Raw genomic sequence first — 72,089 nt, 5'->3', positions numbered from 1 at the left:
ACGGGGTTTACCACTGGACTCAGCCTGTCCGGAGCATGGATCCCAATGGGTGCTGTAGGAACAGCAGGAAGAGAAGGAGCTCCCTCCACAGAGGTGGCCTTCTTGCTCTTCCTTCGTCGTGCCTTAGGCCACCCCTTTGGCTTGGGTACCTGACTCACAGCCAGACCCGGTGTCACCTGTGACCTAGTGACCCCAGCAGCAGTCATGGGAAGACCATCCGCGATCAATCCCAACTCGACTAGATCGTTACCTAACAGAATGTTAGCAGGAACGTTGTCCTGAACCAGGACAGGAAGCTTTGCTGTCTTGTCTCCAATAACGAGTGTGACTCGGGCTAGAGGGGATAATTTGGGAGGCCCACCAGCTAACCTGGTGGTTCTCAGAGGAGCATCTACATAGTCTCTGGCTTGAGCAGGGTCCTGTCCACCACTATCATGCTTGCCCCAGTGTCTCCCAAACCAGTAGAAGGCTGGCCATTCAGGAGGACACTTCTCAAAAATCTACGGGTGCTCTGTGGGATAGTTGCCAGTACTTCTGCATACTGGTCCCAGGCCCCAAGGGACACTAAGGAAATCTCTACGGGAGCACCAAAAGTGATCCCGGTAGAGGAGGGGAGGACAGTGGCCTCCACCTCAGACATGGGGTAAGGGGAGGTCAGGCTGACAGCCTGTACTCCGAGTGCCTTACCTTTACACTTGGAGTCACCCCTTTTGTGATCCAGAGCCCCACAGTCCCAACAAGTGCCGGGAGTGCGGGGTACGGTACTGGAACCACCGGGAGCCTGCTTTGCAGCAGGTGGAACGATACTCTTATTCCCACCCATAGATGACTTATCCCCACTAGATTTTTGGGTCTTAGGTGAGGAGGGTTTAGGTTTATTCGACTGTGACTGCTTTTGGGACTCCTCAGCTTTCTGAGAGGCCCCATTTTCTTTGTCCTTGTCCTTCCCACTGGAGTCCTTAGGGGACACCCACTGGGAGACCCATTTGTCAGCCAACCTAGCCTGCTTAAAGGGATCAAAACTGTTCTGTTCAGCAACATACTGACGCAGCTCCGGTGAACAGGCTTCAGAAAAATGCTCAAAAAACAACAGGTGGGACAATTCAACAAAAGTTTTCACCTTGTAACCGTCAATCCACCCCATCATATTCATGTGCGCAGCACTCACCCAGTTGACCCAAGACACATTCTCTCTTTTCTTAAAATCCCTGAACCTTTTAAGGTATTGGGTAGGTGTCTTGCCAAAGTTGGCAATCAAAGCAGATTTCAGACACTCATACTGACCCCGTTCTTCAACACTCAGCTTCAGAATACAGTCATATCCAGTTTGAGGCACTCTGCTTAGCAAACACTTAGCCCAATCTCTTTTGTCAATATCATGAATTGCACAAGCCATTTCAAATGCTTCAATCCATTGGAGGATATCAGAACCCTCTGAAAACACACCAACCAAATCCTTCATAAATTTAGTGGCTGGGGACCTGACACTCTCACTGGGTTTCGCTGAAGTCTCCACTCGAGATTTCTCTAGCTGGATTCTCTACATTCAGTGTCCTCGTCTTTGAGTTCAAGATGCCTATTCTTGAGTTCCACTTGTTGCGCCAGCTCCTCTTTCTTAAGCTCAGCATCTATTTCCAACTTGCGATATTCAAATGCCAATTTCATCCTTACTAACTCAAGTTCCAAGGTATTTCTGGGGTTCGGAACAGAGGCAGCAGGAATGGCGGCATTCCCAGAAACAGATTCAGTAGAAGCCCGATGGGCAGAGTCCTCATTGGTTGCATTCCCCCCCTCATCAAGAGTTTCACCATCGGTCTGGTAGTCCACCAGGGCAGCTATCAGCTCAGCCCTAGACTTATCCACAAAGTCTAACTCCCTGGCTTCACAAGCACTCTGGAGAGCCTCTAAACGCATCCGGGTCAATTTACCATTTGCAATAGACTCCATTGCTTGTAATGCAGTTATTTTGTACACACCCAAATCTTAATCGAATAAAGTGCAGATATTTTGTAAGTGGCACGGTTATACACTGAGTCTTAAAACCATAAGCATCCCACCGCTGCCACCAGTGTAAAGACCGGTAGGGGGTGTCTGTACTTCCGCTCTCTATATGGTAGAGGAGAGGCACAGTGGACCCCAGCCAAGATTCTCTATTTGGTAGCAATGGACAAGCAATCAAGGCCTAGCTTCTCAGGAGGTTATGCGGGCTGGTTCTTAAGTACAGTGTAGTCCCCGAACCCCCACAAAGGAATGTCCACACACTGTATTACTGAAAACACAGTCTTTATATGATTAATATTCAAAGGTGTGTACACGATCACAATAACGCACTTTGTACTTGGAAGTCAATAATGATAAATATATACACATCTAGAGTGGTACCACTAATGTTATCGAGTCTCATTAAAGTGCATCAACTGTACGGTTAAAATGTCACACAGATCAACAACGAGTAAACCAGCAATAGAGATAGGCAGGAACGTGAGAGGGTTGAAACAATAGGCAGAATACTGGCTCAGTTCTGTGTGGAGATCCCCCCACCTGGGCAACCTGTAAATAAAGATATATAGCACAAGCCCAATCCAAATGTTCAATAGTCTTATTTCTTCCTGTTAAGGTTTTACCCCCCCAATGTACCTGGTGGAGTAGAGTTCTCCGACGATGCACCCACCGATCCTTCTTGACTGCCTCCCTTTCAGGCGGGAGCCACGGATCGTCGCGAGGTGTCGGGGAACTTGGTGTTCGGTGTCGGGAATCGACGGCCCTTCTTGAGTGCCCTCCCTTTAAGGCAGGAGTCACGGGTCATCGAACGTCCGACGGTGAACAGGGTGAACTATGGCAGGGAAGTGGCCGCTTCGTTCCTAGCGGTGCTCGTCGACGACAGAGCGTTGGCGTCCTGCAAGGAAGAGGCATGCGGGGCTCCTCGATGACAATAGTTCTGGACCACAAAGAGATGATGAAGAACTGTGGCCCAGCAAGGGCATCGAGTCGTCGGCGTCTCTGTGGACTGTAGGTGGCGGGAAACCCACCGGTAGATACTCCTCGGCGCGTCTACGGTCGGGCCTTCTCCAGCAGGAGACAAGCGGATGACGATGCGAGAGCGTCCGATGATCAATGGAAGTTCTTAGGAAAACGGGAGCACGGCGGCTCCGGTCGGCGATGGCGGTCGTCGACAGTGGCGGACAACAGTCCGAGTGCTTCTCCTTGGAGTTCCGCAGCAGTCCCCGTATCGGGTCGGCAGCCTGTCGTAGGTCTGTCTACCAGGGAGCGTTGGCAAAGATCGGCTGTGCACAATGGTCACTCGTAGCTCATGAAGAGGGCGCCTTACCAGCTCCTCTCTGGGTCAGTCCTTGGAGGCACAACAGCTTTCAGATTTTGAAGGAGAACAACAGCAATCCTTCTTGTCCAGCAGGGCTTCAAGGTCAAGCGTCAGTTAATCCAGTTACTCGTCGTAGTGGACTTCAGCTTCTGAACACGATTCCAGGCAGTGAGAGGTCCCCAGATATACTGTTGATCTCCCATTCATTCCGCTGGGTCACACTCAAGCATCCAATCACGACTACGGGCATTCATGCAGGCAGGCAGCCAATCAGGCATACGAGGTATTCAGGCCATTCACTTCTCTCCAGACACTCACAACAAGTTATGTGTATTGGGACAAGTACCGAGCCATTCAACACTCCAAGCTGCATTCATACCGGTTTCGGGCAGGGTTGTCTCGGTTATTGTGTCAGCCACCAGATACTAGACACCCACAACACAGAATGCATATTCGTCACACACTCTATTCACCAGGTCCCACCCACAGGAGGTACCCACAACATACATCACCGGGAAGGCTCCAGCTAGTCTGACTGGGCCTTCACAACAACACCATATATGGCACTTCCCTCCAACAGCCAGTCAGGGGGAAGGGACAGAGTCAGGGCTTCCCAGGACTTTGGGAAAACAAGGTAATGGGTAATAGAAAGCAAGAGGCCACCGGGGCCATCTTGTTTTCCATCAGGAATCAACAGATCCCAATGGCAGGGCCGGGGTATCCCAAAATGGAGGATACTCCGCGCACCTGTCAAATTCAGCATGGAGCTGCACCAACCCATACCCTGCTCTGTGGGCCACCCACAGGTGCCCAAAAACATACACTAGGGGCACAAGGTTGTACCCCACCCATGGGCGCCATAAGGGTATCCCATGGGTCCGTTCACCAAACCAAAAGAAAGAGAGCTGCACCGCCAGGAGTCCCACATGAACTCCTGCGCGGAAAACATGACAGAACACACGATAAAAAGCAGTAAAGGACAAGGATACGGAGGCCCTGTCCCTCCGATGCATTTCCAGCATCACAGGGACCTGCTAAGGGACCTCGGAATAGGGGGCAAAGGGATTACCAGCACCGTTGTCATTACCGGTGCCCGGTATCCCTTTGCACCCACCTCAGAATGAGGCCCATTGTGTCCTTATGTTCCAACCTGATCTCATCCAGGAACCCACTTATGACTTTTCTTGGGTTGAGAACGTGCTTTTTCGGTGGCAGCACTGCAATTCTGGAATTCTCTTCCTATTATTCGAGTCACTGTCTCACTAACTATTGGAGTCACTGACATGTCTTTGCTAGATCCCTGGTTTTAGCTTGTTGTCTCCAGTGCCAAGATTCCCTTGGGAAGACGATGCGCTTTATAAAATCGATTACATAACATAACCCACTAATGAAAAGTTGGCGGCTTGTCTCAGATAGGTAGACTGTACGATAGCATCTGAGATCTTGGATGGTGTGTGGTCACATTTAAATTTGTGGAACAGTTGTTGCCAAGACTGCAGCTCACGGCTGACAAGCAGTAACATGTTAGTGATAGTACAGGTACATCACTGAAGACAAAGGACAACATTGCAGCTGTGCTGCAAGCACTACTAAATAAGTAGTGCAGTCCTAATTTGGTAGGGCAAACGGCAGACATTCCCAATATGCCAACCAGACAAACAGAGCAGCCAGATCCTGACTGTATATGTTTTGGCCAGGTAAACAGGGGGATCTCGGGAGGATCCCCTCAACCCTCCTCCTCTCTATGGGATGAACAGTGGAATCAAAAAATAAGGAGAACTCTTTGATGCTGCAACTGTTTAGACTGATTTCTCTTTTGTAAAGTAGTCCAGACTAACACAGACATCATTGTACCCAGGGATTTGCATCTAGCCAGAGATAGATTGCATTCATGTTCTGGACTACAACTCCCATCATCTCTAACCAGAATGATGCACTGGTAGAGCCAGGTGAAGCAGGGTGGGTGGTTGCCCCCTCTGGCTCCAGCCTGGTGCCCGGTGTGCCCCCCTGTTTGCTCCTGCAGCGCTGGCGCAGCACCCTCCACTCAAGCACTGCGTCCGCCATTCATTTTTAAATACATGTTTTATTTATCTGGGTTCATCGTCTGACGTCTGCAGCCTGTTGTGGGTTGCCCTTGCCTGTGCTGCCTGGCTGATACCGTTCGTTTGGTGATGTTAGTAAATGTTAATTGTCCCATAAAGACATTCTCAAATATCCTCTACTAGTTGAGTGTCTTGAAAAGTGTTGCTAAAAGCATGTTTTGCATGGAGACTTGTTGACATGCTGCCCCTTCTAGCAGCGTGCTGGAGGCAGGGTATGGGCCCTGCTACTTCTTATGCATCTGTAGTACTGGCACTGCTGAGATCCCGGACCCCAGGCTGCACAATACTATGCATGCCGAAGTTACCAGGTGGGTGTTAAGGCCAGTAAAAGTCAAAGGCACTGGCTTCCTCTGTGCAGCACTGACCCTCAACTGCAGATGGGGTCATGAGGTCTAGCGAGGACTTGAGGAAAGGGAAGGTGTGCCACCAGGGAGCAGTAGCATATCTGTGGAGAGGACCCTGAATGTTGTGTGCTTCGGTAAGCGTGTGCCCCTGCATATCAGGAGACAAGATCGGTTGGTAAGGATGAGGGATGGATAGAGAGTCAGAGAGGCAGAAAGTGACACACCATCAGTCAGAACAAGAGATAGTGGGACAGAAAAAGACAGCCAGACAGAAGAAGAAAAATGAAGACAGGGTGTTAAGCTGAATTAGTGCGAGAGAAGCAAGAGCGATATAGCGGATATGTGATACAGAGACAACGCAAGCGATAGGGAGAGAGAGGGAGCCTTGGAGAAAGCCTAAGAGGGAATGAAAGAGACAGAAACAGAGGCAGACGGATTGGGTGATACCAAGAGAGAGGGCAAGAACAATAGAGCGAAATAGATAGTGAGAGAGAGGACAGGGCCTGATACCCCCAGTGACAGATTGAGAGGTGATCAGAGAGTCACTGCAAAAGAGACATCAAGAGAGACAGAGTAAGCGTGTGTGATAAGGAGAGAATGAGATTCAGGGGTAGAGCACCTTACAGAACAGGGAGAGAAATAAAGAGAGCGAGAGTGAGAGGGAATCAGAGAGGGGGAGGCGCAAAAGGAGACAGACACTCAGCACAAGAGAGAATGAGGTAGAACACATGAAACAGGAGGATAGAGCGTGAACGGGAGTCAAAGAGAGAGAGAGAGGCAGAGAGAGAGAGAGAGAGAGAGAGAGCGGGGAGGGAGGGGGCAACTCTGTGCTTGTGTACCAGACCAGTGGACATGTGGTTAAGTATTGCATCTGAGACGTGCTGCTGCTGTGTCACTAGTTTCAATTTCCCCATCCCAACCCGGGGTGCATGCAGTCCATGCACTAAATTCATTTCAGCTACAGACATAGTCATCGAGCGCTACCCACGGCCGCAGTAGCATCATCATGCAATGCCTCAGTTGCAGGCGTGCCCGACATGCCCATGCCACTGCGATGACGAGCGGGGGGGGGTGGGGGGGGTCCAGAAGTCGACGAACAGTACACTGAGCTGCGCTTGCACAACACCCAGGTAACCAGTTATTTACATAAATGTATATAAATAAATTAATAATCCGCAAGTCATATAGAAAAACAAAAGTAGGTGATGGCATGTCTAGCCAATCGCTACAGCTTAGATTTGAGCCACATTCTCCCAAGTGATCTGTGCCTAGAAGGAATCGTGTTCTCCCAAAAGACGCTACACAGCCATTCTAGATGGCTACCAGCAGAGAGTCACAAATGTATCAATAATTTGGGCCATGAAAAAATCAAATATGACTCCATTATAAGGGGGGAAAAGGGAGCAACACTTTGCCCAATGGGTGATTTGACACTCTGCACAGTAACTGGAGCGTCTATGCCTGGTACAAAATGCAAGCCCTGCCAACATCACACAGCCTAGCATCTGAGCACACTCAGGGGCCACTGATTTAAGGTCTTGTGCCAGCCCGTTGTGTTGCAGCCCCTGTACACATACGAATATAGCAGGGCAAGACAGAGTCTGCAGCCTTTGGTGCTTCCGATGTTTTGAGACTACAAATCCCATCACCCGCACCAGCCACGCCAATAGTGAGGGATCACGGGAGTTGTGGTCCAAAACATCTGGAGAGCTGTAGGTTACACACCGCTTACCCCTGTAGTAGAGCTCTGAATTACCTTGTATCCCCCAAATCCCCCCCCCAACCTATGTCTTTGCCCCTTCCTTCCTATTGGGGAGCAACTAAGCACCCTTGTACTGCTGGTGGTGCATTACATACATGCATTGGTGCATGGTGTTTTATGTATCAAGTTGTTTAAATGTTCAGCGTTTTGGAGTAAAGCGCTATATAAACAAAATAAATGCAATACAAATACAATTACAAAGCAACAATAAAACATTAATAAATATCACAGTGGGAAAACGTTAAGCTCATGTTCATCTCAGCATATGCATTAGAGGTAGATTCAGATAGTTGACACATGTATGATCCGAAGCTCACATGCATGGTCCTAAACTTGCAAAGCAGCTTACTGATTTTATACAAACCCCAAACATCTCTGTACAGCCTGTAGTATCCGATGCTGGTTTTTGAATCCCAGCTGCCGAGACGGGAAAACTGAGTGCCATTAAATGTGAATCAACTATTGCCACAGGGCTTAGAAGCCGGAGGTATCAGACATGACGAGTGCTATTACTATAGTTTGTGTTTTCTGAATGTGATCAAACTCTTGTGCAGAGCTCGGTTAACCTCCGATGTATGGGCGCCACATTTTCACCCATGCCCTCCTCCCTCTGTAGTCAAAGACCCCATGGGTTCCGCGCACTTTCCTTCCTTACATGTAAAGCCCATACATGCATGCATAACATAACATCAGCCTGACTGCATGATGGTTCTTGTGTTCATTTTAACTGCCCCTGGACTGGTTCTCTGGTGCACCAGGTTTTCTGCGTTCCCGGCGAGCAAACCAAATTTCTGGCTCTGATGTAGAAGGTCCTTCTTGGAAATTGGAATGGACTATAACTGGCCACTCCCTGCTTGGACGATGCCAGAGGAGAAGGCCTGGCCTTCGAGGGGTCTGTCGTGACCCATCTCTCTATGGAGGCAATCTATACTTACATGTATCATTATGTAAGTGTGAAAAGGCTACACGTACATTCGGCATGTGCCATTGATTAACTCCATTGCCCCGCCTTGAAATCCAATTTTTTGCCTAAAAGGTGGCCATTACCATGCACAGTTTATACCCACAAAAAAGGAAGGAAATGGTATTGGTCCGAACACTCTGTGACCCGACCAGTGCAGTGCCCCCTAAGGAGCACTTTGCCCCCCTCTTGGCATCAAAATCTGGATCCGCCACTGCTAGAATGTTCAATGGCAAGGAATAATGTTATCAAATGAGCTACAGGTTGAAGACTCCCATACAAAAGCCTCTGCTGTCTTATGATTCAAAGTCACTGTCACTCTGTTGATGGTTTTGTTTTCATGTCCTGAAGCAACTAAAATACAAAAACAACTAAAATGAGAGCATACAGATACGTGTTACTACTTACCGTTGTGATGAATCCAATGGAATAATCACTGATTGCTCAACAAAGATCTCCTCCTAAGTGGCTAGGGAGTGGCAGTCGCATCCTGAGCCCCACCCTGGGTATGGTATTTTGAGGGGGGATCACATGGGAGGAGACAGCTGCCGGGCAAATGTGGTGACCCCATCCTTCCCTTTGTAAACTCCCAAAACATCTTCTTGTAAATCACTCTAGGTAAAGCATCATTAAAACCTCGTACACTCATAACAGACATCTAGCTTCTCTTATCTCTTATGGTTTCTAAAATAAAATTCTGAACAATATCACATTGGAAATCATGGGAATGCTATGGAGTCCAATTCCAGAAAACCTTAGGTACTGCGACGAGGAAGAGGAGAACAAAGTTAATGTGGATCAGAAGAATCACATAGTCAAGCAGACTAGCTGGATTAGGGAGGCCCGAGTGAGCGGAACATTGAAAGATGGTATCCGTATTCAGATTGGTAGAACCGGAGAATAAGGAAGCTAAACCAGAGATGAGAGAAGAAGAGCCGAGGCAGACAGCAGTATGGGGAAGGACCATGCTGGGGAAAATAGGCCTGTCTAATCTGTTGCCCACAAGCAGGACATACCTGTGTTGCGCAAGGCCAGAAGGAACCCCACAGGCACTGTGAGAGAACCGCCAAGGAGCCAGCAGCAACGTCATAGCTGGCAGGAATATGGTTGTCCACAAAAGTGGTGCTAGTGCTGGAGGGCGAACGCAAAGCTGTTCGGAGAGCTGGAAAGAGGTCTGCAGTGCGAAAAGGACCATTCTGAAGCAGGAGCTTCACTACTGCAACAGCATGCCAGAGGTCGGGAACAATTGGATTCTCCAGTGAGTCTACCCAGAGCAATTGTGGACCCCGGGGCACACCGTAAGATGATAAAGATATTGGAATGCTGACCAAGTGAAATACAAAGACAGAACTTAAACAAATCTCCATACATGAGATGTCGGAATGGGGAATGTTGGAGCAAGCATTACCCTAATCAAATGAATACTAATGAGAATATACAAAGGCAAAACTTGAACAAGTCTCCCTACATGAGATGTCAGTGTTGTGAAAGTCGGAACAAGTAGTACCCCAACCTAACAACATGAAGCATGGTGTAGTAATACAACTGTGCTGAATTAAAAGACAGTGAATTTGAGAAGAAGACCTGGTGAAAGGGAACACACCAGGTAGTGAACATTGGGAGACAAGAGAACTGGCCGGAGAGTATACCATGAGATCTGTAAGACCCAGAATGGGATTCCTTGCAGGAGACTAAACCAGGAAGCCAAGTAGAGTTTTATCAGGAGTGAGGCAAAATACCTGGCAGTAGATTAAACCAGAGGATCTGTTAGACCCAGCAAGAAGATTCCTGCAAGGGGAGTATACCTGGAGGTCCAGTAAAAGTTGAATAAAGAAACATATTTATTTTTTAACGTATATGGTGAAGAAGTATAACAGAATCATTTGTGTTAACCTAAACAGATGGTATCCATATTCAGATTGGTAGAACCGAAGAAGAAGGAAGCTAAGCCAGAGATGAGAGAAAAAGAGCCGAGGCAGACAGCAGTATGGGGAAGGAACATGCTGGGGAAAACAGGCCTGTCTAATCTGTTGCCCACAAGCAGGACATACCTGTGTTGCGCAAGGCCAGAAGGAACCCCACAGGCACTGTGACAGAACCGCCAAGGAGCCAGCAGCAAGGACATAGGTGGCAGGAACACGGTTGTGCACAGAAGTGGTGCTAGTGCTGGAGGGCGAACCCAAAGCTGTTCGGAGAGCTGGAAAGAGGTCTGCAGTGTGGAAAGGACCATTCTGAAGCAGGAGCTTCACTACTGCAACAGCATGCCAGAGGTCGGGAACACTTGGATTCACCAGTGAGTCTACCCAGAGCAATTGGGGACCCCGGCATACCGTAAGATGATGAAGATATTGGAATGCTGACCAAGTGAAATACAAAGACAGAACTTAAACAAATCTCCATACATGAGATGTCGGAGTGCGGAATGTTGGAGCAAGCATTACCCTAATCAAATGAATACTAATGAGAATATACAAAGGCAAAACTTGAACAAGTCTCCATACATGAGATGTCAGTGTTGTGAAAGTCGGAACAAGTAGTACCCCAAGCTAACAACATAAAGCACGGTGTAGTAATACAATTGTGCTGAATTAAAAAACAGTGAATTTGAGAAGAAGACCTGACAAAAAGGAACACACCAGGTAGTGAACATTGGGAGACAAGAGAACTGGCCGGAGAGTATACCATGCAATCTTTAAGACGCAGAATGGGATTCCTTGCAGGAGACTAAACCAGGAAGTCCAGTAAAGTTTTATCAAGAGTGAGGCAAAATACCTGGCAGCAGATTAAACCAGAGGATCTGTTAGACCCGGCAAGAAGATTCATGCAAGGGGAGTATACCTGGAGGTCCAGTAAAAGTTGAATAAAGAAACGTATTTATTTTTCAACGTATATGGTAAAGAAGTATAACAGAATCATTTGTGTTAACCTAAACAAACTGCTATTTGTAAGAGACAATGTTGCCAACTTTGCCATCTTCAAAGAACTCTAGAGACACTGTTGCCACCCTTAATAAGCTGTTGTATGAAAGAGACATTTTTGCCCTCTTACTTGAACTATCCACAGGAAGGAAAAATCAACCTCTGGATCCAAGAAGTCCTTCTTGGAAAAGACTGTTTCTGTTAGATGTATCTATTTAATTTGTATGGGCACTTTTCTTTGACAAAATATAAGTCAGATACTTATCATTGCACCTTTAGTTTTTCGTTTCTTAGTGTGAGGGTCATAGTAATATCTTTTAGAAACAAGGTACCGTTTGACGATGAGATACAGAATGATCTTTAGTTTTAGTTTCATAGATAGGGAAACTCTAGGTTAGGGACAGAAATGCCTTTAGCCAACCGTTTCATTTTAATAAAAATGCCCTTGCCCAAGCCCCTAACAATGGGATTGGGCAAGGGCATAGTCTCCACCTTGCTCACAATTGGTTGAATATATGAAAAGTGATGTCATGTTTATGAGGTGATTTTTACTGTATCTAGAAGCTCCCACATTTACCTTTACTGAAAATCTGATTTTGCCAAAAACAGAAATTTTGCAGTTGCCACATTTTAGTAAATCAGACACACAGGTTACATATTTTATACAGCACACATTAGTTGAAACCTCCAGTTTGTGCAACCTTGTTTCGACTTTCTGACACATTTTGGTAATTTTACACATAAAAAAATTTGGCCTAAAATTCTACAATTTTATACACAAATGCAAATTGTCCCCAGGGATGTATGTACAAAATCTTATCTTTGTAATATTAATACTTTCTTGGGAATCTGTCGCATTTCGTAACTTCTGTTCCCCATGCAGCAATGAGTTCAACCAAGTTTTAAATGATGGCCCACGAAATTAGATTTGACACTACAAACTTTTAAATTCCTGCTAATTCTTGCAACAGAAATAAGAGTCTTTAACGTTTCTTTATAATATAGTCTCTGGCACCAAAAGGCAGTCCCTTTTTTTACTTGATCCTGTTTTTTCTTTCCTTCCTTCAACTGCAAGCAGCTGTCATTTCCTTCGAGGCAATGGGATTTCCAGTCTTAACTGAAGGTTTTATTGTCCTTTCACACTTGATAGGTGCGTGTCCCAGGACTGCTATTATCCCAGACAGGAGCAAAGACGAATGTCTGATGAGCATGTGAACTGTCATTGTCCTATCCCATTGAAAGTTTTTCAAGCTGGTACTTAGCACCTAAGTGTCCTGTATTTAGGGTGGATCTCCCTCCCTAGGAGGAATTTCAAAGCTGGCAACTGGAATTACAGGTTTCCGAGAGCTTGCAACTCCAGCCTATGTATTTGAAATTGTTTAATTTCTTACTTTAATTCGGTTTGCAGCTCTACAGATTGCCACTGTCTTGGCAGCTGTAGTAATTTTCCTTGCAGCAGGACTTTTATCTAAAGTATAGATACAGTTCTACTTGACCTGGCACAGAGGGTAAAAAGTCTCTTTGAACGGCTGCACCTGGATACATTTTGTCAAGCAATAAATGTATGTTTCCTGTACGAGTGAAATTAAGTTGCTTTTGATTTCTCTGAGAGTTGGTTTTAACAGGGCCTTTTTACTCACAGTGGTTTCAGAATGACAGATGAAATTGGCATCAAAGCAGCATTTTGAAAGGGTGAAAACGGTTTAATTTTGAAGGGGATTTTGGCTTTTGCAGCAATGGAAATGCAGCAATGGCAGGCTTTCCTTTTCACTTGATTCCATATATGTTTCAGAACACATTGGCCATTTTTTGCTGCCAAAAGCTGTTTTGAGGCCTTGGTGCGCACACGAGCCAGCACAGCCAGGTTACTGTTTATTGTGCACAGGCAGCTCAGTGATGTAAAGCAATGCTGTTGAGTGGGTTAATATATCCCACACCCCCCAACTTCTACTTGGCTTTCCAAGTTGACGGGGAGTCGGGCAAGTGTGATTTTTCTTTGGCTCACAGCAGGATCAGACGGGTATGAGTCCTTCTTCCATCAGAGAACGGTGCATCCAGCTCCTCTTGTTGTCTCTGTTCAGAACGTGGAACAACACCTCCTTGGTTTCCCTGGGATCTTCCTTTCATAGAGTTGAGCGACACTCTGGATTTCCTTGGGTTTCTCCTTCATGAGGAGGTCCTCCATGGTAAGGATGGTGCAACCAGTACGAATCTATAAAAGAGAACACAAACTGGTTACAACAATTTCCCACTAACTGTCCACCAATCGAGATGACAGTAGTAGGATACGCATGCATTCAGTGACAATTGAAATATTCCTATGCTTCAGATACCCCCACTGGGTTTTCTATGGACTCCTCTATCTGGTGCAAAGTGTGCCTAGGGTGGCAAATCTTTAGGTGATTGATGTGGACCCATTTCTCTTCTGTCAAGTCACCTTTGAGGATGCAGATTCTGTAGGCGAGGCCTAGGATGGTGACCTCTCCTCCATTTCTGAACTTCAATTTCCTACTGTAGCACTGGGGCTGACCGGAAAGCTTTCTTTAGGACTGCCAGAGTCATGAAAAACCAGCACTGCCCCCTCTGGGCGACTTGGTCTCTCCGGCACCGTATCACAGCAACCTACTGGACCCCCCAACATGGCGGATGCAGTGTGGGAACTGCGGTCTAGTTTCTGGGACTTTCCTTCCTTTCCTTGATAAGCGCCATGCCCCTGCACTTCAGCGCATCTCAACGCTCAGTAGTTTCCGTGTTCTGTGCATCTCGGAATCCACTAATCGTCCCTATTCCTGGACAGTCACTTCCCGGTTCCTTATCGTTGCAGTTTCCTTCCCCTGTCTTTTCTGCCCCTCCTGGAGTACTCAGCGTTGCCGTTTCCATTTCCTCTTACCGTGGTTGCCTTTGGTCCACTCCTGTTTCTTCCCCAGGCCTCCCACTTCCTTCCTGGCATCATCAGTCCTGCAGATTCCTGTGTGCTTCCAGGGACATGGAGTAATTTTCTGGATTACCGATCACACCCAGGCTGGAACCCCGACTGACTCTCAGCAGGGTGGAGTTGGGGGAATCACACCCTTACCTCCACGAGACCCGCTCTTCCAAAACAAGGGAGAACCAGGAACCATGAAAAGAAGATCACCAAAGCCTCAACAGGTGAGCCAAAGTTCTGAATATGACAGTTTGAGAAGCCCGCAACATAACCCCTTACCCAAAATGGATCCCGCTCTCCAGGATCTCTTGCGGGGAATGCAGGAGCTATCCACCGAGGTCCAGAACCTTAAGGCAGAAAATGCAGCCTTGAAGCAGCTTGTACTGTCCCGATACTCGGCCTACCAGGAAAGCGCCTCAATGTATGGCATAGTGGCCAAGTATGACGGCGCTCCAAAGACACTCCACCCTTTCTGGACTCCTACTTGGTCCACTTCAAATTTAAGCCTTAATACTTTTTCACTCCCAGGGCCAAAGTGGGTTTTGTGATATCATACCCTGGACAACTCCTTTAGTTTCTGCAGGGGACCCATTGTTAGACCACTATGATGGTTTCACGCGGCCTTCAAAGCCTTGTTCGACCATCCAGACCAGGTGTATTCCGCTCAAGAGAAGCTGCTGGAGTTCCAGCAAGGCACTCAAGATATGTTATCATACATTACCCAATTCAAGCAGCTTACCAAAGATTCTGATTGGTCTCCAGAAGCATGTTTTACCCTATTCCGTCTTGGCTTGAACGAAGAGGTCAAGGATGAACTAGAAAGGATATCCCGGCCAGGATCCTTCCAAGCCCTTTTGGATTTGTCATTACAGATTGATTTCAAAATTCCGGAAAGAAAGGAAGAAAGGAAGAAGACAAGGAGCCCCCAACAGAAATAATCACCGGTTTATCCTGTTTCCAGGGATCCACCTTCAACACCTTCCTCTGAGCCTGAACCCATGCAGCTGGGTGCCATGCAAGGACCTGTGTCCTCTCAGGAAAGGACTCACAGCGGTCTTCGACAGTGGTCTGTGCATGTATTGTGCGTCAGACAAGCACCTGGTGAGAAATTGTCCCATAGCTCCCCCTAGGCAATCAGGAAATGGCAGCTCCCGATCCTGAACGGAGCCTAGCTTCGGGAGGCAGGAACCTGCTCCGCCCCTCTGACCCTGGTCCTTTCTTCAAGATGTGCCTTGGTGGTTCTTCAAGTCACCCTATCTTCCACCAACATGGGATCCCATTCAGTCCTGGCTCTGGTGGATTGCAGAGCTATGGGTATATTCATGGATGATGAGTGGGCCCAAAGGCACAAGTTCCCAAGAGAACCCAAGGACATCATACAGGCAGTCGAAGGAATTGACATATCTCATTTATCTTCCGGACCCATTACCCAGCAAACCGTGGAAATTCTGCTCTCCATCCACAACCACCAGGAATTCTTACGATTCGATATCATGAAGGCGGCTCACTATCCAGTGGTCCTGGGCATGCCATGGTTACAAAAACATAGCCCCTACATCAATTGGGAAGCTGGATCACTGTTTTAGGACCCGAATTCTGTCTATCGCATTGTCTGCCTCAGAAAGCATGTCTCACCATACCGACGGACAGCGGAAGAACAGACCACCAACCACTTACCGTGTCCAATATCAACCAGGTACCGGAAGTTTACCATCAGTACTCAGACTTTTTTTCATCGGCCATAGTGCAATCCTTGCCGCCTCACAGACCAGAGGACTGTGCCATTGATACCTAAAAGGTTACAGTTGTTCCTTTTGGCAGAATGTTCATTCTTTCAGAAACCAAGAAAACAGCCCTACGAGAATACCTGGACACCAAACTCACTAATGGAGCCATCCGCCCTTCCAAGTCCCCAGCAGGAGCTTCCCTATTCTTTGTGCCTAAAAAGGATTCCAAAGAAATTCGACCTTGTCTGGAATACAGGGGTTTGAACCAATGCACCTGGAAAGACTGGTATCCCTTGACACTTATCTCGGATATTCTGGAAGCCCTTCGATGCACTGTGATATTCACCAAATTGGATCTTCGAGGTGCCTATTACCTGATCTGAATAAAGGAAGGTGACAAATGGAAGACTGGCTTCCAAACACCCTTTGGACATTTTGAATACCTTGTCATGCCTTTTGGTCTCGCCAATACCCCTGCCATCTTCCAGCGCTTCATGGACCGGGTTTTCTCTGACATGTTGTTTCTCTTTGTCATAGTCTATAATACTGGTATATTCCAACGATCCAGCCCAGCATCAGCAACACGTCTCTTTGGTTCTTCAATGACTACGAAAACATCATTTGCTAGCCAAAACTGAGAAGTGTATTTTCCATGTATCCACAGTACGCTACCTAGGATTCATTCTGAGCCCTCAAGGGGGGGCAATGGATCCGAACAAGGTTAAAGCCATTACTTCCTGGCCTGCCCTGTGTTCTGTCAAACAGATACAATCCTTCCTGGGCCTTGCAAACTTCTACAGAAAGTTCCTACCCACATTCTCCTCCATTGTTAAAAAAATAGTGTCTTTATTAAAGAAAGACACAGCATTTCGATGGTCATCCATGCAAGAAACCACCTTCCAACCTCTGAAAGAGAAGTTTACACAGGGACCCATCCTGGCCCAACCGGACACTTATAAGCCTTTCCTAGTGGAGACTGATGCTAGTGGAGACCTTGCCTGGACTACAGGGGTTTGAACCAATGCACCCGGATAGACCGGTATCCTTTGCCACTTATCTCAGATATTCTGGAAGCCCTTCTAGATGCTGTGACATTCACCAAATTGGATCTTTGAGGTGCCTATCACCTGATCTGAATAAAGGAAGGTGACGAATGAAAGACTGCCTTCTGAACAACCTTTGGACATTTCGAATACCTGGTCATGTCTTTTGGTCTCGCCAATGCCCACGCCATCTTCCAGCGTTTCATGGACCGGGTTTTCTCTGACATGTTGTTTCTCTTTGTCATAGTCTACTTGGATGATATACTGGTGTATTCCAATGATCCAGCCCAGCATCAGCAACGCGTCTCTTTGGTTCTTCAATGACTACGAAAGCATCATTTGCTAGCCAAACCTGAGAAGTGTATTTTCTATCTATCCACAGTACGCTACCTAGGATTCATCCTGAGCCCTCAAGGGATGGCAATGGATCCAACCAAGGTTGAAGCCATTACTTCCTGGCCTGCCCCGTGTTCTGTTAAACAGATAAAATATTTCCTGGGCCTTGCAAACCTCTATAGAAAGTTCATACCCACATTCTCCTCCATTGTTCAGCCAATAGTGTCTTTATTAAAGAAAGACACACCATTTTAGTGGTCATCCACACAGGAAACCGCCTTCCACACTCTGAAAGAGAAGTTTACACAGGGACCCATCCTTGCCCAATCGGACACGACTAAGCCTTTCCAAGTGGAGACTGATGCTTCGAAGTATGCTATAGGAGCTGTTCTAAAACAAGAAGCCGGAGATCACCAAGAACATCCCATAGCATACCTATACCGGATATTGCTGCCCAGTGAGACAAATTATTGAGTCCTGGAAAAGGAATTGTTTGCCATCCATCAAGCCTTCAAGGAATGGCACCACCTCCTTCTGGGTGCAAGACACCCAGTGCTGGTGCGAACCGACCATCGGAACCTACTAATCCTACAATCCATGGAGTGCAGAAACAGCTATCAGGCTCACTGGGACTTCTTCTTTGCTCAATACCAGTTCCGTATTCAGCATATCCCTGGAAATTCCAATGTTGTTGTGGAAGCCCTATCCAGACGACCAGATTACCCACCAGTAGGAACACATGCTCTCCCCAGGATGTTTCCTAGCACCGTATTCATAGCCCAGGCTAACACTCTTTTGGATAAAATCAAATCAGAAACCTCTACCTCTGACCTCTGGAAGGGCTACCAGGAAACCAACCCATGGACCCTACCGCCAGAGATGGGTACCTCTTCAGAGGCTTGCGGCTAGTCATTCCTACACAAACATTGAGAAACAAGTTAATACATCGGTGCCATGACACCTATCATTCCGGGCATAGCGGAATCAAGTGCACCCTTCTATCTATTCAGAGAAACTTCTGGTGGCCAAGGATGATAAGGACGTTCAGGCATACATCCAGGCCTGTGCCATCTGTAACCAGAATAAGATTGACAACTTGAAATCGGCATGTATTCTCCTACAACCAGATCTACTGTCCCGACCCTGGGAAATCATAGCCACAGACTTTATAGTGGATCTACCTCCCTCCATGGGACATACCACCATAATGGTCACCATAGACCTCTTCTCCCACACGGCCCACTTTACTCCATTGGCTAAGTTGCCTTTAGCGCCAGAGATGGATGGCATTTTTGTGACCCATATCTTCCGACTACATGGACTTCCCACCAATATGATCTCAGACCGTGGGCCTCAATATATCTCAACATTTTTGAAGCATCTGTGTAAATCATTAGTAATCCAATGAGCCTTATCCTCTGGATACCATCCCCAGACTAATGGCATTACCGAAAGGGTTAACCAGACCATCAAACAGTATTTGCTGTGTTTCACCTCCAGGGTACAAGATGATTGGTCTGTTTTGATCCCGGTAGCTGAATTTGCTTACAACAACTCTGATCATGCTGTGATAAAAACCAGCCCTTTCTTTTGCAACCAGGGTTTTCACCCATCTGTTTTTCCCACAGTCTTGCCTCCATCAAGCCCGGTTCCCTCGGTTGACTCCTGGACAGCACAGTTAGTATCAAAACATCAAGATGTCAGGAACCATCTGACCATGACCAGGAAGGATGTAAAGAAGTATGCAGACACCAAATGATGTCCTACCCACTCATATATCATAAGAGATAAGGTCTGGCTCTCCTCGCAGTATTTGCCCAGAAACTTGAGACCAAACAAACTGGTGCCCCGATATTACAGAGCCTTCACATTGTCCAGGATTATCAACCCTGTGGCCTTCCAACTCAATCTTCACCACCAGATGGAACAAGATACACCCTGACTTTCATACATCCTTATCGAAGCCTTACCATCAAGCTACTAATAGTGTTCCTCGACCTCCTCCTCCTCTTGTCAAAGGCCACATTGAATATTCGGTTTCCAGGATTTGTGATTCTAGATACAGAAGAGGACGGTTACAGTACCTGGTGGAATGGAAAGGCTATCCACCAAGTGACCGCACCTGAGAGCCAATGTCCAATATCAATTCCCCCCGGGTTATTGCAGTGGTTCCACTTGATACATCTGTGTAAACTAGGGGGATCAGGGTCTAGGAGGGGGCATACTGTCATGAAACACCGGCACTGCCCCCTGTGGGAGACTTGGTCTCTCCGGCACCGTATCACGGCAACCTTCTGGATCTGACAACATAGCGGATGAAGTGTGGGAACTGCGGTCTCGTTCCTGGGACTTTCCTTCATTTCCTTGATAAGCGCCACGTCCCCAGGCTTCAGCGCGTCTCAACGTACAGTAGTTTCCGTGTTCAGTGCATCTCGGAATCCACTAATCTTCTCTTTTACTGGACGGTCGGTTCCCGGTTTCTTATCCTTGCTGTTTCCTTCCCCTGTCTTTTCCGGCCCTCCTGGAGTACTCAGCGTTGCCTTTTCCATTTTGTCTTACCGCGGTTGCCTTCGGACCACTCATGTTTCTTCCCCAGGCCTCCCACTTAATGGCATCATCAGTCCTGTGGATTCCTGTGTCCTCCCAGGGACTTGGCGTAACTTCCTGAATTTACCGATCACACCCGGCGCTGGAGCCCCGACTGACTCACAGCAGGGTGGAGTCAGGGGAATCACGCCCTTACCTCCACGAGACCCGCTCTTGCAGAAAAAGGGAGAAACCAGAAACCACAAAACGAAGATCACCAAAGCCTCAACAGGTGAGCCAAAGTTCTGAATACGACAGTCAGGACCCTGAGAATTAATCTCCAGTTGGGACCGGGCTTGGCAATAACTGGGATCCAAATTGATCTCGAGTTGGTTGAGGATGTGTCTGCCCATATAAAAGGCTGAAGGAACACCTTGCACGACCCAACAATGGTGTTCTATTCTTTTGTCACCTCTAGACATGTTGATCATACAACTGCTAAGCAGAAGATGTTTGGAACGGGAAATTTCCAGGCCGCATACCCATTCTCTACAGCCGGTAGGGTCTGGTCTTTTGGGAATTTCTTGAATAATATTTCTCTGATGAAGCTTTCTTCCCCGTTCAAGTGAACTCGGGCGAGGACAGACTCCTTCCCGCCATTTAACTGAATCGGCAAAAAATAGTTGTTCGCCCTTCTTCTGAATGCCAGCCACACTTCGTGTTGGTTTGTTTTCAGTTTTGGCTATAGAATTGGGATCTTCAGATTGTGGATTGGTATAACATTTCAAAGTATTTCCTTCCAGTGTGGAATGCCACTTGAAACTGGAAGGAAGGTTAATTGTCAGAAATGTGAGTTCCTATCACCAGTTTGTTGTCCCACAGCAATTATTGTAACGTCAGGTATTTCATTTTTCTGAAGATGAAACTTAATTTGATCTGGTTGTTGTTCCACCATGTGGCATGTGCCATTTAAACTAACATGGTTGACACTATAGGCCTCATTCCGAGATTGGAGGTGGCCATGGTGCTATTTGCGCCATGGCTGCCTCCAATACCGGGTCCGGCACCAGTCTGGTTGAATGGGGACTTACCATGTCATTCCGACCCTGGAGGATCCGGTAAGTTCCCATTCACCGAATCATTCCCCATTCCCATTGAGCCCCCATATGGCTCAATGGGAATGGGGAAGGCGCTAATAATGGCCTCGTGAATAGCAGGCCCGTTATTAGCACCCTGGTCCCATAGCAGGACCTGTAAAGGACGTGTGATCAGACCACACATCCTTTACGGTTCCCGCTACGGGACCTCGGAATTGGGCAGTAAGGGTATTCCTTACCGCCCACCTCGTAATGAGGCTGTATGTTTTAATTTTATTGGCCTGTGAGTCTGGGTCCAGAGTACCTTATTCACACAGTCTATCAGGGGAGACAGCCTGCAGAGGATGTTATTTCCTAATAGACAGGGTGTTCATTCTGGAGCCACGACTATGACTGGGTGCTTCATCTTGTGCTGAACTATTTTAATTTTCAACTCTGCAGACCCCTCAACAGGGATTTAATTCCCGACAAAGTTCTGGAGTTGTCCAGGAAAGGGATGAGAGGGATCTGGTATCTCCCCACCTTCCTGAATTTAGCTCATCAAAGGCCCTCTTTGACAGAAGAGTTGCTTGGGATCCAGTGTCCACCAGTGCTGGAATTGCATATTGCCCCTGCACTTGGACGGAGGCGTAGGATCTACCTTCTTTCTCCTCCAAGGGGCAAAGGTAATGGGCGTTTTGGGTAAGCTGGGTGGTCAATTTGCTTATTTTTGACTCTGACACAGGTATAATTTGGGCATAATTCTGTATTGGAGTTGGGGACTCTGACAGAAAACTTTGACACACTGCAATTTGGAGCGATTCAGGCTCCCCTTTTTCTGATTCTGAGCTGCCCCCCCCCTTTTTGGAGGCAGCCAACAGAAGCAGTGGGTGAGGTTTGGGGTTCCTCTTGTGCTGGTTCTGGGCTCTCCCCCCTCTTCTAGGAGGGGGTCCACAGAATGGTTTTGGGGAGCTGGGGAATCCCCCTTTTTTTTTGGGCCACCCCCTCCTTTTTGGAGGCAGTCCCCAGACTTGGTTTGGACAGTGTGATTTCCTTGATGCTCATTCTGCGGTTCAATGATGGGCGATTCTGACTCAGTCCCCACATTCACCCAGTCTTCATTTGGATATCTTGGGACCTATTTTTCTTTGGAAGAAGTTCCACCGTCCCTGAAGGAGAATATCATTTTCCCAGAATCCTCTAAGGTTTTCTTCCCCTTCAAATTGGAGGACACTAACCTCCTCCACAAAATGGGTCTTTTTGGGTTCTTTATTTCTCCTACCCACCCTCTGTTACCTGGTTTGCAAACTTTCATGGGCAGGAGGTTTTGTTCTGGTTCCTGGGTGTTCAGGGGTCTTTCATGAATGGTAAAGGAAGCTTCCTCTAAGGCTTTACACCTCCCTTCCACTCGTGCCTCCTCCTCTGGAACCGGTGAGTTGTCGGGGTGCTCTCCCTGTCATTGTTCTGGAGAACCAGACACTTAGTTTGTGGGTTTTCGAGCCGCCATGTACATCTGAGGGTTCTGTTGAGCCCTCAACATGTGACCCAGATCCTAGGATAGGTTCTTGACTTGGCGCTGCAGTTGTGACACCCGTTCTGGCTGGTCCGGGGGTCTCTGGTGAACCCTGGTTGAGTCACGGGAATGGTAACTATCCCTTCTCCCATAGTACCCTGGGTATGGAGAATTTTGGTGACCCTTCACCATTGGCCTCCCCTCTCCTGGATTGGGCTATCTGGGCTCCTGAAAGTGGGGAAAGAAAGGAGGGTTGCCCTGCAGGTTGGGGTTTTGTGGGTACCGGAGAAAGAAACACAACCCGGCATTTGGGGGATTACTGCCCTCCTGGGGAAAGTTAGGAGGGAAGGTTCCTGTGGCGGTGCCTAACTGGTTGGATCCCCCCCTTGGGCTGGGGGAGTCAATACATACCCCAGGATGGGTCTGTTACCCTTGCATCGGGGGCTAATGTAATCAGGGGAGCTAGGGGTCCCATTTGTGGGATTACCTCCCTGGCTACCACCTGTCTGGGATTGGCCCGAGGGCCTTCTGGGTCTTTGATTGGATGGATTTGGTACAGGTATATTTTTAGAGCCCCCCATCTCCAGATCTAGAATGGGGACAACCTTTATCTCTGCCACCTTAAAAGCAGCAGGGGTGTTGGCTGGTTTGGGGTTTTTGTTTGTGTTTTTGTTATCTGCCAGTTTTTGTACCTCATAAATATGGGTAGCCTGTTCTATGACCCAGTTCAGTGATCTTTTCTCATGTAAGTCCCTCACCAGCTGGGTCATTATGTATTTTGGGAGGGCAAGAAAGAAGGTGGCGATGAATTCCCAACTATCTGTGCGCACCCTCCTGGTGGTCTGTGCAAAGGCGCGTTTGAGCTCCTGCACAAATTCATGTGTTGGCCTGATCTTCCTCGCACTGCAGATTGTAGGCCGCCTTGCAGGCCTCTTAGGGGTTTCTGTGGACAGAGAAATGTTTTAAGATGGCTGCCCTGTAGGTGGACCACCTTGAGTGGTTCTGATCCTCCAGTCCCGCAAAGAAGCTACAGTATTCAGGGGAGAATGTCCATTTCGCATACTCTATGCTATTCTGGCTGTCCTTCATATGAAAAGTATCCATCATTTTCTCATATAATTCTAGGTGTTCACAGACAGAATACTTTGCATTTTTATGATATGGAGTTATCACACTTCTAATGGCCTTGATCTGGCTAATGAGATCTTTGTTAATGGCTCTCTTAAGTTCATTTGCCTTCTTTGTTTTAGTCACCCGAGCCCACTCGTCCTCAGACTCAGAGGCACCGCTACTGGAGGTGGCTTCTTGATCCTCTAGGCACTCCCTGATTCTGCAAGTTTCAGAAGGGCTCACAGAATGTTGGGGCGTAGTTTCTCTTTTCCTGTGGTGCTCAGAAGAGTCTTCTGACGCTTCCTTGCTCCCAGGATTGGCAGAGTATCTCCGCCCACTGCCCTAACTGGGTAGAGGTCTTCAGGATACTCTTTTTGGCTTTATTTCCTTGAGTTCCCACCAAATTTCAGAAACTGGTCCCTTGGAAGTAGGTATTTTAGGGGATCTAATTCCCTGACCCTCCCCTCATAGGAGTCTTCCTTGTCAGAGATATCAGCCCTAACATTTGGGTATCTGTACACGCCCATCCATCAATTTCTGGGGGGGTGCTGATCTGTCAGTCCCATTTTACCAACCCCATTGAATTCTACGATCCCCATGGCCCCCGGTTTATATGAGCCAGTAGACATGAGCCGGCAGTGTTCATGGTATTGAAGGGGTTTGAGCCCCTGAGTATATAGGTATTTATGTTATGATCAGGGGTTGCCCTGTCCCTCTCTACCTGTTCACAGTCCCTCCAGTTAGAATTTAGTCTAGCATCCTCTTTCTCCAATCTTGCTGCCTTTTCTTTTTCAGCCTATTTCCTGGTGATAAGCACAATTCTAAGCCTTTTGTTCATCTATCAAGGCCTTACTGGTCTCAATGATTCGTTTTTGTACAGACACTTGTTGGTGGAGTCCATCAATCTTTTCACAGAGGGCCTCATTGTCCCTCTGCACTTCCTGCATTTTTTGGAGTACTGGGACATTCCTTGTTGCAAGTGATTCATCTCCCGGGTTTGTGTGTCTTTGGTTTGGGTGTTCTCTTTCAGAGCACCTTCTACCCCTATGGCAAGCTTCATTAGCTTCCCATGCTCAGTTCTTAGTTCCTTTAACTCATGGAGGGCCATCTTACTTTCCTGTAACTCGGTTTGTAACTTTCTTATTTCCTAGCCTAGGGCGTCTTTCTCTTGATTTAGGGTGCCCCTCTGCTCCAACAGGTCATCTCTTTGTTTTTTTATAGTATGGAATGTCTGGCGCGCCTGATCAAATTCCTCTTGAGCATTAATTTATTATTTTCTTCATTCAGTTCATCTATTTGGTCTTGTAGGGTAACTGTCTGCTCTGTGCAGGCCCTATGATAATGTAATTGTTGTGCCAGCTTGTGTTGACTCTCTTACAGAGAGTCAAACCTTTGCTTACATTCCTCTTTCAATGCATGTAATTGGGTGTCTTGATCTGCATTCTTGTGATGTAGGAGGGCCAAATCCTCTTTTAATTTGATGACATAATCTCTAGAGTCTGCCTCCAATTCTTTGTTCTTCTGTAGCCTTTGTTCTGCTGAGTCTAGATTAGTCTGGATTTTCTCTAATAATTCAATTTGATTCTATGCCAGAACTGTGTTTTCAGCATGCTTTTCCTGTATCACTCCTATGTGGAGGTATAGGTAGACCGCAATTCTAGCAATTTTACTTTACTCCTCTTTAACTTTTGGGGCCATGTATAATTCACTAAGAGCTTGCTGTAATAGGCCATTGTCCAGCCATGTATCCATGTTCATGGCAGTGACATGTTGTGTAATTTCCTGTAGCCAGACATGTTCATCCTGTTCTGGCCACTAACCTCTGACAAAATGCTTGTGCAGAGAGTGCTCCCTAGCCATACTGATTTCTACTGGAACAGCCATCTTGGCAATGTTCTCTCTTTATTAATTAATTTGGGGTTGATTTAAATTTTACTTTTACAGACAGGCCTGGTTTTGGAGTATTTGTTTTGGGAGGCGCTTGTACAGCATAGCACAGCATTCCAACCACACAAAGTATTACTACTCTACAGGTTAGTCTGCTGTGTTAGACTGTCACGGGCGATAACCAAACTCAATCCAGGATGAGCCCCCAAATTTGTTAAGTTTTTCAATCAGGCGATACACTCTGGTCTCAGCCTAATATGCAGCACACAACTGAAATGCTTATTTTGTTATATATAGGTTCAATATTTGAGCGATACAACACTCATATCACACCCCTTTTTCAAATACCCGGGGTCCCGATGGACCAGGAACCAGGCTGGGAGGCAAAGGTAATGTGTATTTTAAGTCAAGAAAATCATACACTTTTTAATATATGGGCAGCAATCACCAATGGGATGATAAGAACAATATGAATGTAAGCAATGCACTTAGCTTAACCTTCTATTGACACAACTACAAAACACCACGGAATAGGAGCACGTTTGATTTTTGTTAAGATAGCACTGTAGTTAGAATTTCCCCCTGCAGCGTGCCCTCAACCCACAAATAATCAATTTTAAGTGGATAAACAGAATCAGCAGGTAACCAGGAATGACAAATAAGAAACAGAACAGAAATCTGACTTTCCCTCCGCAAACAAGAGAACAAATGAATTTAAACCCTGGCATGGCTAAAATCACACTTCAAAGTGGATGGATAAACAATGAATGTGTCTAAAACTCTTGAAATAAAAACAATTCTTTACTGGAGCGACACGGAAATTGAATGGAAGATTGAAAACCGTTTATAACCAAAAGGAAACGTTGTACAATTGAACACTTTTGCAAATCCCGCCTGAATTTACCAAAACGTTTTTTAATAAAAATGGGTGAAATATGTGTTTTTTTGGTTGTGGTGTAGCTATGGATCCTAGGTACAATATGAAAGTGAAATGAGGTCTCCAGCTGTTAAATTGAGTGAGTTATGCCAGATAGAATGAGATGCATTTTTGGAAAAATAAAGGTGTGAAAAAGGAACAGAAATCAATTTTGACAAGCACCGTTTTACTTTACGTTAGGGCATTCAGGCTAGGCTACCAGCTTGAGACACAGTAAGCTCCGTGGTTGATCTTCAGAAACAACCGTAGCACCTCTGCGGATCCAGTCTGATCACCGAGGGAGGACTATGGATTTAGGATTTTACGAGACTGAATTATTAAAGAAGTTAACACTAGTGCAAGGAATCATAGGCAGGGTTTCAAGAATGATTGTGACAATATTACAGTTATCAAGCTAAGGATTGGATGACTTAGAGATTTGGATGTAACAAAGCAAGGCAAGGTTTACTATGTTTCTATGGTTCCTATTGAAACTCACAGTCCACTTTTAGTTTGGATTTTGGACAGTCAGCGCTCTGGATCACCACACGGATCTGGTCTAACACAGGGCAGCCGGACAAACTCAGCAGGGCAGAGTCAGCTGGGCAGGGACTGAATACCAAAGGATAGTTCTTCTGGACTGGTTGTTATGGTTACTGGATACTATAGGGCATCAGAATAGCAGGATGGCCGCCACAGACAGTGAGTGACAGCAAGCCAGGTAAATTCAGGATGCTTCCCCAAAACACCACAGCGCTTCCCTTGGTTATGGGGATTACTTTAGAATTGAGGCCTAGCTGAAGCAGGATCAGCAATTGCTTGGCCTTGTGGTTAGGATCTGAAGTTTAGATGGATAGATGCAAGATGAAGACAAGAACAGACAGGAACAGGACTCTGGCGTAGGAATCAGGAATCAGTGTCTGTCCTGAGTGCTTGTCAGGGGCCCTTATTTATAATGCCAAATTACTTCATAACAATATATGACAGGAGCAGGATTCACTACCCACGCCCTAACAATAGGATTGGGCAAGGGCATAGTCTCCACCTTGCTCACAATTGGTTCGATATCTGAAAAGTGATGTCATGTTTACTGTATCTAGACACTCCCAGATTTCTTTTACTGAAAAACAGATATTTATGCAGTTTCCACCTCTTAGTTAATCAGATACACAGGTTACAGATTTTGTGCAGCACAAATTAGTCCAAACCTCCAGTCTGTGCACCCTTGTTTCGTCTTTCCGACACATTTTGGTAATTTTACACATTAAAAATGTGGCCTAAAATTCTACAATTTTATACAAAAATGTGAATTGTCCCCAGGGATGTATGTACAAAATCTTATGTTTGCCACATTAATACTTAATACTTTCTTGGGAATCTATCACATTTGTAACTTCTGTTCCCCATCTGGCAATGAGTTCTACCAATCTTTAAAAGATGGTCCACAAAATAAGATTTAACACTACAAACTTTTACATTTCTGCTAATTCTTGCTACCGAAATAAGAGTCTTTAAGGTTTCTTTATAATATAGTCCCTGGCACCAAAAGGCAGTTCCTTTGTTACTTGATCCTGTTTTTTTTCCTTCCTTCAACGGCAAGCAACTGTCATTTCCTTCCAGGCAAGGGGATTTCCAGTCTTAATTGAAGGTTTTATTGCCCTTCCGTAATTGACAGGTGAGTGTCCCAGGACACTTAAACAGGGATTTGCATGCAGAATGGCGCACAAATCCCTGTTTTTCAGCGCAAATAATTCCATGAATCAGCTCCATAATGTTGAGGTTTGGGAGTATGCCAAAGCATTGTTAAGCACACCTGAACTTTGAAGATGTTCGAGCACGCTAATGCAGGTTTACGCACAACTCAGAAGAGTTTTAGGGTGCTACAGGTGTTTTAGGCACACATGCATTTTATAGCGACAGGGTACGTGAACGCAGTCTTGGGCATACAAGCATTTTTTTAGCCTTGTAAGTGAATCATGTACGTGAGTTTGTCTCTGTTTTTCTATACTGCATTGTAATGTTTCTCCTCCTTTATATTTTTTTCGTTTTGTAGGCAAATTCTCTCTGCAGTTTCTTTATGCTTCTGTTCCTGTTCTTTCTTTACATCATCTGCTTCTTAAGAATCCCACATAGAGCAGTAGGTCTTCTTCAGCTGGATATGTTTCTTGTTGTCCTTCTGCTCTAGGGATAGACACATTGGTCAATGTCTTTACTGCAGCCTTGTTCCTTCTCCTGTTTAGTTTAAATTTTGACTTTTGTAGGAGAGTTTATACATTTTATTACTGAAACTGGTTCTCATTTCTTGAAGAAACTTTGGTGCAAGCTGATTTCCATATTTTTAGGCGGCGCTTGTGGTGAATATTCTGTCCAGGTTTTTTGTTTTTTTTTATTGCGTCTCTTCTTTTATAGCTTTGGCTTTTGTAGGTGATTTTTCTATGCAGATTTGTGTGTTTTCTCTCTTGTTGTTACATTTGTATATTTTACGATGGTATGTTTTACTCAATTCTTGGAGAGAACAGGGTTCAAGGAAATGTCCACTTTAATAGGTGCCTTTTGTTTTCATGTATTCTTTGTTGCTTGTGTGTCTTTCTCTTTTTTTTCAGTTTTGATTTTTGTAGGTACATTTTCTTTTCAGCATTGGCATGTGTCTTCTGCTGTTCCTGTTTATGTTTCAAATTGTGTAGCTGGATTTCACTGCATTTGTCATGCTTTAAATCTTTTTTTAAAATAAAATGTTGACTTTTGTAGGCAAATGTCCTCTTTCACTTGTTGATTCTCATCTTGTTTGTTTTCTGTTTTGACTTGTTTAGGCAAACTGGTCAGTTTTCACTCTACCAATTTACCATCAACACACAGTTCACAGGTTTAAGTATTTTGTGTTATAGATGAAAACACAGTGACCCTTCTGAACCTCAGAAACTTTCAGTGATGCAATGATGACACTATTAGATTCATCTGGTATAGGCACTGCTATTTGTAAGACTACTGATATTATCAAGAATGAGATGACATTTTTTTATTCTTCCCTATGCTTCAAAAACAGCGATTAGTCTATCTCCAAAGATATTTGGACATGGTTGCCACTGAACACTTTTGAGCCAGAGGACCATTCACCTGAATCATGTTGGTGCCCATTTATTTGAACAAGATTCAATCAATGTATCCACATCTAGAACAGCTGATCCTCACCATCACCACTACAACCAGACTGGGTCATTGTCTCGAAAAAGGCGGTTCTCTGTTATGTCAGCTCCTTCTTGGCAGTAAAAATGTCCAGCAGCAATAACAGTGTATCCAGTTGTTTAATTATGTGCCACCTCAGAGACCTTTTGAAATTCCTTCTCTAAAATAAGTTCTCATGATTAGATGGCAGAACTGGAACGCCACTCGGATATGTAAGGTGCAGTTTGACCTTTGGTAAAACCCAAGGGAAGCTCCTTAGTACTTGAACCTGCCCATAACAGCTCAACCTTCCACTTTTATACTAAATAGAATGTTAATACACATATTCATATTCCAGTACAACACAATCCATATTATAGAAATATCATATATCAACTCGTCTTTAGAATAAAAAAAAAGAAATCACATTAAATCTAACTATTAACAAGTAGGAACCATAAACAGTTTCAATCTTAACATTGATGTTTGCCATTGGTGGATGCTGATTTGGCAGCGTACATTTTCTAAAATGAATTTGTGAGTGAGGGACAATTAACCTTTAAAATCATTTTAGCTGGAGTTTGGGGGGGAATTTCTCCTAGAGAACACTGGGTTTCAAATGTATTTAATGTTCATTTCGGGTCTCATTAAGTTGCTTTCTTATTCTTATATGCATTTCCTTATTGGAAAAATACAGATTCTATAGGTAATTATTTGTCAGGTTGGTTTATTATGGGATGTGTACTTAGGTGCCATAAAGGGCAAATATTTGAACCAGATGAGGGCTGAAAATATGGTCAAAACGCTACATTCCAGACATGCCCTTAATCCCAGCTCAACTAAAATGTTTGATCCTGGGCACTTTTCTAAACCTCTCGAGAGACACCAGGAAAAGACTTGCTGCTTAGGTCACACCTGGAAAAATAAACTACACAATATAACAAGGACAAACTGTCTTCAAGACTAAAATCTTGTTTTAATTGACAGGTAATTAATTAATAGTACCCTTATCAACACAAAGGGCCTCATTACGAGGTGGGCGGTAAGGGATTACTGGCACCGGTAAGGGCACTGGTGCTGGTAATCCATTACCACCCTACTACGAGGTCCCTTAGCGGGTCCCTTCCTTAACGCCTGGTTTTACCAGGCGTTATGGAAGGGACCCGTTAAGGGACTTCAGAGCTAATAACGGTACCGCAATTCGAAAATGGGAATGGGAATGGCTTTTTCAATGAGGACTTACCGGTCCCACAACGGTCGGAATAGACCAGTAAATTCCCATTGAACGGGACCGGACACGGTACCGGTATTGGAGGTAGTCATGGCGTTAATAGCGCCATGACTACCTCCAATCTCGTAATGAGGCCCAAAGTATCAAATTCTAAAAATGACCCACTTCAGAGAGTACAATGATTTAGGAAAAATATGTTATTAACATTCATTCATCGTAAACAAACTTATGTATAAAAATATACATTTATTAAATATGAAAAGTAATTACTCTGCAAAATGATTTGCGCTACCAATGAAAGTGATATGTGCAATGTTCTTCTACACATACAATTGACACACAAAAGTAAACAAGATAACCGTAGGTTATAGCTATCTACTACCCAAAACACAGAAATTCATTTTAGGGCACGTACTGATTATATATCGTGCCACCCTATTTGTCAGGATTAATCAGGTGAGTACAAAGGCAGCGAATATGGCAAGGGAAATGTGCACAAAATCGCACAGTGAATAACCTTGAATCAAACAACGTGCACACAAGAACCACGACTCATATATATTAAAACCCAGGAGTGCAGATAGAGTGAAAAAAAAATACCAATATATGAAAAGGGATGTGGGGTAAGCACTTAGAACCTCCTTATGACTGAAAGGAAAGTCGGCAAACTCCTTACCCACTATGCTATTACAGATACTGACAGCGCTAAGCCCACGTAGAGGGCAAGCAAGGACAGGATCTGTGTGCTGACACTCTGGATGAAACTGAATAAGGAACTTAGAAACAGTACTCACGAGAACCGGAAAGACCACTTGAATGTCAGTAAACCCACAAACCCAGTTGATCAAACAGGGACCCAGAAGGCTATAACAGCAATGGGTGGAGGATAACTAAATACCTAAGACCTAAGTCAAGGAGCAAGTAGGAATTGTGATTAAAGAAATAGTGAGGAAAACAATAGGCATTCACACAGGGACTAGTTACAACAGCACCCCACACCTAAATAATCAAATGGAAATAAATGCAGAAGTGAAATGGAAAACATGGAATGCATCCCAATAGAAAGTAAGGATCAGGACCTGGGAAAATGATATCACAAAAGGAAACCTTTCCCACCCATCCAAGGAGAAAAGGCAGGAAGCTAAATCTAAAAAAAGGAAAGACTAATGCATCATGTTTTCAGTAGCAAAAGGACAGCATCAAAGAAACAGAAAACACAGGCAAATTGGGCTGCATCAAAGGGTAAAGCACAGAGAAAGGCTGCCTGCAGACAGAGGAAGACAGAAAGGGAAATCCAGAAAGCAGAAATCAATTAAGCACATGAATCCGAAATCCAGGGCGGAGGAACAAGAAACAGGAACTAGGAACTAGGCACAAAAGCTAGGAACAAGGAACAAGGGACTAGTCACAACAGGAACACTGCAACGATGACCAGCGCTGCACTGAAGCAAACTGAGGCTTTTAAAGCTGCTTAACGAGCACACCCCTCAGGTGTGCCACCTGCTGCACCTGCAGCCACAGGTGTTGCCTATCCTCTACCCAACCTTGTCCTGCAAGGGAGGAGGTGAAGCAGTGAGCCAGGCATTCTGGGAAGCATAGTCATTTGATTAAAGTAGCATGCTGGCTGCCAAAAACCTGGAATGGATCCGGAAGGGAAGTAACTTGGAAAATAAGGTTTTAGCGCTCCCAATTCATCACAGCACTGTAGCATTAGGTTTGGAGGAAATGTCCAGTAGGGAATAAACCCCAAAACATGCCCCCAAGTGGCGGGAACGGGAGCGAAGGGAGCGAGTCGTGACAGTATACCTCCTTCCACGGCCGTCTCCAGGCGACCGTCACCCGCACAAAACATATTCCTTCTATGATAGGAGCGCTTTGTCTTTGGAGGTGGCACTGATGGAAACGGTGGCCTGTGGGCAAAAGCAGATGGACTGGAATGAATAGAATCAAGCTGCAGTCTAGAAGAGTCATAGGTAGGCTTCTGGTGAGGAAGAGACTCATGGTTCGAAGAAAGGCATGAAGGACTTGCAGGACCTGAAGCAGAGTTGGAAGGTCCAGTAAGCTCAGTCACTGGGAGTGAACACTTATAAGTCTTTGAGGAGGGAGGACGGCTGGTGCAACATGCCTTAGACAATGGTAGAAGCCTTGTTAGCCTTTCTGCTGAGAGTGGACACGCAGGAGGTGAGGAAACTGCAGGTTTCAGGAAATGTTTATGTTCAGAAAAAGAAGGTGGCGGCCGAGGTAGAGGTTCGGATCCTTTTCTGTCATCCATCTGGGAAAAGGCTTGTGGTTGAAAGTAACTAAGGTTTGATTGCATATGTTCCATGCCTTGGAGGCCTGGAAGTCCTATGGGTTGTTCGAGGCTGGCACTCCCGGTGATAGTCGTGTAGCCACCTTGTTGCACTTGGGATACAACCACAGGGACGTTTGGCATACTGATAGGAGTGATAGACATAGTACTTAGTACATCAGGCACACTCGCAGCAGGAGCAATAACAGGCACATCTTGAACTGCAGCAGTCACTCCCTTCCTTTGGCTACCAGCACCCAACTGGTGCTGCTGCTGGGGGGCCATGCCCGTCCCTTCCCTCGGGCTCATGCGTGATCCGGCAACAAAAAAGCTGTCAAGCGGCAGATCCGAACCGGACCCCAGATGCGAACCACCCAGCCCGCTTTCCTGGTCGGCTACTTGTTCGGTGACTGGGCCGTGGCGGATGGTATCCGTCTCCCTCTCGTAGTACTTGTAGTGATAAGCAGTACCCGCACCTCCCTGGGATCCAGCCCTTTGTGCAAAGTAAATCACTCCTAATTACCTTCCCACACAAATAAGGTTTAAGACGCATGATGATCTCAGTCTGGAAAAAAAGCCAATCACACAGAATATATGATGTTTGCATTTATTATCTACAGTGGCTAATGAAAACTAAGCAGCAATTTATAATAATGTGGAAATAGAAAGTGCAAGCTATATAATGCCAATTATCAATCACAGATGAATATGCAATTATTTGGTCTTACGCTCCTAATGAAATGTAGATGAAGGTACGATCTGATCACACCCAGGACCCTTGCCGCTACAGGTGCCCGGCACTCCTCAGAAGAGGAGGGGAGGACTGGCCAAGCCCCCACAGTCCTACACCAGAGCGGGGATGTGATGTTAGGAGTCTCGGCCCTGATAGTGCACAACTGGTCGTCCAGGCACTGTTCTTCTTGATACGCGCGTCTTTCCAACAGCCCAGGATGAGTCCCCCCTTCCCTGGTCCAAGTATAGTTCTCTTATTAGGAGCTGCACGTCAATCATCATGACATGTCAGCTCTTCGAGAAGCTTCTAGGCTCTCCCTTCCCGGCAGTAAACATGTTTTTTGCTTGGAAAGTTACAAGACTGGAAACAGCCAGTCTTGGCTCCCAGGCTTCGGGCACTGTGTTTTGAAAAGATCAGACATTCTTGCCTTATCAGTGCACCTGACTCGCAGAGCGAAGACGAGCAAAGCTGTGCCTGGCTCCCAAGGGCTGCATAGAGCCTCTTGCAAATGCTAGATGTTTTATGTCTTCAGAAAAGGCCTTCGCAATTAACCCCTTGCAAGCATGCAGGCTCACCCAGTTTGAGAGTCCTGGTTGATGTCAGCATTTTCCTCCACACTTCGAATAGGCTCTAATACACACAAGATAGCTCAGTGGGTTAGTGCAAATGCAGGTTACTGCAAGCGCCTAGCAGCTTATCACGACATTCCACCCCTTTCAAAGGGAGGCCTGAAAATGCTGACTCAGTTCCATGATCTGGAAGCATGCATAGTGTGCTGTAGGCCAATTAAGCGTTTCTCTAGCGCAGTCATTCTAGTATAAAGGAAAGACATTCTGCGCAAGAGCCCAATGAAGACGATAAGTATGAATATTAGGGAAATCAGCAACCACAGCAATGGGGCAGTATTATATTATGCAGCTTAGTGGAGGAGGGAGACCATCCAGTGAATATATCCCACCAGTGGTGAGTAGTAACTGATTGCAGATGGTCAGCAGTTTTGATCAATTGGTTTCTGTCTATTATTAGCTTGTACTCTGCAGAAATAACTGAGGTAGCTAGCGTCTGGAAATCTTTCCAAGCAGTTTGAGCAAACTGTCTAATAGCTTGAAGCCGGGCAGTAATCACTCCATAGGATAGACTCCAGTTAAGCAAATGCGTGAGCTCAGCATGCAGAGTAGTGTGAGACCACTGGGTTAAAGAATATAGGGTATGAGTAACAATGTCTAAGATAGTCACAACTTGATCTACGCAAAATACTTGAGGATTCCCTAATAACCTATAATTGTTAATAAGCAAGGAATGATTAGTAACTATGCAAGCTTTATGCTGATCTATCTGGAAGATGTCAGTCCCATTTATGTGGTATTGCATCCAGGTGCACTCCCCTGCTACGGGATGTATGCATGGGTCCGGAACCCTCCCAGTTAGGGGACACACCCATCCCTGATCCCAGGGCATGCAGGTGTGACTGTGGATGGTGTAGTTTTGGCTGTCTAACCATTCCCCTCGTATTTGCGGAACCCACCAGGAACCATTGATTTTCATAGGCAATACTATAAAAGGGCACCATATTTCTAGAGCATAAGCGGTCCCACTAACTTGCATTAACGCATGGCAGGTGTTATTCATGCAATCATAAGCAAGCGGCTTAATCCATATGTTTGCTGGTAACTGTAGCTCTGTGTGCCAGTGGGTTGAAGATAGTCGCCCCCATTCGGAGCGGAAAGCCAACACCTGCTGATTTAGCAAAGTTTGCCATAAAATGCATCGTGTGTCTTTAGCAGTTTTGTTGACCTGTCCTATGGCAGAGAAAATGTCTTCATAGCTGAAATTCTGCCACTTCCAATGGTTGCCAATACTTGTAGCAGTGTTGTGCAGGGTAGGACTTATCAATGGGCCCCACTGGGCCAGAAGTTTTATAGCGCCGCTGTCATCAGAACCCAAAGTGGCTAACTTGTTGCGCACAGTTTCTATGTCAAAAGCATTTAAAGCCCCCGTTCCCACTCCCGCTGCACCCGCAATCAATGAATCTAAACCCCTAGCTACGCGCAATTTGGTGATGGGCCATAGAAATCGACTCCATTTATAGCAGCTTGGTAATACTAAGGAGACATTGCCCCGTGACAGGTCTATGTCTAAGTGTACCTCTGAAATGATGGAAGCGTGCATCACATGTCTGCAATTTAAATGTTGTCTTACTACTGGAAAATCTAGCATGTTCACAGTTTCTACTTTGTGTGATTTGAAAAACACCATCCTCCAAGTGGGATGCCTACCATATACAATATTGGTTTTTGATACAAACACCATACTACCATCTGGTAGAGGCTGTTTCAACGTACAATTGTATGAAAGGCATTTGGTCAAGTTATAGTCCAGAAAATCTTGGCGAGTACACTCATTGCAGTTCTTGGGGCAAAAGAAACATGAAACATCAAACAAATTATTTGATCCATTCACTGAAACCTTTGGACCTAAGATTTCATAAGCGCCAGTCATATGAGTTAGTGATAAAAGGTGTCCGACAATGTGCCAATCTAGAACTCTTGCAGTTCCATGTGGATACTCATATGAACACTTTTCTCACAGGTTACGGTGTGGTTGTAGTTATCACGCAGGACTGGAGCATCAGGTGTAGTGCATGCGATTCTCAGAGTCCATGTAGTGTCTTGCAATAACCCACTCTTTACAGAGAAAGCGTTGGTTTGGAAGGCCAGGAGCACCCACAGCAAGGCAAGTCCCATCCCCTTCATACTGCTCTACGTTCGTGGTGTGAGCCTAGTAGCGGGAATATAAACAGGCACATCAGAATTATGCAAAAGTACAACATAAGTACTTCCAACACCTTGACTTAACACTTCCCCAGCCTCAGGCTTTTTGTTAGGATGGTGCACCCACACCTTTTTTCCCGTGCTACCAAAGCCTCCTTCCCCCCTCAATGTAGTGTCTGGGGATTGCTTGCTTTCTACTACTAGGGGGACAACTGCTCGTTCACAAATCAATTGTGCAATTCGGTCATATTTGGTTAATGGTACTGCAGATGCACCAGCATTATGTAAAAGTACCGAAGCAGTCCCTCTATAATCAGGATCAATCACACCTCCCAATATGTCAATGCCTTGTTTTGCCAGGCTGGATCGTGCAGCAATGCGTCCATAAGTGCCAGCCGGCAATTTGATGCCAATACCCAGCGAGATGGATTTGGTTTGCCCCGCCGGTATAACATCATCTTCACAGGTAGATAGATCAAGTCCAATGCTGCCTGCAGTCGCTTGCACAGGCAGCTTAGCTTCTTTGTCGGTTTTCCACACAACAAGAGTCTTTGTAGATTCCACTTTCGCACTTGTCAGTCTCACAAAGGGTGTCTGGCGATTTCCCAGTGGACAATTGTTCAGTTCAAACAGTGCTTGTGCCAGATGTTTGGACCACCCCTTGAGAGTGTGAGTCTTAGTCAGCTTCTTTATTTGTTGCTTGAGCAGCCCATTGCTACGTTCCACCAGAGCAGAGGATTCTGGGTATCGGCTGATGTGCAGTGTCCATTTTATGCCTTGCTCTAGTGCCCAGTCTTGCACATTGTGTCCAGCAAAATGGCTGCCTTGGTCTGATTGGATTTCATCCCGGATGCCATAGTGTCTATTGAGGTATCCCATGCCTTGCAAGGTAGCCCGTTGATCTGCATGGGCGACTGGATAAGCTAACAGCAGTCCAGAGTATGTGTCTACCATGGTCAACACATAATGCTGTCCATTCTCGGGCGGTAAAGGGCCAATGTAGTCAACTTGCCATACGCTAGCAGCTCTTTCACCTCTTCTCAAAGGGCCTTGAGGTTTCCTCTCCAGAGGGTAGTGCTTCACTTCACTGCACACGGAACATTGGGAGGCAGCTTGTATGGCTTGATCCATGGTAATGGGCAATTGTCTCTTTTTTGCCCATTGATAAGTTCCTGTTTGCCCTAGATGCCCTGAGGTTTGGTGTGCCCAATCCGCCATCCCTTGCAGCACCTCAGCTTCTTGCGGTGTTGTCACTGGGCGAATCTTTGCCATTTGGTCCACTTCATTGTTGAACAGGGCAGCCAGTGAGGTGTCAGGGGGCATGTGTGCATCGACATGCCCAATGCAGATTTTGCACCTCTCACCTTTGCACCACATCTCTTCCCAGATGCCTGGCCCTCCCCAGATCGGTGTGTTCTTGATCTGCCAACCATCTCTTCTCCATGCCGGTGCCCAACGTGTCAGGCCTTGATATGTGGCCCAACTGTCTGTGTATATGTATGCAGTCTCTGTTTCCTTCATCTGTTCAATCACGGAGGCCACTGCCTGCAGTTCAGCATACTGACTTGATCCTCCCACACCTTCTCTCATTAGCAGTGTTTCTCGGTGGGGCTGGAATGCGACAGCTTGCCAGTGTCTTTGCCCTTTATCATACTTTGCGGTGCCGTCCGTGAACCATGCAGACTTTTGTTCTTCTTCTGTCAATGTATCATAGGCGGGTGCGACTTTGAAGGGAGATTCTGGCAACGCCACAGGGGTGTTTGGTTCAGGCATCGCTTCCAGATCTACCCCCTCCAGCATTTGTTCTTGCAGTCTGGAAACCCCTGTGCGGCCAGCTTTCGCACGTTGCTGTAAATACCATTTCCATTTGACATGAGTGGCGTCTTGTGCTCTGCCACTTTTCCCATTTGCAGCAGTGTCACGCACCCAGCCCATGATTGGAATTTCTGTGCAAATTGTCACTGGTTGCTCGCCTGTGATTCTTTCAGTTTCAACTAGAGCCCAGTACACTGCGGCAACTTGTTTCTCAAGCGGAGTGTATCTTGTCATAGGATCTGTGAGTTTTCTTGACCAGAACCCCTGTGGCACTCTTTTCTGTCCTTGCTTTTGCCACAAGCTCCACACAGCCACGTCATTGTAGACAAGAATTTCCAATTCAAAAGGATCAGTTTTTGTCAGGGGCCCCAGCGTGATGTAATTTTGCAATGCGTCTTTAGCCTGTTGGAAGGAAGTCTGTTGCTCTAGGCCCCATGTAAAGTCATGTTTCTTTCTGGTGACTTTGTAAATGGGTTTCAGTATCAGGCTTAAATGAGGTATGTGATTTCTCCAAAACCCCATTAACCCAATGAATATTTGTGCCTCTTTTTTATCTGCTGGTGGAGCCATCTGCTGAACCATATCAATTACCGGGTCAGGAATTTTCTTAACTGACCCAGACCAGATTGCAGCTAGAAATTTCACCTCTTGAGCAGGCCCCTGTACCTTTTTGGGATTTATGGCCCACCCCCGATTTTGCATGTGTGTGATCAACTTTTCAGCAGCGTTTTCTACATGTTCTTTCTCAACACTGGTCAGCATGATGTCATCAATGTAATGAGCAATGAATACATTATCCAATTGCACCATCTTTAAGTCTCTGGCAATTAATCCATGACACAGAGTGGGACTATGCACATACCCCTGGGGCAATTTAGTAAAGGTAAATTGTCTGTCTCCCCACGTGATAGCAAATTGGTCTGATTCAGTGTCAATATCAATGGAGAAAAATGCATTGGCCAGGTCAAGGACCACATGCCATTCACCCACTTCTCTCGTAAGGTTTTCAATCAGGGTGATGATGTCTGGCACCGCCGCAGCTAAGGGCGGCACCTTCTTGTTCAAAATGCGTTAATCAATCGTCAGACGCCATACCCCATCCGGGCGGCGGACAGGCCAGATCGGCGAGTTGAATGGACTGACTGCTGGCCTCATTATGCCAGCTTTCACCAATGACTCAATAGTTTCACCAATCTCTTTATGTCCTCCTGTCTTTTTCATTTTTTCCATTTCTCAAGCAGCACAGATGCGGGTTTACCATCTATCTCTTCCCTTGGAATTCCTGCTTTTAGCAGGTCCACCCACATTTGTCTGCGTGTGATGTCGACAGTATCAGCTTTCGCTTTAGACTTTACATTTTTACCACGCTTTTTCTCTGAATCATTGTTTGCAGCCACTAGGCGCGCTGCTTTACGCACATCCAGCCCTTCTAATTGCCCTAACAGAAGTGCCACTTCACCAATGGCTTTGCCCTGCGCTGGACCCAGCAATGAAAGCAATGCGCCCTTCATGTGACTCGGTGCATTTCTTAACAAACGTGCGCGCATGCCAGCTGTAAACAACTCCATGTCAGGCCCTGCAAAATTTGCACTGTACAGTGCACACTGCAAACCCATCTCTCTAAGCTGATCTGTTGCTTCAGTTAGTGATTGCCAACCGCCCCAACTCTCTTCCATATCCATTGGACTCCCATACAGAGTCATTAAGGCAGTCTGAAGCCAATTAAACAAGGAATGAGAACCTTGCTGTCCGAGCGCACCGCGCACTATCTGTCCCAACATCACATTAGTAGTGAGTGAACCCATCTTTAACAGTTCCTCTGGGGTTAAGAAGATACTATCGGCACCCGTGTCCCAGAGGCGAAGGAACCATCTCAGAAGTGCTTCACCTGGCTTCTGTCTAAATAACTTAGAAATCTCTAAAAGCTCTGTCTGTGTATAATCGCGGACAATCCTTGTATTCTGAATATTTGCACCGCCAGCTTGGCCTTTTCACTTGTTAGTGATTGACGGCCGCGCTGGATAAACACATTTCTTTGGAGCACATTCCATCTCCTCTTCATCAGAACAATTTAATTCAGCAAGTCTAATTTCAATAGACTCATTCCAGTCATATGCTTGCTCAGTTTCACTATCACTGACTTCACCCGACCATAAATTTGGGTCCCAGTTATCTTTCCTAATTAGCGCGCGAATCCTTATCTTTGACGGATTGCCCCACCGCTGTCTGCGCTTGTGCGTGGCTACACGCACAGCTAAAGAGGCACACCTGTCCTCCATCTGATCAGCCCGTTTAACGGACGATTCAAGGGTCTCTCTCATAATAATTTGTTGCTTTTGGAGCAGGAAAATCTCATCTGTTAATTTGCGAATCTGCGCATCTTTAAGCAATTCATTCTCATGCACCTTTCTGAGCGCCTGCAGGAATAACCAGTCTATGTTTCCTGCTGCCTTTAGCTCCCTTCTGCATCTCTCAAGCGGTAAACTCTCCAAGCACTTACTAATTACCGCCGGGGAAACATCATTGTCAAGCATGTCCCATGCCCTCGGTGCCGAGTACCGATGCAAAATATCTGCCACACCCGACCAAGCATTTGATGCCGGCCATCCTGGAATGTGACAGAGTGCACTATCTTCCCCATTGCATTTATCTTTTGCATGTTTTTTCCAGAATGGCATCGTGCTCGTAAACCCTGCTCACAGCGCCAAATGTAGTGATAAGCAGTACCCGTACCTCCCTGGGATCCAGCCCTTTGTGCAAAATAAATCACTCCTAATTACCTTCCCACACAAATAAGGTTTAAGACGCATGATGATCTCAGTCTGGAAAAAAAGCCAATCACACAGAATATATGATGCTTGCATTTATTATCTACAGTGGCTAATGAAAACTAAGCAGCAATTTATAATAATGTGGAAATAGAAAGTGCAAGCTATATAATGCCAATTATCAATCACAGATGAATATGCAATTATTTGGTCTTACGCTCCTAATGAAATGTAGATGAAGGTACGATCTGATCACACCCAGGACCCTCGCCGCTACAGGTGCCCGGCACTCCTCAGAAGAGGAGGGGAGGACTGGCCAAGCCCCCACAGTCCTACACCAGAGCAGGGATGTGATGTTAGGAGTCTCGGCCCTGATAGTGCACGGCTGGTCGTCCAGGCACTGTTCTTCTTGATACGCGCATATTTCCAACAGCCCAGGATGAGTCCCCCCTTCCCTGGTCCAAGTATAGTTCTCTTATTAGGAGATGCACCTCAATCATCATGACGTGTCAGCTCTTCGAGAAGCTTCTAGGCTCTCCCTTCCCGGCAGTAAACATGTTTTTTGCTTGGAAAGTTACAAGACTGGAAACAGCCAGTCTTGGCTCCCAGGCTTCGGGCACTGTGTTTTGAAAAGATCAGACATTCTTGCCTTATCAGTGCACCTGTCTCGCAGAGCGAAGACGAGCAAAGCTGTGCCTGGCTCCCAAGGGCTGCATAGAGCCTCTTGCAAATGCTAGATGTTTTATGTCTTCAGAAAAGGCCTTCGCAAATAACCCCTTGCAAGCATGCAGGCTCACCCAGTTCGAGAGTCCTGGTTGATGTCAGCATTTTCCTCCACGCTTCGAATAGGCTCTAATACACACAAGATAGCTCAGTGGGTTAGTGCAAATGCAGGTTACTGCAAACGCCCAGCAGCTTATCACGACAGTACTCCAGGCAAGTCCAATGGCCTCGCATGTAAGTCATGATCCAGCTTGATGTTTCTGAAGTGAGAGCTGGCAGAACTTTCAGACTCAGATGTTGCATCTTCGGGAGGCTCTGATGCTACAGTCAAGCAGTTGAGAGAATGGTCTTGTGAAAAAGGCAGGCAATCTGGTGATCCCCCTGAAGCATACAAAGGGCATGCTGGACCTTCATCAGTAATAAATGGTTGGGATTCAGGAGGAATCTCTGGAGCAGAAGAATATGCAGCAGGATCTGACAGTGTAGACAGGTACACCTCCGATATTGGCCACGAGGCTGAGCAGGATAAAGGTCTCTCATGAACTGAAGCCAAACTAGCAGTAGGCTCTGGGACCGAAGACATGCACTTAGAATGTACTTACAGAGGCTCCATGGCTGAAGGATATTCTGCTGGATGAGTCACTGTAGCCGAAGACAGGCATGCCAGAGGAAATTCTGAGGCTGAAGGCATGCAAGCTGGAGCCATCTCGTTAGCTGAAGACAAACCTGTCAAGGTCCTTGGCACTGACCACGTACATGGTGAAGGCTCTTGAGTGAATGGCAGACATGGAATTTGTTCATTGATTGAAGACACGTGTGTCAAAGATGACTGTTGACTGGATAATAGAAGAGTCAATGGTTGTAGGAGGACAGACTGAAGTCCCAGAAGTCGACAGACACATTTGTGGCTCAGGAATGGAAAACACCTTTAGGGCAGTAGACTCCTTGGCACCAGTAACCAAAGACTGAGCTGGACCCCTGCAGTCCCTCTCCTTTGTGGATGGCACAGAGTCTCTCCTTTTGTAGAAGTCAATATCAACCAGAGGAATCACCATAGTAAAGTCTCTGTTAATCAGGATTTCGTCAATTGTCCATTCCTCTGTCTTAGCTTCTGAAAGTGGCAGATTAACAATCAACAGTTCAGGAATCGTCTGCCAGGTTTTTGGTTCAGTATACTGTGGAATGAGTCCATCAAAATCTGAAATCTGTACTGTCTCTAACTGTTTGTTGTGACCAAAATTGGCAGAAGGAAGAGCGAACACAGAATTAGCATTGTTTTCCACATCAACTTGAACGTCTACTTCAGTCTCAGCAGCAAGATCAAGGGCAGAACGTAAGCCTACAGTAGTGACTGATTCTGTGTATGTCACCATTGTGGATTGTGTTTGGAAATCAGAAGCATGTATGTGTTCAAGCTCAGAATTATGACAAACTGCTACACGGGAAATTTTAGTTAAAGGAGTGGCTTGTAAAGCTTCAGCTAACTGCAATCCATGACAAACAGCAGAACAATTGTCAAAAACTGTGCCCAGATTAAGCGCTGGGCTAGAAGAAAGACTTTCACTCCCAATAGATCTAACATATTGACAAATATCATGGTTTACCAAAGTCTCTGCACTCAGGGGCTGAACAGTGTTCACTTCATCAACATCAACGGATAAAGTCTGAGGTGTATTCAGTAAAGAGTGCAAGGTCTTATTCTCCTCTTGTAAAGAAATGAATTCTTGTCTTAACTCCTCAAGCTTAGCTCTTAGCATGCCCTGCATTAACTGTACATCACTATCAGTAGGCACAGGGGGAGGCATAGTGGCATCAGGGCTGGATCCTGCACTAGCAATCTGGATGTGCACCGATTGTACATTGTCATCTACTGCTTGCAGGTTCTGTGATTTATACTTTCTCTTACCAACTTGGTCTGTGTTTCCCTTAAGCTAACTGTTGACATTAGACCTCTTGGCATTAGGGACTACAGTATGTACTTGTGCAAAGGAGTATGCTTTAGACTGAGGGTAGAAAACAGAAGTTATGCAAGGAACCCCTCCATTCTTTATGTTTGTACCATGAAACTGTTCAATCTGTGATGAAACACAACTGGAATCATGGGGTTCAACAACAGAGGTACTCTTGTATAATAAGTCTAACAGTGTGTTGTTTTCTGCTGCTAAGGCTTGTGCTGACATAGAATCTGGATCAGAATAAAAGACAGAACTAGGATCAGGCAATGTAAGATGTGCCATCCTCTGGGAAAATACTCTGCACGTAAATGCCCATTCTTGACAAGGAGTAGTGATTTGATTGTCACAGGTAAATGTAGGGGAAGCTTTCTGTACAAACTTGTTAGAGGCCTTACTGCCTTTCTTTCTTAAACTTGCCATATTCAGTGGGAATTTAGGGCTGGTCATTCTGTCAGGATTAATCAGGTGAGTACAAAGGCAGCGAATATGGCAAGGGAAATGTGCACAAAATCCCACAGTGAATAACCTTGAATCAAACAACGTGCACACAAGAACCACGACTCATATATATTAAAACCCAGGAGTGCAGATAGAGTGAAACGAAAATACCAATATATAAAAAGGGATGTGGGGTAAGCACTTAGAACCTCCTTATAACTGAAAGGAAAGTTGGCAAACTCCTTACCCACTATGCTATTACAGATACTGACAGCGCTAAGCCCACGTAGAGGGCAAGCAAGGACAGGATCTGTGTGCTGACACTCTGGATGATACTGAATAAGGAACTTAGAAACAGTACTCACGAGAACCGGAAAGACCACTTGAATGTCAGTAAACCCACAAACCCAGTTGATCAAACAGGGACCCAGAAGGCTATAACAGCAATGGGTGGAGGATAACTAAATACCTAAGACCTAAGTCAAGGAGCAAGTAGGAATTGTGATTAAAGAAATAGTCAGGAAAACAATAGGCATTCGCACAGGGACTAGTTACAACAGCACCCCACACCTAAATAATCAAATGGAAATAAATGCAGAAGTGAAATGGAAAACATGGAATGGATCCCAATAGAAAGTAAGGATCAGGACTTGGGAAAATGATATCACAAAAGGAAATCTTTCCCACCCATCCAAGGAGAAAAGGCAGGAAGCTAAATCTAAAAAAAGGAAAGACTAATGCATCAAGTTTTTTCAGTAGCAAAAGGACAGCATCAAAGAAACAGAAAACACAGGCATATTGGGCTGTATCAAAGGGTAAAGCACAGAGAAAGGCTGCCTGTAGACAGAGGAAGACAGAAAGGGAAATCCAGAAAGCAGAAATCAATTAAGCACTTGAATCCGAAATCCAGGGCGGAGGAACAAGAAACGGGAACTAGGAACTAGGCACAAAAGCTAGGAACAAGGAACAAGGAACAAGGAACAAGGAACAAGGAACAAGGAACAAGGAACTAGTCACAACAGGAACACTGCAACGATGACCAGCGCTGGACTGAAGCAAACTGAGGCTTTTAAAGCTGCTTAACGAGCACACCCCTCAGGTGTGCCGCCTGCTGCACCTGCAGCCACAGGTGTTGCCTATCCTCCACCCAACCTTGTCCTGCAAGGGAGGAGGTGAAGCAGTGAGCCAGGCATTCTGGAAAGCATAGTCATTTGATTAAAGTAGCATGCTGGCTGCCAAAAACCTGGAATGGATCCGGAAGGGAAGTAACTTGGAAAATAAGGTTTTAGCGCTCCCAATTCATCACAGCACTGTAGCATTAGGTTCGGAGGAAATGTCCAGTAGGGAATAAAACTCAAAACATGCCCCCAAGTGGCGGGAATGGGAGCGAAGGGAGCGAGTCGTGACACTATTCAGGACTTATAATGCCAATGATGCTAGTATGCCGCTCACAGAAACATGAATGTGTAATTGAGATTACAATTGCAGTTCAAAATAGCCCAACATGTTTCAGTCTTCCTCATGTATTTACACAAAGGACAGAACTTCTTCAGTGGATGGACACTCTTAATACTAGGATAACTTTTAGAAATACCTTCTCTTTGATCAGAGTGCTCTTGAATACAAATAGTAGATATTGATTCCTTAATACTGTGGTGATGGGTCACCTGAGGAACAGTGCAGAAACAGCTATAATTAGTGCTAATATAATATATGAGTACACCTAAAAAAATAAAGACGGTGGGTCAAGTGTCTTGCATATAGACAAATACCTGTAAATACAAATGGAAGAAACACATGGTGCGTTCAAAATACCCTCTTTATCAGCTGCTACTTGTTAACTCACTCATCTAGGAGTTGCTAAATGTACTTACTAGAATTTAGAACTCGAAATTCAGATTCTTCAAGATATATCAAGATTGTTTCAATATAGGATGCTTGCACAGACACCACTGTCTGCAGTAATATAAACACAGTAGAGGGAGGGAGACACCACACTGTTTAGTAGTTAGTTTGTTTTCCGAAAAAAAAACTAGATTTGCCACCATTATCTACTGTATTGGTGCCTTGCACTTACTAGTAATGTGCCTAAACATCTCAAGAACAGGCTATGGACATCAGAAGAAAAACTGCTTCTTTCTATATTGGGATCATCGGTGTGATAGCGCTGAATATGCCGGACAATAGGTAACATGAGTGTGTGCTTGATTTTATATATTGCATATTTATTTTAAAGCTGTAAATAATTCTCTTCCTGTGTGTGCTGAGTATCTTCTACATTATAGTATTGAGACCGAGATGTGTACTTACTTTTAGCAGGAGAGAGCTCTCGCTCGCCATCTCTGTCATTTATTATCTGGGTCTTGTTTAACTTCAAACGAACACCAGTTCCATAGTGCCATCTGACATAAATAATGTTGATCACGTGCGCATTGCTTGCGGTTGTCGCGGTTAAGTCTAATAACTATTTGCCAGTCCGGGGGCCATCTTAGAGTGGGCAAAGTACAGCTAGATATGTTATACGGATGAAAAAAGTAGATATAATCTGTATTGCTGGATCATGTGTGAGTGTTATAGGATTTCAACACAACTTTGATACTAACATTGTGTTACTAATTAAAGGCACTATATGAGAAATGAATTAATTCGTTTCAAATGCACATAGACATTCTAAACTTAGCATGATATTAGCAAAAATGCAAAAACAATTATTCTGTCAGTATTTTTCTTGCACCATGGAATATATCTAATTGTGTGATGTATGACACAATCAGCTTATTAATAAAGTTCAATCAGTAACTAACTCATTTAGGGATTGCATTGAAGATCTTGTATATTGGAATATAGATGGTTCTTCAGACTCTAAAACTAACAGGTAGCTGCCGGACCCGTAAACAGTTAATGGTGCCTGACCTGTATTTCAACCCTGGTGGCCGGAAAGTCAGGCGCTGGTAAAATGTTGTTCTCCATTCATATAGAGTCCTCTAGGACTCTATGGGACTGGGGACCAGGGAAACACGGTGCTGGTGCTTCCGTTAAACTCTGTGGGTGGGTGCCGGTCTGCCAAGCAAGTCAGAACTGCCAGGGGGAGAGCACCCACCCGCAGAGTTGTACTTTGCCAGTCTTGAAACAACGGTACCGATAAGCTTACCAGCACTGCTGTTTCTGGACCAACAAGGTTGTAATGAAGCCATGTAAGTCAGAAATATGAGGCTTGTTCTCTCTCATATAATTTCCTTTTATCATTAGCTAGAAAACCGCTTGGTGGTATTTTCATTAATATGGTCCGCCTCAGCATCTCGCTCATGTGGCTCATTGTTAGAAAGTGACCAACTAGAGTGGCATTCAACACTGTTTTCCTAATACAACATTTATGTTCTGTAATGCATACTTTTATTTTTCTTTCATTCTTCACTATGTAGAGTTTGCCGCACAGATACCATATGGCATATTTAGTTATTTTATTTGTACACTGCAAAAAAGAGCCCTTAGCATAGAGGCACCTTGACAAAGAATACAACACATGAAACAGAAACAGAAACAAGAGGGTGCAAGTCAGAGCGAAAATGTCCATGCCAGACGCGGGTTGTCTAATGGGCAAATAGACAAGACAGAGGAAGTGGTCTAGTGTAACAGCAATGCTTTTAGTCTTGGTTTGAAAGCCGCAGTAAGGAGCAGGCTCTCAGATCAGGAGGCAGTGCATTCCAGATTTTGGGAGCTCCATAGGGGAATGACCCTTGAGCTACAATGGATTTAACCATAGTAAAGTTACAATTGGTGAACAATCTCTGTGTCCACAATCTTTCGAGAACAATATCACTTCTTTTGTTCTCTTTGTTTGGGCACAGCAGCTATATTGACAGCAAGGAGTAATGGCCTACAGATTTAGCTAAACCCCATGATTCAGTAATACTCAGTTGGTTCTCATTAGGTACAAGAACATCATCCTTGTTCAGCATATCTTTTAAAGGTTTACCTCATCTGAAAGCATATAGGGGACAATTTAAAGATGGCTTAACTCCTTCGAGAATTTCTCTTTATGATATTATTCACTTAATTGGACAAATTATTGTAAGTGTTCACAAATACAATGGCCCTCATTACGTGTCCAGCGGTAACCGAGGTGGTAAAACTGCCTGGTTACCGCCGGACTCGTATTACCATTCCGCCTCCGTGATTCCCACAATTACCGGGGCATTACAACCCCGGTTTCCCGGGAATCACAGAGGCGGAATGGTGTTAATCCCCATTGAGTCCTAAGGGACTCAATGGGAATGGGGATCATGGAAACACCGGCAGCATCTCGTAATGCTGCCGGTGTTTCCTCGTCTGCCTGCAGGCGGGCGGTGTTAAACCCGCCAGGTCAGGCCTGGCGGGAACATCACCTCCCGCCCGCAGGAGTTGTGATCGCCCGGCATGGAAACAACAGTGGCGGCGGGTTTACCGTTAGCGTTGTTTCCATACCGGGTGATTTGTAATGAGGCCCAAGTTTTCATTTTTATCTGTTTTTCCCTTATACTCTAAGAGAGCTTTTCGATGGTTGTCACTTGCTCTTTTACATGTTTTTTTAACAATGGGTGTAGGATAACCTCTTGCTCACAGCTTAGAGCTGAAGTTTGAAGCTTTTGTCTCAAAGGCCAGTCCGTTGGAACTGTTCCGAAGTGTTAAAAACTGTCCTAGGGACACATTCTCTCTGGTGTGACGTGGATGACAGCTCAACAACTTCAGTAATGAATAACTGTCTGTCGATTTGTGATACCACTTAACTTTTAACATGTTGTCTGCAGGGTCTGACTTGAAAGTTATATCAAGAAAATTAATTTATGATGAGCTGATGCTCGCAGTGAAATCCAGAATTGGGTCTTGATTATTAAGCCAAGGTAAACATTCTAAAAAGGAGGATATGTCACCATCCCACACCACAAGGATATTATCTATATAATGCTTCCACAATTGTATTCTCTGTCATTTGAGAGGCAATTTATCTTTCTTCCCAGTTGTGAGCCTTCTAAAGTGTCTGTGGTAGTTCAGCTAGCTAAATGTTAAAAAGGAGGGGTGTCAATGAGCATCCCTGTTTAACTCCAAGTTTCTTTTTTATTGGTGCCGTTAGCATACTCCTACTGTAAAGCCTCACCTGGACCAAAAGGTTTTCATGTAGGCCTATAGTTGCTATCAATAGATCCCACGAGCAGCCTAGTTGATTCATTTTATCCCATAATTTTCTCCTTTTTTCCGTATCAAAGGCTGGCCCAGAAATCACTCATGACGACATATAATCCAGGCTGTCCCTTGCTATTTGCCCTTCTAATCTGGAAATCAAGTAACCATAGACAATGGGATGTTCCCAAGCCTGCTCTAAATTCCATTTGAAAATCACTCATGAGACTTGTTGACTACACCCAATGAGATAATTTATCAAGCAATAGTGATGCAGAGATTATTCCTGTTGAGACCAAAATTGCCAAAAGTCTGATGTTCTTGAGACATGTTCTAGTCCATTTCTTATGGCTAGGGACCATTATCTATTTGTACCATGGCTCAGGGACCAATCCCTTCTCGGTCACCCTCTAGAAAAGGAGACATATAAGGTCACCCCGATATGCTATGTTCTCTTTTATTATTACATTGGGGAGACCGTTTGGGCCGGGTGCTCTAGAGTCTTTTAAGCATGATCTCAGCATGCATGAAGTTCAAATAAACTTTTCCCCAGGCGAAAGTGATCCACCCTCAGAATTGCGTGAATCATAGAATACCTCAGACACATGCCTAGTCCATTCCTGTTCGTGGATAGCACAGATCTCATGGCTAGGGGAATGTGTATTAAAGAGCTCAGCAATATCCACAATTTTCTGGTATCTTTTATCTTAGATGTGGGTACCAGGTATTGCCATTGGGCAGTTTTACCTGAGGCAACCCGATCATGCACCCACCTGCGGTATTGGTTTTTAGACAATTGTTTAGCAGATAGGGCCTCCTCTGTGGTGCTATAAGTCCTACCAATTATACGTAGCTCCGTTCTGAGGGCCCTCTTAGCTTAACACATGGTTTTGTCATACCAATATTTTTTTATTGCATGATTTACAAATATTTGATGTCCTTTTTGAACTGCTAATTGAGACATGCACTCTTATATCCACTTCTCAATATCCACTGCAGTGGTTAGAGTTCCCAAAAATTGAGTTTCTCTGATTGTTTTGAAAAGAAGGTGACAGCCTTCGTTATACTCTTCTCCGTCCAGCAGATCCTATTGCCCGCTTGTGTAATATCAATTTCCCCAAACCCCCAACATATTGAGTCTCTGGGGAACACTGGGCCTTCAAGGTAAGAGCAGCATGATCACTTAGGTTGGTTTCCCGGATTTCCAGCTTCCTAACCGCCTGGACTGGCGCAGATTTGCAGAAGCAGTAATCAAGTGATGTGCGCTTTGTCCCTATTCTCCAGGTAGTTTTACATTGAACAACCCACTCTGCCCCCCCATTCAACAAAAAGCAGTCCCAAGTGGTTCCCTTTACAGTGTTCTTTGCCGGTTTATCAAATAGTGACTTGCTCTTCACACAGTCGGTTTCCACTAATTAATTTGATCACCGGCAAAGAGCATTAAAATCACCTCCCACAAAAATCCGATCATGTTCATTGACATTATTTTTCTCCAATCAAACTCGTTATACTTTCAATAATATCATCAGTTCTTGATTGGCCAGGATGATAGTATACATTAATTACATTAAAAGCACTGTCGGTATTTGCTGTGCTCACTCTAACGGCTATTACATTTTGGTGTTCATTAACAATCTTAATTCTTACAGTATTCAGATGATTTGTAATGCCGATTATGAGTCCTACCTAGGGGGGGGCTCTAGGCTCTATTTGGCCAGTACTTGGAAAATTTGATAGTCGTCTAGTAGTATGTTAGTGAGCAGCCAGACTTCCTGTAGTAGAAAGATACTGTTTTTATAATCAAATCTTCCTGGCTCAATCAAGTTAGAGAAGACACGTGTATTCCAGGATGTAATGACTAAATTTCAATTGGTGTTTTGCTGTGTAATATCTTTGTTTAGTACCAATCAATTCAGAATACCCAGCATATTAGTTTGCAGGGCACCATTAGATATTGGCCCCTTATAATTTGTTTCTAATGATTTCATTTTTTCCTTTAAGAGATTAAGATCCTGATTTTGAGATGGGGAGTAAGTCAGCTCTCCCCAACATCAGGTTCATAGCCAAGGTCATCATATTGATTTCTGTGTGCCCTGAACGAATGCACAGTTTCTCTTGTGCTGCAGTGAATTCTGCTGATTTGGGGTTTTGAAACCCACATAATTTCAATGTAGCCAAAATCTTGGGAATGCCAAATCCTCAAAAAAAGGATTTTAAGGGTCATAGAAAGACAATGTGATCGTTTGATATGGTGATTGGCCCTGGGTTTGCCCTTTTTTATTTTTATTTTTCATGATAATCGTCAAAAAACGAAATTAAGTGGGAGGTGAGGTTCCTGTGACAACGCCTCTAGTGTCTCATCCGAGACGGTGTTATTACCAAGTTCTCTTTCGGAGGGCCCCTTAAAGATGACCACTAGATGCCTTATCTCTCATTGGGGGTCATTACTATTGTCGAACGTGTTAGACAATACCGGTGGAATCTCATCAGGTGATGGAGGGGGGGGCTGATATTTGACATTTAGGGCCCAGCTGGTAAATATACCTTTTGCCTTGGGTGTATTGTTTTGATTCCCATGTATTGTTTTATTGTTATTAATACGCGACTCATCTTGTGCCGTTTTATTCACTTCTTGGTGATTGGTATCCTTGGCCACTCTATTGTTGAGGGCAATATATCTTTTTGTTCTCTTTTTCTTTCTACACCATTTCCTAGTGAGGTAAATGGTGGAAGTGTTGCTAATAGATTCACTTGTATCAACCATCATCAGTTCAGCATCAATTATACTATTCTCCGCAAGAGCGGTATTCTCATTATGCTGGTCTATATAGTCAGAGGTAAATGGGACGGCTGCCTCAATGAGCTTATCTAGCACTTCATCGTCATCAGATTTGGGGGTGCTGTTACTCGAAAGGGTAGAGACCTCCTCCAAGATTTTGCCACACATTTTTAGTACTACCTTCATTGCGAACTGAAGTACTGACAATTGTGTTTGACAGTCGCAATGCTGGGCAGGAAACTCGGTATTAAGCTTATCAGTGATTGTTATAGCTAAAGCAAAATCCTTTAACACTAGGATAACCAACGCCAAATCCGGCACAAAGGAAATCTTCACCCTTTTTAGGGAGCTGGAAACCCCTTCCACCCCGCCACCCAGCCTCCTAAAGGATGAGAAATGGTGCAACGACATCCAATCGGCCATGCTTAACAAACTAAACACCCTACAAACAAAAATCCAAACTCACCAAAAGGCCCTTACTCTCCTAATTGCCACTCAGAATAGCAAACAGAATAAAGAGACCAAAATCAAATCCTCCCCGGTATTCAACTTCAAGGATGTGACGGAATCTGAAGTAATTTCCCTCCTAAAAACCATTGAACCATCTAACTGTAAGGGCGACGCCTGCCCCTCTCATCTCATTAAGGACTGCGGCGCGACACCTGCACCCTTCCTGACAGCATTCATCAATGCCTCCTTCCAGTCTGGCCATGTCCCATCTGACCTTAAGGAGGCCTGGGTACGATCGCTCCTCAAGAAGCCCTCCCTTGACCCTGCGGCACCAGGGAACTACAGGCCCATTACCACCGTCCCCTTCCTGCTTAAAATTCGGGACAAAGCAGCCTACCTGCAAGTCCAGAAATTCCTTGAGGATCACCACCTTCTGGGCCTTCGGCAGTCTGGCTTCAGGCCACGACACGGCACCGAAACTGCCCTCCCCGATTTAAAAAATCAAATGGACGACATCAGAGACGCTGGTAAACCAGCGCTCCTTCTGCTCCTTGATTTATCGGCCGCGTTTGACCTCGTGGACCACAATACTCTTTGCCATCACCTCTCCATCGCAGCAAACTTCTCCCCTAATGCATGTGCATGGATCACCTTGTTTCTACAGGATAGGGCCATGAAAGTCTTCTCCGACTCAGCATGCTCTTCCCCTAGTCAGATCAAATGTGGGGTGCCTCAGGGCTCCTGCATTGCGCCCACCCTCTACAACCTATTTACTAGGCCCCTTTTCAACCTTCTTGACACCCTGGGTATCTCATATACCAACTACACTGATGACACCCAGGTGCTCATCCCCCTCACAGGTGACTATGAGGCAGATAGGATCACCCTCAACTCCATCTACTGTACCATCCAAGCCTGGATGGCAGAAAATTGGCTATGCCTAAACAGTGACAAAACCGAGCTTCTGCTCATTGGGTCACCTACCATCCTGGGCAACCTCAACAAGAACTATCGCTCCTTCACCATCGATAACATACCCATCGCTGTGTCCCATACAGTAAAAACTCTGGGTGTCTACCTAGACTCTAATCTCACCATGAATAGACAGGTTAACGCCATTGCTTCCTCTTCAGCATACTACTCAAAACTGCTTAACGCAGCAAGACCCTTCCTAACGACACAGAACTGCCTTTCTATCGCTAGAGCCACTATCGGCTCAAGACTGGACTACTGTAATGCTCTCCTCGGAGGCACCTCCAGCAAAAACATTGCCAAACTCCAACTTGTCCAGAACAATGCCCTTAGGGCTGCCACTGGATTCCCAAAAAAGGACCACATATCGGACCTAAGGAGACAGGTTCACTGGCTTCCTGTCAAACAGAGAATCATCTTTAAAATCCTCTCCATCACTCATAAATGCCTCCATGATCTGGCGCCCCCCTACCTCGCCCAGCGCATCGCCTTCCCCACTTTCACAAAGCCATCTAGGGTAGCCTACACCAACATGATCACCAAGCCCAAAACCTGCAGAGTGCGTGCAGGGGGCTCCAGCTTCCCAGCCATCGCTGCCACCCACTGGAACGCACTACCTTCACACATTAGGGTAATCGACTCTCACCTGGCCTTCCGCAAGGCCATCAAAACCAGCCTGTTTGTCTGAAATGTCAGGCGCCGTATGCCCATCTGTACTCTGTAACCTAGCACATATGATGTAACCAAGTAACCGCATGTCCTAATGTACTCATGCCTACGTACACTTTCATGTAAACAGCACCTCAATGCCTTGGGGCTGTAGTGCGCTTTACAAATGTAAAAAATAAAAATAATTAAAATAAATATCCCCAAAGGGCACATGTTAGGCATGCAGAAAGCCTGGGACCAGGATCGTTTTCTTTACCACAGTCACAAAGGTGCTGAGAGGGGTTCCTCCATCCAGATTATTGGGTCTATTGGGTAAAACATAGCTACCACCTTCCTGAGACCCCTGTTCCTTCACTATAGGTTTGGCTACCAGTGTGTCTTGCAGTGAGTAACATGGGGCGAAAAGAGAAGGGTTATTGTCCATTGCACAGAAGAAGAGATTAGAGTGCATCATATTATTTATGGGTTTGCAGGGCAGGCACTATATCTCCTGTTGCACAATTCGTGATCTGGTCAGTTTTGGGTTCTGGGCACGGTGCGGATTCAGGGATAAAATAAGAATGAATGTTCCCTGTACCACACCCGCTAGTACAAGTTCTATTAGGTGAGCCTGTGACGTTGTCTTTGCCCATTCTCTGTTACTGGCCAGTATCTTAGAAGCAGGTGTATTTTTACTTAGTTTTTGATTGTTGTTGGACCTGAGACAATGTTCCCAGGCATTATTAAACTATAGTAAAAATAGGACTTTTCTTAGCGTGTAATAATTAAGGATGTGAAACCTCAGTCTATGAGAAATGCTAATGGTAGGTAGGGCAAAGGCTAAACATGCAAATACATAAATGGATTGTCAAGTAGTTAGTTTTAAAACATGAAATTAATATGAGACCAGCTAGCAACAATCAGCTCCCTACAACACGATTGTATAACATACAAGATAAAATCTTTATTCAAAGGTTAATCAATAGCATTTGACTTCAATTCGTAAAATCATGCAGAGTAGTTTCCCCGTCTGTAAACGGTGGAATATCAAGGACTTTGAACCTTGCATAATCTGAACAATTTTAGACACAGTCCGTCGGTGCGGGTGTGTAAAGATGGTTAGAGAGTGTAAAATACGAATGTATGTGGTAAAGGTACTCCTAATCTTCAAATAACACTTAAAATCTATCTCCTGCACAAACTCCCAACCGAATCAAACAACAGGTCCTCAGTGGGAGTGCTCGAGTGTAGTCTGTTATAGAATGACTCGCAATTAGTAACACCACTGATAAGATTGAGTTTCAGAAAGGCCATAGCGGGGAGTAGCAGGCTATGGAAACCCTGTGAGTGCAGGGGGACCACACTCCCCCATACTCCGATTGCGCCCACTGGGTCGATCCAGACAAAGAGTCACACAGATTTGTAGTACTTAGTTAAAATAAGGAAGAAGAAAGAGTAACAGCTTTTCTAGCACGCACAAGTGTGGATGTGGTTAGTGACAAATGCCACGATCGGTCCGTAATAGACTGTTAGCTCAATTTCACATTGCACACAGTGGCCCTCATTACGACCCTGGCGGAAAGTGACTGACCGGACCGCAACAGCGTAAATAGCGTTTCCGCCATTGCACGAAGGAGCAAAGTGCGGCCCATTCCGACCCATCGGGCACGAGCACCACGGCATGGCGGAAGTGCAAAGTCCGCGATGGCGGAAATGACCCCAAAACGGCCCACACCGCCGCCGTACGGCGCCCTTGGTGCAATACCGCCACCCATCACAGCGGACACCGCAGAGTGCGCCTACCGGAAAGTACGGTGACCGGAAATATACGGAAACGGAAGTAAAAACATGGGCCCGGAACGGGAAACATCCCGCCGTACACCTATAAAACCACAAAAACCACACAACCACTAAAAACACTACCCCGAGACACACCCCAACCCATCATCCACCCTAGCGAAACCAAGAAAAATGGGAAAAGTAGCGAAGAAAGCGTGCGACCGCAAGCGGCAGGTCCACTTCTCCCGTGAGGAACTCACCGTGCTAACAGAGACCCTCCAGGAGAATGCTGCCGTCGTCTTCTCCACGCAAATGACCAGGACGGCACTTGCGAACAAGAAGGCCATATGGGCTCTGGTGGCACAGCGGGTAAGTGCGGTGGGGACCGCACCCCGCAACGCACAGCAATGCAGAAAGCGATGGGACGACCTGCGGATACGCGTCCGCAGCATACTCTCTGCCAACCGCAACATTGCCACAGCCACCGGGGGAGGTCCTGAATCACCCATCAAGTTGACCCCCTGGGAAGAAATCTGTGCCTCCACCATCGGAATGGAGAGCATAGAGGGAGTCGGAGGGATGGAGAAAGGAGTGCAGACATCCGAAGATTCAGGTAGGTGGGCCAGATAAAACAATGCTAAATACACAATGTCCAATCATGTGAAGTACCATGTGTCCACATAGTGCAACAGAAACACATGTCCAGGAGAACGTCCACACACATCGCCCTGATAGCGCACTTTAAAACTCACAATAAATACATAAATAATTAAAAACCCCTAAAACACCCACTACACGTGCAGCAGGCACACCCTAACTGCAGGCTGCCAAACAACTGCACCCTCACTCCACACACAAATGAAAGCACCTCCAAGGCCCCGACCCAAATCACCCTCAGGTACCACCCCAATGCATGTGATACAATGCCATTCCAATACCCACAGACCCATTAATAACCCTCGCCCTCCTTTACTCCACCACAGGGTCTGATCCAAACGACGAGCATCAGGACACCCCTACCAGCGCACCTGCAAAGAGGGCCAAGACCAACGGCCAAAGACCCTCCACCTCAGCTGCACGCATCAAGACACGGCAGCAGCACACATCAGGTGGCAGCACAGAGGAGGGAACATCAACAGGCACCCCAGCAGCCAGCATGCCCACAACACCACCACCACAGGTCCCCCCAACGGATGCCACAGAAGGCACTGCCTGTGGTGGCAGCAGCACCATAGGTGACACCCCATTGATGGCAGCATGCTCCGAAACAGAAGACGGGGATGTCGAAGTCAGATCCATCCATGACCTGTCCCATTCCCCCTGTCTGTCCCATCCCATACAACATGAGGATACCACGCAGGGGCACCCACAAGACGACGACTGGCCATCCCCCACAAGCCCTGTGGCAAGGCAACATGAGGTCAACAGCCCCTCTGTGACACCCCCGCAAATGGCCATGGCCCAGCAGAGGTAACAGTCCCTCGACCAGTTAATCGTGCAACAGCAGCAACTGGCCACGCTCCTCAAGGACCATGCCGATGAATGTGGGCGCACTAAGGCAGACATAGAAACATCAACTGAGACACTCAGGGCAGAAATGGAGAGAAGTACAGAGACACTAAGGGCACAAATGGAGAGTAGCACCGAGAGCCTGAGAGTCCAAATGGAGAGAAGCACCGAGAGCCTGAGGGGGGAACTGCATGCGACGTCCAAAGACGTATGTGCCGAACTTGCCGCAGTGCGCCGTGTGCTCACTGAGCTCTCACAAACCCTTAGGGACATGCATGGACGTGAGCAGACAGACACATCATCCGTTGCAAGTACCGTCCAGGGCAGCCCCCAACGTAGATCTGGGAGGAACCTGCGCTCCACAGGCAGGGGTGCCCCTGACACCCGCAGAGGGGGCTTGCAATAGCGACAGCCCACTGACAATGAGCATCTTTGGACACTGGTGTTCGGGGGGGAGGTAGGAGGGTGGAGGGGGTGTGTTGGGCTCACTTGGGTGGCGGGTCGATAGGGTGTTCAACATGATATCACATATGCCATAAACAGTGCACGATCAACCAATGAGATGTGTGGACAATGATCTTTGTGTACTAGGCCATCATAGGCGTACAGTCCATATTGTGCATGTACCAGACACACACAGTGCCACGAGTCCCGTGTCCATGTATCAGCCACCAGGCGTGAGTGCTAGAAGCATGCATCAATGAGATGCTGACGAATGTCACGGCCCTCCGGTGCCTCGCAGACTCCTTGAGGTGCTGCCACATCCCCACCCTCATCATGACCATCATCAGGTGCTTGCAGTTCTGCGTCAGGGGGCATGGGCACATTTCTACGTACGCACATGTTGTGGAGCATGACACATGCCATGACCATCTTTGCAACCTTCTCATGGCGGTACAGGAGTGCCCCGCCAGACCTGCTGAGGCAGCGGAAACGAGTCTTCAGTAGGCCGAATGCCTGTTCAATGACTACACGGGTACGTGAGTGGGCATGGTTGTAGTCCTCCTCATGCTGGTCCCGTGGGTTCCGGACTGGTGTGAGGAGCCATCTCTTCAGTGGATACCCAGCATCACCTGTATGTGGACGATAAACGTATGATGTGGAATGCCATTGCTACGTACGCACACCCCCCCCCCCTTCCTGCCAGGTCATTGCCGCATCACATACCCCACATCATCATGCATGAAATGAGACTCACCGAGTAGCCAGGATCTGTTCCCTGCGTGTCGCTCCATGTAGCGTGGTATAGTAGAGTTCCTCAAGACCATAGAATCATGGGTTGATCCAGGGAATCTGGCACAACAATGTGTAATGATCCTGTTGGAGTCACACACCATTTGTACATTCAGGGAATGAAATTGTTTTCGGTTGCGGTACTGGGCCTCCATGGCATGTGGGACGACCAATTCCACATGGGTGCAGTCGATGGCACCAATGCAACCCGGTATGCCGCCAAGTGCATGGAATCCCACTTTTGTGTTGGTAATTTCCTGCTCCGAGCGTGGTAGAGAGATGTAGTCGTCTGCGTGCTGCAGGAGGGCATCGAGCACTTGCAATAGTGTCCGTGAGAACAGTGGCTGAGAAATGCCATGCAACTGTCCGACTGTGTGCTGGTAGGTGCCTGTGGCCAGGAAGTGGAGTACAGACACCACCTTCAGTAGGGGTGGGATGGCGGTTGGGCTATCTATCATGCTGACAAGGTCAGCGTGTGTCATGTCCACTATTGCGGCTATGGTGTCCCGGTCCAAACGGTAGAGGGTGTGGATCTGCTCATCAGTGAGGTAGAACGGATGTGCTCGGAGGCGTGAGATTGCGGGCTGCCTGCGTGGTGGTAGTGGCTGTGCTGGCGGCCCTTGCTGGCCCTGCCTTGGCCTCCTCCTCCTCCTGCGTCTCCTCCGTGCGGCCGGTTGTAGTTGGTGTTCGTCTTCTTCTTGGAGTTGGAGTACTTGCAGTGCTATCAGGTCCCCCAGGGCCAACATCGCGAGTCCTGCCGGTAGCATTTCGGAGTGGGTGTGGTTGTGGGAGGAGACTGGGTGTGCAATTTATGTGTTTTCAGGCTGTATGGCCTCCACCTGTGGTGATTCATTCCACCTGTGCAAGCTGCTCTCCCCTTTGGGCGAGCACGTCCCGCACACAACGCTGCAATTCGAGGAATGGCATCTTGCTATTGCAATCATGTATTTGTACCCGATGGCCGTGTAACATTTGTTGATATGTACATTCGGCTATGGTCCCATTGTTTCACATACAATCTTTGCAGTCGCGAACAGACTTGTGATGGGTCAGTGGAACGTAGTACTCGAGTAACGGTGGGCCCTCATGCATCACTGTACCGAGTTGCAACGACGGGCGGGGCGTCCCATTAGTGGGTGATGGCAGTTGCCATTTTCACACACAGCCGCACTAGATGGATTAATTTGTGATTTCAAACGGCCACAGATGCCTTTTCGACGTGATGTTGCAAATGAGGAATTCGAAGGGCGGCGCTTTCGGTTTTCAGCTAGCGGCGAGGAGATGCCCACAGGTCTGACTGCAAATATAACGTTCTATTGTTCAATGTCCTTGAGACAGGGGCCATGGCGAGGAAGCAATGATTGATATGAATAGTTTGGGATGCGCAATAGTGACGTGGGCGATGAGGCCGGACGTTCCCAAATACATGTAACTTCACAACACTGGAATTACGGGCTGGGGCACTGTGGATTTTGCAGGCTGCATAACGCACAGACTCAATGGAAATTTCGAATGTTTTGTGAGTAAATATTCAGGCGTTTTTATAACAGGATGAGGGAATGATGAATGGATGCATGGGCAGGTGATTTGATACAGGGTTTGCCATGTACAGGGCTTCTTGGAATCTATCCGCCTCCCCTGCGCTATGTGATGCAGGGCTGCCATAGTGGGACCATCGTCTATCTGGCCTTGTTGAGCCCTCCCTGTCTCGACGCGCCTTCAGACACTTGTGTCCATGCACGTTAACATTCCCATCTGATGGAATCTGTTTTGACAGACGCATGCACAGGTACACTCGTTTGTGATGGTGTTTACACCTCGATATAGGTAGTTATGAGTCGCAAGTGGTTTTGGGGTGGTGATGATCCTTTCGAGTGGGCTAGCATGCATATGACTGTGGATTTAGTGTGATCATTGAAGTGAGTTGTTCAAATGTAGTTCTGATGGCCATTCTGTTCTTTTTCTTTTCTTTTGGTTGACAGGTATCTCCTCCCCTTTTGCCACTGCCATCTGTATGCCACTCCTGCAGATGGCGTTTACTCCCGACACCTGCTGCTTCGTGTTAATCAGTGGAGCAGCATTACGATCTTATGGGACGATCGCCAATGGGCCACATGCCCTTACGCAGTACTAGTGGCTCGGAGCAACATTTCGGCCTTTCAGCTGGACTAGTGCCTCCCCATTGGGACGGCCCTGCGGTTCTGTGCGCTTCCATGTTGCCTTTTCGTACGTGAATGTGGCTCTGTGTACCATGATGGAACAGGGCGTCACACAAGTAGTAGCTGGTCATTCCTTGCGGATGCAGCCCACAATGGTGATATGTGTTTTGGAGTTCATGGACTAATGGCTGTATGGGCTTGGTGATTTTGTTGTGCATTAAATTTCTATTCTGATATGGGCCGTGTAGCGTTCTTCTTTGCGAGTGATGTGGCATATTCCTATTTGGGGAGCGATGTATTGTGAGGAGATCTGCATTGGGTTCCAGCTTCGGAGTATAGTCGCGTGGTACTGTGCTGGGCGCGTTTGCCTACGGAGCCCAGTGAGGTCAGGGATGGGGGCTGCCAATATGACTGTTTGAATGTTGTCATGCTCAGGGGCGGGGGATTGGGTTTTGTGTAACAGATGCCGGTCAGCCAGGTGGACTGGTGGAATGTTGTGATTTTCGGAATATTGCTGGTCACAGGTGCCTGTGTTTGCGTGCGTTTCTGGGGGGGGGACTGTGGTCATGTCCATTGGAATGGCTTCTGTATTCGTGCCATCTGTGCCCTGCAGCTCCCATTGGCCCCTCTTGTGATTCTTTTGTTCGTTGGCATGCATGGGTGACTTGTACATTTCACTGGTTGCATTGTGACTTCATTGCACCTACGGGGAGTTGTACTTTGTGGGCAGGGAGCGGTGTACAGGCACTCAGTGGGGCCGTTTACGGTTGATTCGCGATGCCGTACTTCTCACCATGGCGGAATGGTGCTTTCCGCCATGCTTGATGGCGTTAGGTACATGTCCGCTAGGGTCGGAATTCGTGTACCCTTGCGCCATGGTGGTATTTACGGTTTGGCATGGCGCGCGTGACGGGTCATAGTCGCACCGAGCGCTATTCGATGGCGGTATTGCATTTCCGCCATCGTTTTCCGATTTCCGCCAGGGTCGTAATGAGGGCCAGTGTAATTAATTAATTGCTCTACTGGAACACTTCCACTTTACCATTGTTTAATCTATTCTCATGTAAAAGTTTCACTGCATTATGTTTATGAAGTTATGACTTTATGATTGTATATTACATACCTTAATAAAAAAAAAAATAAAAAAAAGAATTCCAGGATAGCTGGATTAGTCAATGTATGAAGGGTCAAAGACAGGCTGCAGCGGGCTATGGAGCCCTGTGTATAAGTGGAACCACACTCCTGCACGCACTCCTAGTCCACAATCAGATTACACAGACAGCAGAAAGCCACCAAGTCTAGAGGCAGAAATTTGTTCCATACAAAGTCGGGGGCAACGATTTAAGTGGAGTGTTTAAGGTATTACAGACAAAATGCTGCTGCAGGCACGCCTTCAAGAAAAGGGAACTTGTACTTTCATGGTTTCAGCAGACCACAGCAGACCACAATTTCACTCGTCCTCACTGCGCTCCGCTCTGCAGTGTTATGAGGCAATTATAGGGACTGCAACTATAGAAAAGTTGGATTCCACCACAACAGACCACAATCTCACTTGTCTTACTCCGCTTTGCTGTGCGGTGTTATGAGGAAGTTATAGTGAGTACAGCTCAAGCAATCGTGGGTCCTCCTCGAAGTCAATAGAAATAGTAAAGTTGGATTCAACTACAGCAGACCTCAATCTTACTCGTCCTCACTGCGCTCCGCTCTATGGTGTTATGAGGCAATTCTAGGGACTGCAGCTCGAGCAATCGTGGGTCCGGCTCCAAGTCCATAGAAATAGAAAAGTTGGATTCCACCACAGCAGACCACAATCTCATTCGTCCTCACTCCGCAGGATTTTACTCCACACTTATCCTTTGATAGTCCCTCTCTTTAAGAGACTAATAATACATAAATAAATACATAAAATGAAAACTATGTCATCCGTGTAGTACAGCCAGTTGATTCTCAGCTAGCCTAAACTCGGTGGAAAAGAACTAGTTTCTGGCAACATGACGCCAAGGCGAGATATATGCAGATTGAAAAGGCAGGCTCCAATTATGCATTCCTTTCTAAGCCCCTATGGCAGTCGATTTTTGAAGATAGAGTGCCTCTACTATATAGACAGCCATGGATAGCAGTTTCAGAGTGCAGAGGGATTAAAACGCACAAAATATTAAAGAACCCATTTGACCAGTTTATTCCACAATCAAAACGTAGTTGCACTGTCAAATAGCACTGAAAGATGTATACAGGCTGCAAAACAGAGGACATACTAACAGTCAGGGCCTGCACCTATAATTTACATACATTGAAGTCATTTAAATATGTGGCAACATTTTTTCTAAAACTATTTTGTAATTTGCTCATTATACAATGTCCTGTTCCCATGACTGTTAAACTGGAGAAAAAAAAACATACTCCATAAGTAGTGCTATGTGGCGGCACCTTTTAGGATTCAATCTAGCCTATTTAGTCAGCATTCACTGCAAATCATTCAGATAATTCTCTTTGGGCCAATCAACAGAATGTGTAAAGCAGCCACAGAAAGTTGTAATACCTCACAGGAGCTTCAGCAACTGTAAATGTGGAGTCTTTTCTTACTTCACAAAATTGCAAAACATTTACTTTGATTTTAGGTTTGTGCAACATTTAATCAACACCTTATGCCATGCTCCACCTGTCTCTTTTTGGATAGATGTTAGCACAGCTGACAGACTCATTGACTTTGCACAACCCAGTGGAGATCAGACTCAGCAATAATGAAGTAATATACCTAGGTAATTATCTAATATGTGGGGAAACAACCTGAACTAATTGTGTAGACCCTACTTCTAAAGCATTTTGTAAGAAGGCTCGGGGTGGGAGGAATGGCGGGGTCGGGCAGGAACCCCCCAAATATGTTTTAAAAAAAGTAAATGATGGTTACTTATACAGCTGGTTTTCAGAACAAAAGAAAATCGGTCAAAGTAAATCAGTCTTTATCTTTTGGCACTTCTACCAGTGTTTTTTTACCATCAAGTTTTCACTTTCATCATCTACATGAACAAGTATCCATTGAAACCACCTTCCTCATTGTCGGACTCTGCTCCTACTAGTTTTCCATATATAATAGTTATTCAATGTGAATGTTAGATTATCTGATCAGCCACACCTTCATAAAAACAATGGTGTTTGTGATTTCTAACCAAGCAGCTTGCCAGCCCTAGGGTGTGTAACTATATCACTAAGTGAATACAGTCTGTTAATCCTAAATTTGCCTAAGAAGCAATGTGGCTTTGTTTAAAACTAATTTAATTTCATATTTACCTAGTCTGTCTTTTTCATAGGATGCCTTCAGCCTATACATTATAGGCTGGATTAATGCAGCCTTCCTCCTCCTCGCCCCAGTACACCATTACCCCCCTCTCTCTTCATCGATCCAGTACCCCTTTAGTAATCCATTCCATTACCTGCACCTTCCAATTAATTGTCACAGTACCCAGTTGTAATCCGTTGTATTATCTTCACCTCTCTCTTCCTTGCCCTGGTACCCAATTAGTAATCAGTTACTTTACTGTCACTGACCTCTTGCTCAAACTAGAATTCCATTAGTTATCGATTACATTACCCCAAAACCCGTCTTCCTTGTCCCAGAACCTCATAACCCCAACTCTCTCTTCCCTGGCACATTTCTCTAAAGAAAAGGCATAATTACAGAGGATAGGAGAAACAACATAACAATACCCTTGAAATTCAGTGAAAATAAACTTTAGTTGAAGTGGCAATAAGGTGCCAATGCAATTCAAGAAACCCCCTGAAATTCGGCAGGTGTTGGAAGCTACACCAATTTACCTACAAGGTCCGCATTACACAGCCCATAAGCACACATGACATCACAAATTACATCACTGATGATATCACATATGACATCACTTAGGATCTGTCTGAAGCCATCAGTGATGACATCATATTGGAAATCAGGGCACAACCTTATGCCTCCTCAATGATCTCACTGATGAATACCATCCATGGGGAAACATGTTTTCACTGCATTAAAAGCAATAGACTGAATTTTAGCACAGATGAAAAATACCCTATCTTATATGAAGATATAAAATAATGTGTCATGCATTGTAAACAATGGTTGAATACCTTGGTCTTGCACATTTCACTCTTTAATGGCAGATGCAATACAGCTAGAGTTTGAAACCTTTGAATCTTCAGAGTGTTTACGGTACAACATCCATTAGCACTATACAGTGTAAGCAATGGTGAGAGAGCATAGGTGTCAGAGGCCCAAACATTTTGTGAAAATTAGGCATCAACCCCAATACTAAAGCGATTATAATGTTTGAATGTTAAGTATAATAGTTACTCTAGTCCTATACAGTTCACCATTCCTTGCGTTTACCAGTTGACACGGATAAGGCTTATCATTTGATTTGTTGTATTGACAGTCAGTTGTCTGTCATATGCAGGTGAGTTGATTTGGGACATTGTTCCTTCTCATGTATGTTGTATTCTTTAGCTGGCTGACGGATAGTCATAATTGGACTACTGAAATGTCTGCTTTTCATAAGGGACTATTTTGAATACAGAGTGTTAAAAGTACTAGAGTATCTCATCATGAAAAATGCTCATTCACTACACAGTAGCTGTGGTGTATAAGACCAAGGTTGTTAATGTAGAGTATTTTTGAATGCAAACTGCAATCAAGCTTTGCACTTGAATCCATCCTTATAAAACTTAAGTGAAGTCATATGTGATGTCCTCAGTGATCTCATCAGTGTGCTTAGAAACTGCATAATGGGGGGCCTCATAATTAAGGTGCCATAGCTTCCAACACCTGCCGAAGATCATGTGTATTGCTGTATTAAACCAGCATATCAGCATTACTTCAACTAAAGTTGTTTTTGCTGAATGTTAGGGGTGTTGTCACATTAAACGTATTAACCCTAAGTTTTTCCATTGAATATATATATTCACTGAAAAAAACTTTAGTAAAGGTGCAGTTAAGTTGAACAGATTTAAATTCAGAGATTGTGGTAGTCATGACTAACTCAACTCGGCACGTTCCCGTTCATATACCCCATAATGCTAAATCCCTCATAATGCCATTTGGTATGTCATTGTGAATTCCTTCTCTCATAATCCCTTCTCTCATTATGGTGTGCTGCCAATGATCTCTACCTTGATGCCAGTAAGACTCAGATGCTTTTCATTGGGAATCCCGCTTCCAACTTCCCTCCTTCTGGCCACCCTATATCAGTCACCTCCCCTTACTCTCTTGTGAGGCAAAACACTTTGATGTCATCTTTGATTCCTCTCTCTCTTTCTACCCTCACATCATGGGCCTTGCCAAGAAAGCCCACTATCAGCTGCACCTCCTCAGAGGCATTCTCCCATTCCTCACCTTCCCCAAAAACTAAATGTCTCCAAAGCTATGGTCCACTAAAAGCTTGACTATTGCAACCGCCTCTCACCTAATCTTTCTTTATACTCCCTTCATCCCCTTCAACTAATCTAGAATAGGACTGCAAGGCTTATCTTTGGCCTCAATCCCAGGGACTGCATCTCTCCAGCCCTAATTTCTCTGCAATGGCTCCCGGTTGCTGCAAGGATACAATGCAAGACCTTCTGAATCATGCACAAGAATTTCTGGGGACCGGGACCCTGCTATATCCAACCCTCTATCCCTAAATACCTCCTTGCTAGAGCCCTTAGGTCTGCTAGCTCCAACTCTCTGCAGATCAGATGATCCTCTAAATGGTCTCCCTACCCCTCTCAGGCTTGAGCTGGATCTCCTTAAGTTCCCAAAACTCCTCAAGACCTTACTTAGCTCCTTCTCTTTCACTCCTGACTGGCTGCCTGGTTCCCCCTGAATACTGAAGGGCACCAGGGCACCCTCCCAGTGCACTCTCTCCCCCACACTTAGCATGTGGATCTTCACCCCTGCATTCCCTGGTACTGGCCTCCCCTTAACGCTTTCTCATCTCCTCTTCACCCTTTACCCTTTTCCCTTCCCACCTTACCAGTTTGCTTTTGCGCAGACTGGCACTTCCCCCCATCTGCGCACTTCTTGTTCTGTTAAGTGACTCCAATCAAGCACTCCCGCTAAGTCAGGGCCTTGTCTGGGATTGCTCAAGGGAAGCCCTTATTTATATATTGTTATGACAAATTATACTCTGGATGATAAGCCCTTATATAACGCCCCTCTCTTTGAATCCCCCTGACCTCACTGAGCCAAGAAGTAGGTTTGTTTTGCAATTTAAAAGATTTATTGGAAAAATTAAACAATATATATATATATATATATATATATATATCACACTTTTATAATACATTAATATTTGATAGCACCCTTATGAATATAATGTTGATCAACAATAGATAATCTGACAGTAGCACACTTCTTTACAATCCATGAGGAGTTAGTAAAGGAAGGATAAGGTAGCAGAAAATACTTTTATGGTTTCAAGGAAAAGCAATGAGGGAAAATGCAGCACAGAAATAAACTTGATATGATTTCAACAAAAGATAATGATATGATCACGTTTTCTTTGACAATTCCCTCCCCCCTATGCAAGATAAGGAGATGGAAGGCGAGCACACAATTCTCAGGAATACAAAATGCAATACAAGTTTCCAGTTCCCCCAAGCAAGCTTAGAGGAAAACAGGTATGATTTTAAAGCAGGCAAGATCCTTTTAAATGTGGTGGCAATGAAGTGAAAAATATGCTGAAAATGCAGTTAATTCCCTCTAGAGGTTCAGGGTGACTGAGAGATACTTTAAATCAGTTCAGGTCAGCCCTACCAATGATTCAGGGATAATTATCAAGTTGAAAACGGGATTCAGTAATGGAAGCAAAAGACAGATATTTTTACACATGGTTGAAATGAAGCAAACTGTCAATTTGCGGCACTTTTTTCTGAGTGTGTCGATCGCAATTACGGAGGAACTGTAAGGAGTAGCAAGTCGGTTTTAGGCTTGTTGGAAAGCTACGGACGATTTTATGAAGGTAGTTTTTCAGAAATGAAATAATGAATCAAAATGGCATAATGACACTTTAACAGGTTTAAATTCGGAGAAGGGACACACGATTCTATGATGCAGTTCTGGACAGGTTGAAATAGTTTAAATTAGACTAATTTTAAACTAAAAGATTGGTTTTGCACGTTCTGGCTGAGTACTCACACTATGAATTTGAAATTGGCCGTCAGGGTCTGGTCAGCAGGTTTGGACTGGACTCCGGTGGGTGGTTCTGAAGTCACAGCTCTCTGGGTCAGCTCTACTCTGCACTTCACGGCGGTCTGGTCTGTAGTTCTCTGGTTCTGGTCTCTCTGGTTCTGGTCTGGTCTGTGGTTCTGCTGTTGGCACTTCTTTCTGGGTCTGCTACCGGTTCTGGCAAAAGTTCTTGGCAAAGAATCCAACAGCTCGCCCGGCTGTAGAATAGTTTGGTTGGATTGCTGGATTCTGAAGTCTGGAGTCTAAGTTCTGGATGTTCCTTCTAGATGTTGTGTGGTCCGGCAAAATGCTCCGCAAGAAAATGGAAAATGAATGTCTTGCCTGTCCAAGCAGTCTCTTTTTATGTGTTCTGCAAGTGGGTGTGTGCATGGGCATAGCTAAGCCTGCCCCTCACAACTTATCATTGGCCAAGTCCTCCTCTCTCCCTTGATTGGGGGAAGGAATGGAGTGTCATCAGGCATTAATTTTATGGCATACAGAAAGAACACTCCCCTTGTCAATTTGCACCCAAATCTATTTTTGATCCAAATACATATTTATCTATGTACCATTTTTCGAATATTATATGTCCAGTTAACATATTTTCTGTAGCACCAAACCATCCGATCCCTGTCTTTGTAAGATGCCGTGTCCACTTATGACACAATTCTGCCCTTTTCATCAAGAACACAACCTCTAAACTTTTCCAGAATTCGCACAAACATGCACAAGGAATATGGGTCAGATTTTTAACATACAGACATTCGGAGTAATACCTTATTTTCCGCTATCTCCCCCCCAGAACATACCACAGAGTCCTAACACCTCTTAAAATGTGCACAGAAAATCACAAGAATAATGATATTAGTTATATATTTTTGACAAGTCCGTACTATGAATTATCCATCTTTTTAAAATTATGCTCTGGCCCAGAGGGGTGTGGTTTCCCAAAGCACATGGGGGAATTTCTGGTTTATCCACTTCCTCCAACTCAAGTTGCTCACAGAGGCACTGCCCCTCCCAGTTTCTCTCAAGAGGAAGCCATTTACGACCCCCCCTAATTTAACATTTGCCTGAGCCAAGGAAGGCTCATTGTTCTGTTTCCCTGTTCCCAGGTGCTCCAATCAGGGAGGTGTCATCTCCTTTTGGTGGGAACAGCAGAAGGCAGCCAGGCCTGCGAATGCAATGGCTGAGCAAGTTTCAACTCCTGTCGGGGGTAGTTGCCAGGCAGAATTCAATCTCTTTAAGCCAGGCTTCAGCTAAATGTCACTTTTGTTTCAGTTTTCTACATCCAAATCAAACTTACAATTTTTACACATGCAGCTAGAATGCTGATTCTAAGTTCAAAACTATGACATTTAACAGTTGCAAACTATGTGACACTCAACAGTAGGTCACTCATTTATTTTAAACATTTAGATTTTAGTGGCTTTCAGTCCAATTTAAATTAAGCTGCTGACATCCACAGCTCAGCCAGTTTCATTATGAACATTATTTTAGGCTCTTTCTTTTCCCAGTTTTTGTATGCACACAATACTTCATTCTGCCAAATGCCTGCTGGTGTTCAGTGAGATTTTTGAATATCTTGCACTGTTTGAAATAGGCATTTTGAGCTTGCTTTCAGAGAAACAAAGGTGATTTCAAAGTGTTTTTGAGCTAACATGCACTGCTGTTTTTCCTTTGGCACCACATTTCACTCATGGCGCTTCTGGCCCACCACGCTCGCTCTGGTGGGTGGCAGGTTAGGCAACCAATTTGGTGTGCGCAAAAACTGCACAGTTTTCCTGGATTCTGGCGCAATGTGGGCTTTTTCGGCCATCTTGGATTTTCTGAGACCACAGCCCCAAATGTTGCAGCATAATAACTCGAACATGGGTCAAAACCCCTGACAAGTCCTCCCGCCCGACTGCGCTTTGATTTCGAGTCGAGGGGGAGTCGGGTGCAGAGGATGTTTTGATCCACGCGCTGGGATGTCCGAATCATCTTCTTCCAATTCAGCAGATGACAAAGTTCAGCCTCTTTTCCTCCATCAGGGTGGATCGATCGGTTCTCCTCGCCGGTCCTGATGGGAGTATTGGGTGGTACCCCGGGCCCCTGGGATCTTTGCTCCCGGTCCCCAGGTCGTCTTCCTTGGTCAGTCTCCAGGTTTTCTTTCTCCTAGGATGACAAAGCAAAGCGGCAATACCTAGTCGTAGACATTTCTCCCCCACTATTGATATAGTGGGGCGGCATATACATTTTATAAATCAATAGACATTTACATTCTTATTTAAAAAAAAACAAGATATAATTAGAAGACATTTTCATTCAAGAATCATAATATTTTAGAGACTATATGTGGGATATTTTAGGGTTGGAACTGAATTACCCTGGAGCGGCCCCCTCTGGTATTGCGGAGGACTCCTCCAGTTGCTGCAGAGTGTGCCTGGGATGGCAACACTTTAACTGATTTATATGGACCCTCTTGTCTTCCCCTTCCACCAAACTACTTTTGGGGAGTCGGATCTTGTAGGCAACAGGGAGATCTTATCTACAATTTCAAACAGTCCCTTCCATGTAGGCAAACATTTTCGCTGTTTGGCCTGCTTTCTTTGGAAATTGTATAGGTAGACCCGGTCTCCCACATTGTATTCTTTCCGGGTGGTCTTCAAATCGTAATGGGTCTTTATGCTATCAGCTGATCTTTCTAGATTCCGCTGAGCATAGGCAAAAGCATGTTGAAGGTGTTTCCTTAAATTCTCCACATACTCATGAGTTGTGGAGGCATTTATCAATGTCTGCTCTTGGGTCCTGTAGAGCATATGCTGGGGAAGCACCATCTTGTGCCCAGTCATCTACTCAAATGGTGACTTGGTTGCAGATGAAGGGGTAGATATGATGGCCATTAGGACCAGAGGTAATTCGGATATCCCAACTTGGCCCAGAATATGCCACAAACTTCTTTAAGATGCTCACTATGGTTCTGTTGTATCTCTCCACTGCACCAGAAGAGGATAGTCGGTAAGCAATACGTAGCTTCCTTTTAACCCCCAGTATCTCCCACATCTTATTCATTACTTCGCTGGTAAAATGGCTACCTCTGTCTGACTCAATCCTTTGGGGTAGACCAAAACGCGAAAAGATGTGGTTGATCATCAGGGCAGCTGCTGTTTCTGCCTTGCAGTTTGGGGCCGGGAGACATTCCACCCATTTATTAAATAAGCATGTCACCGTCAACATGTACCTATTTCCCCTAGAGGAGAGAATCACGGGGCCTATGAAGTCGATTTGCCAATCTGACCATGGCAGTGTCATACCCCTCTTTTGGAGAGGCGCACGGTGTGCGAGGGATGTTGGCTGAAATTGTGCACACACAAGACACCCCTTCAAGTATTGGTTGAAGTCCTGCCCCATGTGTGGCCAGTATGCAACCTCTCTTAAGATCTCAAGTGTTGTATGAAACCCCCTATGACCGGCGGTGGCCGCATCATGGGTGTGACTTAACATCAGGCTTTGGAATGAGGTAGGGACCATCCACTGATCATGGCCAGCTTGGGATTTCCTTACCAACAAACTGTCTTGGATTCAGAACATTTTTGGACATTTCATCAACACTCTAAGGTCCTCTTTCCCAATGTAATCGGTATCCGTCAGGGGAAAGTTCTCAGGGTCCTCAATGTGTTGGTAAAACTTACCAATTATTGGATCCCCCTTCTGAGCCGTGATCAAATCAGCATCTAGGGTCTCCTTAGTCCATTGTGCAGTTGAAAGATCATTGTGAGCATTTGTCTGGGACCTAGTGATAGCAGTGACCTGGATTTCCCCCAACAGGAACTCAATCTCTATTAGATTCCCTTGGATGGCCCCGGTTTTGGCCAGCTGATCA

The sequence above is a fragment of the Ambystoma mexicanum genome, chromosome 5p (genome assembly GCF_040938575.1).
Source record: "Ambystoma mexicanum isolate Mex_15411 chromosome 5p, UKY_AmexF1_1, whole genome shotgun sequence".
Taxonomy (NCBI): domain Eukaryota; kingdom Metazoa; phylum Chordata; class Amphibia; order Caudata; family Ambystomatidae; genus Ambystoma; species Ambystoma mexicanum.
Note: the sequence above shows the minus strand (reverse complement) of the source record.